General features: G+C 41.3%; 3 long non-coding RNA genes across 3 annotated transcripts; all 3 read right to left on the reverse strand.

Moving 5' to 3' along the window:
• Positions 1 to 21,442: 21,442 nt before the first annotated feature.
• On the reverse strand, positions 21,443 to 23,430 carry LOC139833112 (uncharacterized). Its single transcript, XR_011748200.1, has 3 exons — positions 23,213 to 23,430; positions 22,930 to 23,045; positions 21,443 to 21,509 (listed from the first exon to the last, which is right to left on the reverse strand). It is a non-coding gene; the product is annotated as an uncharacterized lncRNA (long non-coding RNA).
• A 5,408-nt stretch (positions 23,431 to 28,838) lies between these two features.
• On the reverse strand, positions 28,839 to 31,421 carry LOC139833113 (uncharacterized). Its single transcript, XR_011748201.1, has 3 exons — positions 30,970 to 31,421; positions 30,687 to 30,802; positions 28,839 to 29,266 (listed from the first exon to the last, which is right to left on the reverse strand). It is a non-coding gene; the product is annotated as an uncharacterized lncRNA (long non-coding RNA).
• A 581-nt stretch (positions 31,422 to 32,002) lies between these two features.
• LOC139833114 (uncharacterized) lies at positions 32,003 to 32,636 on the reverse strand. Its single transcript, XR_011748202.1, has 3 exons — positions 32,357 to 32,636; positions 32,171 to 32,267; positions 32,003 to 32,083 (listed from the first exon to the last, which is right to left on the reverse strand). It is a non-coding gene; the product is annotated as an uncharacterized lncRNA (long non-coding RNA).
• Positions 32,637 to 72,089: the final 39,453 nt, after the last annotated feature.

The raw sequence follows: 72,089 nt of genomic DNA on the forward strand, positions 1-72,089 counted from the left end.
TGGAGGTGCCAGAATCCTCGGCGTCATTCCTTTTCCTTTTGTTCCTTGGGGAAACAGCAGGAGGAAGGGATTGCGTCGACTCGCTGGCATCAGATTCAACTTCTTTTTCATGGGAAGCCGCAGATTTGTGAGAACCTGCGACTTCACTTTCAGGAAGAGAAGAACCCTGGTTGTCTTCGGCGACGATAGCTAGTTCTTCGACTTCTCCATCCTCAGGAAGAGGAGGAAGGGAAGCCACAGTAGGATGGTTCTGCAGGAAAATAGCGACAAAAGAAAAATTAGAGAGATATCAATACAATGAGATGCAGGGAAAGTTCGGAACAAGACAAAAATTCGAGAAGACAAAATACCTCAGGGAGAGGATTGGCGGAGCTGTATGGTTCCATGCGGCAACAGGAGGGAATAGGATCCTTCTTGTTAAGCGAGGAAATTCTTCGAATCAGCTTCTCCAAGTCATTTACAGAAAGATCATTGGAGAGCCTATTGGCGTCATTTTCACCAGCATACGTCCAAAGGGGATTTTTGCGAGCCTGAAGAGGCTGCACTCTAATCCTAAGGAAGTAGGCAGTGATTTGAACACCAGACAGCTCTTTGCCTCGAGTATTTTGAAGCTGATGAATACGAGACATAAGTGCTTCTGTCGCCGTTTTCTCTTCTTCGGAAGCTTCAGCATCCCAGGAGCGGCGGCGCAGAATTTTGGCACTTCCGTCGAAAGGGACTATGTTGTGCTCAACAGAATTGGCACTTTCTTCGTGTATGTAGAGCCACCTTTTGCGCCACCCTTGGACGGAATCAGGAAATTTGACGTCGAAGTAATCAACGTCAGATCGGACACAGATAACAACGCCGCCTATGTTATAGGTGGCGTTGTGGGAGCCATTGCGGCGGAGGCAGAAAATGCATTTCCACAGAGCCCAGTTAGGAGGGACTCCAAGGAAGCACTCGCAAAGAGTGATAAAAATGGAGACATGGAGGATGGAATTGGGGGTCAACTGGTACAGCAGAATCCCATAAACAAAAAGAAGGCCGCGGAGGAAATCGTGAATTGGGGCAGAAAGGCCGCGGATGAGGTGATCAACGAAACTAACCCGGTACTCCATTGGAGGGGTTGGGTAGCTTTCTTCGCTGGGAAAGCGGATGGCGTCCTCTTTCTTCATCAGGCCTAACCTCTTCAACATGTTGACGTCTTGATTGGTGATTTTAGATCTCTCCCACTCAAGATCTTCAGCGGCCATCTTGGACTCTGGAGTACTGTGGCGAGTGAGTCGCGTGTGCGGTGGCATCAACGGCACTGGAAAAGCAAAGTTCATGCGTGTGTAAGATCAAAGAGAGTTGGGCGCAGTGGAAGTTTTTGCAAAGAGGAACAGATGTGCGGCGCAAACGAAGGTGCGAACGGAGGTTGAAGAAAGGTTTATATAGGAATTGGGCGAAGCAATGCACCGTTGGATGAAGAAATCGTGTGGTGAAAAAAGATCTTGTAGATAAAGGGTAAAAAGGTATTTTTATTGAGATGGAATAGAACAGGCGTTACAGTACGTGCGCCAGGAAAAGCGGAGGACGTGTGTCCCCCACTTGCACGACGTGTCAACGTGGTGGAAACAATGGACCCACAAGGCAGAAAAATCACGACTATTAACAGAGATGAAGTAAATTTGACTAAGGGAAGCATGCCGACAAGAAAAATAAAAGAAGATTGGCGACAGGAGAAGTTATTGAATACTTCGGGAGCCTTTGATCAAATACAAGTTTTTGCCCAAATGCTCGGGGGCTACTTCGACAAAAGTAAAATTTCGAGTATGGCAATATAGAAATTGTGGGAGCCTACAACCAAGCACAAGTCCTTGGCTGTAGCCTCGGGGGCTACTCCCATCGGGAGCGCTGTTCGCGCACCCGAGAGATGAAAAGAAGATCATATCGAGAAATAATGACAATATAGTGACAAGGTGGACTAAAATGTTGAGCCTACAACCAAGCACAAGTCCTTGGTTGTAGCCTCGGGGGCTACTCCCATCGGGAACGCTGTTCGCGTACCCGATGAAATTAAAAAAGAAAGATAGAAAAGCAAAAGAGTATATTTCGAGTTATAACTAACTCTACATATACTCCCATCGGGAGAGCAATATAAGTCATCTTTGACTCGATAAAATGTGCCATTCCAACAGCCGAAAAAGCACTCGACAATATATTCTCAGAACGCCAAAGTTGCGATCAATTTCTGAATGCCGCAAATTTGCGAAGGTAAGACCCCAGATCCGTTCTGGCGGCGTGGCATCGCCGAAGACTGCGCTCTGCTACTTTTATCCGTATCAACAGATACGAAGAAAAATCCTAACGGACGCGTTAGGTACCCGATAAATTTTACTGGGACTCGATAGAATGGTAAGACCTTAAGCGACGCCTATCGAAGTTTGCACCAGTATCCCGAGGTCATGTCCAGGGACGTGATCTTGAAGTAGGTTTTTGCGGATTACCACGAGAGCAGTTAACTAGTACCTGATTCGTCAGATGAACTAGCCCCAACTACCATTATCCCTGTACAATATAGAATTTTATGTGAAGAAATATAGGAAAGTTAAAGCTGTCGAATAAAAATAAATAGTGGAGATTTTCCCTGACTCTACGATTCAAGCAAAATCTCGGGGGCTACTGACATAGGCATCCCAAATGGGCCTGCCGAAGATAGTACCCGGGGTTTACTAAAGGCCCACTACCCGAAGAATAAGAAGATTCGGGAGCCCAAGATATATTAAGGAAAGTTAGAGTTGTAATAGAAAGTGTTATTTGTAATCTGGCGGGATGAGTTAGAAACCGTCTCGGACTCTGTAACTTGTACAAAACGAAACCCTCGGCTCCGCCTCCTATATAAAGGGGGAGTCGAGGGACGAAGAGATCATCGAATCATTGTTTACAAACCCTAGTTTTCATAATCGTCGAGTACTTTTCGGCTGAAACCTTCGAGATCTACTTGCCCTCTACTTCCAACTAAACCCTAGCCTTCAATCCATAGGCATTGACAAGTTGATACCTTGTCAATCGATGCTTTTCCTCTTTGAAGGACCTTTCTTTTACTTTTATGTTGAGTCAGTTCACCTATTTCTCTCCATCTCAAGAAGCAAACACTTGTGTGAACTGTGCATTGATTCCTACATACTTGCATATTGCACTTATTATATTACTCTATGTTGACAATATCCATGAGATATACATGTTATAAGTTGAAAGCAACCGCTGAAACTTCATCTTCCTATGTGTTGCTTCAACGCTTTTACTATGAATTATTGCTTTATGAGTTAACTCTTATGCAAGACTTATTGATGCTTGTCTTGAAGTACTATTCATGAAAAGTCTTTGCTATATGATTCACTTGTTTACTCATGTCATATACATTGTTTTGATCGCTGCATTCACTACATATGCTTTACAAATAGTATGATCAAGGTTATGATGGCATGTCACTCCAGAAATTATCTTTGTTTATCGTTTACCTGCTCGGGACAAGCAGGAACTAAGCTTGGGGATGCTGATACGTCTCCGACGTATCGATAATTTCTTATGTTCCATGCCACATTATTGATGATATCTACATGTTTTATGCACACTTTATGTCATATTTATGCATTTTCTGGAACTAACCTATTGACAAGATGCCGAAGTGCCGATTCTTTGTTTTATAGCTGTTTTTGGTTTCAGAAATCCTAGTAACGAAATATTCTCGGAATCGGACGAAATCAACGCCCAGGTTCCTATTTTGCCCGGAAGCATCCAGAACACACGAGAACCGCCAGAGAGGGGGCACAGGCCCACCAAACCCTAGGCCGGCGCGGCCAAGGGGGGCCCGCGCCCCCCTATAGTGTCGGTGCCCCTTCGACCTCCTGACGCCACCTCTTCGCCTATATAAAGCCCCTGGACCTAAAACCTCGATACGGAAAAACCACGGTACGAGAAACCTTCCAGAGCCGCCGCCATCGCGAAGCCAAGATCTGGGGGACAGGAGTCTCTGTTCCGGCACGCCGCCAGGACGGGGAAGTACCCCCGGAAGGCTTCTCCATCGACACCGCTGCCATCTCCACCGCCATCTTCATCATCGCTGCTGTCTCCCATGAGGAGGGAGTAGTTCTCCATCGAGGCTCGGGGCTGTACCGGTAGCTATGTGGTTCATGTCTCTCCTATGTACTTCAATACAATAATCTCATGAGCTGCCTTACATGATTGAGATTCATATGATGATGCTTGTAATCTAGATGTCGTTATGCTAGTCAAGTGAATTTTACTTATGTGATCTCCGGAGACTCCTTGTCCCACGTGTGTAAAGGTGACAGTGTGTGCACCGTGTGGGTCTCTTAGGCTATATTTCACAGAATACTTATTCACTGTTATGGATGGCATAGTGAAGTGCTGATACGTCCAAAACGTATCTACTTTCCCGAACACTTTTGCTATTGTTTTGCCTCTAATTTGTGTATTTTGGATACAACTAACATGGACTAACGCTGTTTTCAGCAGAACTGTTCTGGTGTCTCGTTTTTGTGCAGAAATCCAACTTTCGGGAAAATCCTCGGAATTTATGCAGAAGGCCCTATTTTCCCAGAATATTGACGGAGCCAGAAGGACAAGTAAGGTGGAGGCCCGAGGGCCCCACACCATAAGGCGGCGCGGCCTAGGGGGGCCCGCGCGGCCCTATGGTGTGGCCCCCTCGGCCGGCCTCCGACGCCCTCCTTCGGACTATATATTGCCTTCGACCTAAAAACGCACGGGGAGAAGTCGAAGTCGCCAGAAAGCCTCCAGAACGCCGCCACATCGCGAAACTCCGTCACGGGAGCCAGAAGTCTCCGTTCTGGCACTCCGCCGGGACGGGGAATTGGAGGAGATCATCGCCATCATCACCGCCAACGCCTCTCCATCAACCAGCCATGTTTCCCCCATCCATGAGTGAGTAATTCCCCCGCTGTAGGCCGAAGGGGATGGTAGGGATTGGATGAGATTGGTCATGTAATAGCATAAGATTGTTAGGGCATAGTGCCTAGTGTCCGTAATTGGTACTTTGATGATATTGTTGCAACTTGCTATGCTTAATGCTTGTCACTAGGGCCCGAGTGCCATGATCTCAGATCTGAACATGTTATTGTTTCATCATAATATTCATTGTTTTATGATCTTACCTGCAAGTTGTATACACATGTCGCTGTCCGGAACCAATGGCCCCGAAGTGACAAAAATCGGGACAACCGGAGGGGATGGTAGTGATGTGAGGATCACATGTGTTCACGGAGTGTTAATGCTTTGCTCCGGTACTCTATTAAAAGGAGTACCTTAATATCCAGTAGATTCCCTAGAGGCCCGGCTGCCACCGGCTGGTAGGACAAAAGATGTTGTGCAAGTTTCTCATTGCGAGCACGTACGACTATAATTGGAACACATGCCTATTGATTGCTTTGTACTTGGACACCGTTTTATTATTATCTGCAAATGCCCTGCTATGATTGTTACATGAGTTTCTCTCATCCATGCAACGCCCGTTCATCCGTCCCCGTGCCTACAGTATTTTAATCCTGCTGTTTACTAAAATCACTACTGCTGTCTTTGTTACTCTGTTGCTGTTATTTCACTACTGCTACTGCTATAAAACTGTTACTACTGATAAACTCTTGCGAGCTAGTCTGTTTCCAGGTGCAGCTGAATTGACAACTCCGCTGTTAAGGCTTTCAAGTATTCTTTGTCTCCCCTTGTGTCGAATCAATAAATTGGGTTTTACTTCCCTCGAAGACTGTTGCGATCCCCTATACTTGTGGGTCATCAAGACTATTTTCTGGCGCCGTTGCCGGGGAGCATAGCTTTATTTGGAAGTTCACTTGGATTGATATTGTTCGCTGCAAATTCTCCATCATGGGTAAACCTCGCGATACTAAGGTCGCCATATTACCATCCACTACAAGAAAAGGTACAACTCGAGTACCTCTCTGCTGCTCTTGATTCACCATCTGTGATTGATAAACTTGTTTCACCGCCACATGCTTCACATGCGGGTACTTCTGCTGAATCTGAAAACTCTCATAATATTGATAATATTTCTGCTGTGCTTGATGATAGTGGTTCATTGGGATCTTTTCTAGATGCTACAATTGCTAGGTCTAGACAAATTGAAAATACTGAAACTCCTAATGAAAATGCTACTACACCTGTTAATTCACCTAAACTTGATTATTCTAGTGATGATCCTGATGAAGATTATGTGGAGCTTAATGATGATTTTATTGAAAAATGCAATGCTACTACTGATGCAAGAAAAATTAAAAAGTTGCTTGCGTAACATGCTTTGTTAGATATAAACTGTCTCCTGATCCTAAATTTGCCACATCTCCTATAAACATTAAGGATAAAGATTATGATTTTTCTCTTGATCTATCTCATATAGCTATTGTTGAGAAAACACCCTTTTGTGGTACTGAAAAAGAAAGTGCTGTTGAACACATGATTGAGTTATCTACTCTAAGTAGCTTGTTTTCTGATGATGTTAAGAAGCGTACTTACTTTGTTGCTAAAATCTTTCCATTCTCATTAAAGGATGACGCTAAAACTTGGTATAATAGTTTGCCACCTGATTCTATTAAAAGTCCAAAAGAATTGCTTGATGTTTTCTTCCGTAAATACTTTCCTGCTAGTGCTCAACATATTGCTTTGCAGAGAATTTATAATTTTGACCAGGGAGATGGAGAGAAATTGCCTGAGGCTTGGGCGAGATTTTGCTCTCTTATTAGAGCTCGGCCTGATCATGATTTGGAAAAGCATGATTTACTTGATATATTTTATAGTGGACTAACCATTGAGTCTAGGGCATACCTGGATAGTTGTGCTGGTTGTGTTTTCAGGAAAAGAACTCCAGACGACGCTGAAGAATTATTGGCTAAAATAGGCCGGAATCATGATGATTGGACTATGCCTGAACCAACTCCAATGCCAATATTAAAGAAGAGGGGTTTAATTAAATTGAATGATGAAGATATGAGGGAAGCCAAGAAGTCTCTCAAGGAGAAAGGTATTAAATCTGAAGATGTGAAGCATCTTCCTCCCACAGAAGATATATGTGAGATAATTCCCCCTTCATCCATGATTGAGGTAAACTCCCTTCAACGCTTTACTAGGGAAGATATTCCGTATTCGAAACCTCCTGCACAATGCTTAGATGAGTTTGATAATTATATTGTTAAGCAAGAAAATTTTAATATGAGAGTAGAGAATCATTTAATGGAAAATTCTCGAGCTATTAGTGAATTGCATGATATTGTAGAGAGAACCTCCAATGATGTTAAGATGCTTGTTAAACATTTTCATATGGTTCAAACTCAAATTGATCAACTCACTAAAGTGCAAAATGACTTGTTGGGGAATAATTCTAAAGAAAAACATGCCTATGAAGTAACAACTAGAGGCGGTGTTTCTACTCAGGATCCTTTATATCCTGAGGGACATCCCAAAAGAGTTGAACAAGATTCTCAACGAACTAAAACTAGTGCTCCATCTAAGAAAAAGAAAAGAAACATAAGAATGTTGTAGAATCCTCTGAACCTGTTAATGATCCTAATAGCATTTCTATTTCTGATGCTGAAACTGAAAGTGGTAATGAACATGATAAAGATAATGATAAAAATGATGCTTCTGATAAAGAAGATGTTGAAGAAGAACCTGAAAAGCATGCTAAAAATAAAAAGTACACTAAAGAAGATTTTATTGCTGAGAAACATGGTAATGAAAGAGAACCTTGGGTTCAAAAGCAAATGCCCTTTCCTGCTAAGAAACTAAAATCAAAGGAAGAAGAACACTATAATAAATTTTGTGATTGGATGAAACCTTTATTGTTGCAAATCCCTTTGACTGATGCTATTAAATTGCCACCTTATTCAAAGTATATGAAAGATATTGTTACTAACAAAAGGAAAATCCCCAATGAGGAAATTTCCACTATGCTTTCTAATTACTCTTTCAATGGCAAAGTTCCAAAGAAGTTGGGCGATCCAGGTATACCTACTATTCCTTGTTCTATTAAGAATAATTATGTTAAAACTGCTCTATGTGACTTGGGAGCCGGTGTTAGTGTTATGCCTTTTTCTCTTTATAAGAGACTTTACTTAGATAAGTTGATACCTACTGTTATATCTTTGCAAATGGCTAATAAATCTACTGCTATTCCTGTTGGTATATGTGAGGATGTTCCTGTTCAAGTTACTAATAACTGCTTGATATTAACTGATTTTGTTTTGTTGGAAATGCCTGAAGATGATAATATGTCTATTATTCTTGGGAGACCTTTTCTTAACACCGCAGGGGCTGTTATTGATTGCAATAAAGGAAAGGTTACTTTCAATGTTGATGATAGGGAGCATACCGTTTATTTTCCCAAGAGGATTGAGAAAGCGTGTGGAGTTAATACTATTTCTAATGTGAGAACTATCAAAGTGGGAACTATTGATTGTCCTATATATGAGACTAAAGAATAATATCAAACTCTCGTGATTGGATCCATATCAATACAATTCAAGGTAACATGATTGATTTGAGGTTTATTTCTTCTTATGCTATGTAAAATTTATTTGGTGGCAAGACTTGATCAACCTTGTTAACAAATACTTTTTATATGCATAGAGGAGGTAAACAACATCTCTTTCTTCCTCCACTTGCTCTAGTTGCTGTAGCACTTTTAATTTGCAAAGTTCCTTAGTTAATTGGAGGTTTCAAAAAATTTCCTGGCCAGTAATAATAAACTTAATACCCAGAAATGTGCATTTTTCAAAGTTTTCAAAAATTCACAAAAATTATACCGTTGGTCCTATTTTTCGACGAGGCACCTGGGAGCACCAGAGGATGACCTGTGGGGCACCACAGGGTGCCACACCACCAGCCGGCGCGGCCAAGGAGGTGGGCGCACCACCCTGTGGTGTGGGCCCCTCCTTGCCCCACTACTTCATCTCTTTCTCCCAGCATCTTCTCTCTCCCGAAAAAACTCGAACCAGCTTTCTCTCACTCGCATTTTTGCTCAAGAGCTCAGGATTTTTCGATCTCTTTGCTCAGCCCAGATTTCTGTCTGAAATTTGGCACATTTGCTCTCCGGTATGTGACTCCTCCGCCTATCCAAATAGAATTTTGTTTGGTTGAGTATATCTTGAATATTTTGCTACTCTAGGTAACATGTTTAGTGAGCTTGCATGCTTGTTCTAAGTTGTATAAACTAGTTTTGATGCATGATTAGTACTCTAGCAAGTTCCTATAGTAGTTCCCCTTGATTATATGTCACCAAATCAAATTTTATATTGTTTATTGAAAATTTCAGAAAATGGAGTGGAATAGATATCAACTTAACCAACAAGAATTGGAGGTCCAACAAGTCATGAGAGTGAACCGTGAAGAGGGAGTATACCCCTCTTACTACCCGTGCGCGGATTTCATGAGAAGCGCGGGAATATTGGAAGATGTTCGGAGTCTAATTTCTCGTGCAGGGCTGAGTGATTTTGTTGAAGGAGAGCCAAGCCAATATGCAAAACTAACTATGTCTGTTGTGCAGGACTTTAAGTTCAATTGGTCGCGATCTAACCCCACGGTTCAGTACAAAATTTATAATAAAGCTGTCAACTTGCCATTCAGAGATTTTTGTGCAGCAATTAGAGTACCGCAATGGGGATCATGCGAGAAGATAAGGGGATCGCCGCAAGAACTCTTAAGCCTCTTCAAGATGATTTGCTATGGAAGGAGTTTCTCAGAGGATAGTGGTAAAATCACTAGCATTCAGCTACCGGCTATCCGCTACTTTGCTTATTACATTACTAAATGCGTTCTTGCTAAAAGGATTGGTGGTAAACTATCTATCCCGGATTTAGCTTTTCTAGGTGCAGCATTGCAAAGTAGTAGGACTTATAATTTGGGGGCATTGATAGCTTATAGACTTGCTACTAACCGTGAGAAAGGTGGAATTTGTGGAGGTCTCATCGCTTCTCGTTTACTAGCTTTTCATAATGTAGAACCTCATCATCTTGATATTCCACTTTCCATAGAAAAACTTGACATAGCCTCTATGATTAAACATGAATTTGTTTCTGATTCCTCCAACTTGGGTAACCTGTTTTACAAGATGACATTTTATAAGAAAGTCTGGAGAATAACTAAGAAAACTGAGAAACTAGTAAGATTGCCTGCGCCTGTTCTGTCTAACCTTGATTCCAGGGAGGATTGGTCGGTCACAGAAGGTGCACTGGATGCACACATAGAGGGAGGAGGCCATCATGCAAGAGACAACACGGAGGAGGCTGAGGAACACCTCGACTCATCGTCCGATGCAGCAAGTTCCTCGCATCAACATGTTGGGCATGTGGAGCCTTCACGTTTTTCTTCTGCACAGGAACTTTACTATGACTACGCCGTGAATTATCCACCGGCGAGGAACAGCGACCCTCGATGGGATTGAACTCCACTTAGGCCAAAAGCCTAAGCTTGGGGGGAGGTATACCGGCATCACTCATTCTTTGCATATTATGGTTGCTGGATACTTGCACATACTTGTTTAGTCTCTTTGAGTGGTTTTCTAATGAGAGGGAGATGATATTTGGGGAAGTGCTGCCTGAAAACAGATTCTGGACTGTTACTAGAAAAATTCGTGCGCACAGCCAGAACGTTATTTTGAGCTGCCAATTTTTGTGCAGGTTCCCCAGGTTATTATCTAACTTTCATTAGTTGAACACTTTTCGAGCTGAGCAACGTAAGATTTTTGTAAAAATCGATTTCTGTACTGCTGTCAGGTTTTGTTAGATTTCTGCCATCTCGTTTTTCTGTGTTTCTTTTAGTTTTCATTTTCTTGCTCTTGCTTTGTTTCTTTCCTAAAACACAAAAAGACCAAAAATATTTCTGCTGTTTCTCTTCACCATTTGTTTATCTTGGTTTCTTGCATTTGTTTCGCTTTATTTGCTATTGCTAGTTTGCTATAAGAAAACTCAAAAAGATTTTGCTTTGTTTGCTTGTTTCCTTTTGTTCTTGTTCTCAAATTCGAAAACACCAAAAATATTTGCTGTTCTTCTTTGGTTTTGTAAAGTTCTTTATGAGTTCAATGGTCTTCGGTGGCTGGAGCATGGTTTTCATTTCATATTATCCAAGCTATACAAGTGAAAAGGCAATAATGACGATCTACGACAATCTGATTGTGGTGAGAGGCTGGTATGAACTCTATTTGTTTTCATTTTTGTACATATACTCATCCATGTGAGCATGCTTGGTTGGTTCATGTGAGGTATATGTCATTTAAGAAGTCTAGTAGTTCATGATCTCTCATGTTAAGCTCCAATTTATTAATATGAGTAGCATGTCATGGATGTTTGTTTGCATTGTTTTATTCATAAGTAAGTATGGCATTGTGGTATCCTTGTGGGGACCCCGGACTAGCTGTCCGAAATACCCTGTTATGTATACAGTTCACGATCCCATGATCAGTGCGTCGTGAACACATAACCGAACTGATATCAAATTACATCATCCTTTACAAAACGGAATAAGAAAATTACAATAAGGTCACATGACTGATACGTCCAAAACGTATCTACTTTCCCGAACACTTTTGCTATTGTTTTGCCTCTAATTTGTGTGTTTTGGATGCAACTAACACGGACTAACGCTGTTTTCAGCAGAACTGCTCTGGTGTCTCGTTTTTGTGCAGAAATCCAATTTTCGGGAAAAACCTCGGAATTTATGCAGAAGGCCCTATTTTCCCAGGAAACTAACGGAGCCAGAAGGGCAATTGAAGTGGAGGCCCGAGGGCCCCACACCATAGGGCGGCGCGGCCCTGTGGTGTGGCCCCCTCGGCCGGCCTCCGACGCCCTCCTTCGGACTATTTATCGGCCTCGACCTAAAAACGCACGGGGAGAAGTCGAAGTCGCCAGAAACCCTCCAGAACGCCGCCACATCGCGAAACTCCGTCGCGGGAGCCAGAAGTCTCCGTTCTGGCACTCCGCCGGGACGGGGAATTGGAGGAGATCATCGCCGCCATCACCGCCAACGCCTCTACATCAACCAGCCATGTTTCCCCCATCCATGTGTGAGTAATTCTCCCGCTGTAGGCTGAAGGGGATGGTAGGGATTGGATGAGATTGGTCATGTAATAGCATAAGATTGTTAGGGCATAGCGCCTAGTGTCCGTAGTTGGTACTTTGATGATATTGTTGCAACTTGTTATGCTTAATGCTTGTCACTAGGGCCCGAGTGCCATGATCTCAGATCTGAACATGTTATTGTTTCATCAAGATAATCATTGTTTATGGTCTTACCTATAAGTTGTATACACATGTCGCTGTCCGGAACCGATGGCCCCGAAGTGACAGAAATCGGGACAACCGGAGGGAATGGTAGCGATGTGAGGATCACATGTGTTCACGGAGTGTTAATGCTTTGCTCCGGTACTCTATTAAAAGGAGTACCTTAATATCCAGTAGTTTCCCTTGAGGCCCGGCTGCCACCGGCTGGTAGGACAAAAGATGTTGTGCAAGTTTCTCATTGCGAGCACGCACGACTATATATGGAACACATGCCTATTGATTGCTTTGTACTTGGACACCGTTTTATTATTATCTGCAAATGCCCTGCTATGATTGTTACATGAGTTTCTCTCATCCATGCAACGCCCGTCATCCGTCCCCGTGCCTACAGTATTTTAATCCTGCTGTTTACTAAAATCACTACTGCTGTCTCTGTTACTCTGCTGCTGTTATTTCACTACTGCTACTGCTATAAACCTGTTACTACTGATAAACCCTTGCGAGCAAGTCTTTTTCCAGGTGCAACTGAATTGACAACTCCGTTGTTAAGGCGTCCAAGTGTTCTTTTTCTCCGCTGGTGTCGTATCAATATATTGGGGTTTACTTCCCTCGAAAGCTGCGATCCCCTATACTTGTGGGTCATCAAGACTATTTTCTGGCGCCGTTGCCGGGGAGCATAGCTTTATTTGGAAGTTCACTTGGATTAATATTGTTCGCTGCAAATTCTCCATCATGGGTAAACCTCGCGATACTAAGATCGCCATATTACCATCCACTACAAGAAAAGGTACAATTCTGAATACCTCTGTTGCTCTTGATTCACCATCTGTGATTGATAAACTTGTTTCACCGCCACATGCTTCGCATGCGGGTACATCTGCTGAATCTGAACACTCTCATAATATTGATAATGTTTCTGCTGTGCTTGATGATAGTGGTTCATTGGGATCTTTTCTAGATGCTACAATTGCTAGGTCTAGACAAATTGAAAATACTGAAACTCCTAATGCTACTACACCTGTTAGTTCACCTGAACTTGGTTATTTTAGTGATGATCCTGAGGAAGATTATGTGGAGCTTAATGATGATTTTATTGAAAAATGCAATGCTACTACTGATGCAAGAAAAATTAAAAAGTTGCTTGCAGTAACATGCTGTTAGATATAAACTGTCTCCTGATCCTAAGTTTGCCACATCTCCTATAACCATTAGGGATAAAGATTATGATTTTTCTCTTGATCTATCTCATATAGCTATTGTTGAGAAAACACCCTTTTGTGGTACTGAAAAAGAAAGTGCTGTTGAACACATGGTGAGCTATCTACTCTTAGTAGCTTGTTTTCTCGATGATGTTAAGATGCGTACTTACTTTGTTGCTAAAATATTTCCATTCTCATTAAAGGATGACGCTAAAACTTGGTATAATAATTTGCCACCTAATTCTATTAAAAGTCCGAAAGAATTGCTTGATGTTTTCTTCCGCAAATACTTTCCTGCTAGTGCTCAACATATTGCTTTGCAGAGAATTTATAATTTTAATCAGGGAGATGAAGAGAAATTGCCTGAGGCTTGGTCGAGATTCTGCTCTCTTATTAGAGCTCGACCTGAGCATGATTTGGAAAAGCATGATTTACTTGATATATTTTATAGTGGACTAACCATTGAGTCTAGGGCATACCTGGATAGTTGTGCTGGTTGTGTTTTCAGGAAAAGAACTCCAGACGACGCTGAAGAATTATTGGCTAAAATAAGCCGGAATCATGATGATTGGACTACGCCTGAACCGACTCCAACTCCAATATTGAAGAAGCGGGGTTTAATTAAATTGAATGATGAAGATATGAGGGAAGCCAAGAAGTCTCTCAAGGAGAAAGGTATTAAATCTGAAGATGTGAAGAATCTACCTCCTATTGAAGATATATGTGAGATAATTCCCCCTTCATCCATGATTGAGGTAAACTCCCTTCAACGCTTTACTAGGGAAGATATTCCGTATTCGAAACCTCCTGCACAATGCTTAGATGAGTTTGATAATTATATTGTTAAGCAAGAAAATTTTAATATGAGAGTAGAGAATCATTTAATGGAAAATTCTCAAGCTATTAGTGAATTGCATGATATTGTGGAGAGAACCTCCAATGATGTTAAGATGCTTGTTAAACATTTTCAAATGATTCAAATTCAAATTGATCAACTCACTAAAGTGCAAAATGACTTGTTAGGGAATAATTCTAAAGAGAAACATGCTTATGAAGTAACAACTAGAGGTGGTGTCTCTACCCAGGATCCTCTATATCCTGAAGGGCATCCCAAAAGAGTTGAACAAGATTCTCAACGCATTGAACCTAGTGCTCATTCTAGGAAGAAAAAGAAGAAGAAACATAAAAATGTTGTAGAATCCTCTGAACCTGTTAATGATCCTAATAGTATTTCTATTTCTGATGCTGAAACTGAAAGTGGTAATGAACATGATAATGATAATGATAATGATAAGAATGATACTCCTGATAAAGAAGAGGTTGAAGAAGAACCTGAAAAGCATGCTAAAAATAAAAAGTACACTAAAGAAGATTTTATTGCTGAGAAACATGGTAATGAAAGAGAACCATGGGTGCAAAAGCAAATGCCTTTTCCTGCTAAGAAATTAAAATCAAAGGAATAAGAACACTATAATAAATTTTGCGATTGGATGAAACCTTTATTCTTGCAAATCCCTTTGACTGATGCTATTAAATTGCCACCTTATTCAAAGTATATGAAAGATATTGTTACTAACAAAAGGAAAATCCCCAATGAGGAAATTTCCACTATGCTTGCTAATTACTCTTTCAATGGCAAAGTTCCGAAGAAGTTGGGCGACCTGTATACCTACTATTCCTTGTTCTATCAAGAATAATTATGTTAAAACTGCTCTATGTGACTTGGGAGCCGGTGTTAGTGTTATGCCTTTTTCTCTTTATAAGAGACTTTACTTAGATAAGTTGATACCTACTGATATATCTTTGCAAATGGCTGATAAATCTACTGCTATTCCTGTTGGTATATGTGAGAATGTTCCTGTTCAAGTTACTACTAACTGCTTAATATTAACTGATTTTGTTGTGTTGGAAATGCCTGAAGATGATAATATGTCTATTATTCTTGGGAGACCTTTTCTTAACACCGCAGGGGCTGTTATTGATTGCAATAAAGGAAAGGTTACTTTCAATGTTGATGATAGGGAGCATACCGTTTATTTTCCTAAGAAGATTGAGAAAGCGTGTGGAGTTAATACTATTTCTAATGTGAGAACTATCAAAGTGGGAACTATTGATTGTCCTATATATGAGCCTAAGGAAGAATATCAAATTCTCGTGATTGGATCCATATCAATACAATTCAAGGTAACATGATTGATTTGAGGTTTATTTCTTCTTATGCTATGTAAAATTTATTTGGTGACAAGACTTGATCAACCTTGTTAACGGATACTTTTTACATGCATAGAGGAGGTAAACAACATATCTTTCTTCCTCCACTTGCTCTAGTTGCTGTAGCACTTTTAATTTGCAAAGTTCTTTAGTTATTTGAAGATTTCGAAATTTTTCCTGGCCAGTAATAATAAACTAAATACCCAGAAATGTGCGTTTTTCAAAGTTTTCAAAAATTCACAAAAATTATACCGTTGGTCCTATTTTTCGACGAGGCACCTGGGAACACCAGAGGATGACCTGTGGGGCACCAGAGGGCGCCAGACCACAGGCTGGCGCGGCCAAGGAGGTGGCCGCGCCAACATGTGGTGTGGGCCCCCCTCTGCCCCACTTTGTCATCTCTTTCGCCCAGAACAGTCTCTCTCCCGAAAAAACTCGTACCAAGTTCCTCTCACTCGCGTTTTTGCTCCAGAGCTCCGGATTTTTCGATCTCTTTGCTCAGCCCAGATTTCTGTCTGAAATTTGGCACATTTGCTCTTCGGTATGTGACTCCTCCACCCATCCAAGTGGAATTTCGTTTGGTTGAGTACATCTTGAATATTTTGCTGTTGTAGGTAACATGTTTAGTGAGCTTGCATGCTTGTTCTAAGTGGTAGAAACTAGTTTTGATGCATGATTAGTACTCTAGCAAGTTCCTATGGTAGTTTCCCTCAATTATATGTCACCAAATCAAAAAAATTTATGTCATTTGTTGAAAATTTCAGAGAAGCTATGAAGAAGTTTAGCTTTGGAGAGTTGTTCAAGAAGGGGACAACCAGCACCGGGAGGCCTTCTAGGGCCGCCACCCGGATTAGGCAATCATATAATGAAGATATCCTCGCGCCTAGCTTCGCGCCTGAAGAGGACAACGGTCCTCCTAATGCTTCTACTTTTCCATGTTATGATTTTCTAAGGAATGCAGGGATACTGGAAGATTTCTTAACCCTTGTCAACAGGGCAGGGGTAACCACTTATATGGGCGATGAAAGGGAGCAATACTACTTGCTCACCAAAATCTTCGTCGAGAGTTTCCAGTTCAACAACAAACACTATGAGCCAACAGTTGCGTTCAGGATTTATGGTAATACTGTAACTATGCCATTGAAGGATTTTTGTTGTGCCTTGGATATTGCCCCTGTAGGTACAGCAAGTAGGATTGATGACAACCCCCGGGACTTGCTGGAGCTCTACCGTGGGATCACCGACGATGATTGTCGCACCATTCAGCGGGGCAAGATAAGGAACATTCAACTCCCCGCCATTAAATATTTTGCATACTACATTGCTACTAGCATTCTTGGTAGGGAGAACACTAGTAATATCTCTAGCTACCATCTTGCTTTCCTGAATATTGCACTTACTGGTCAAACCTCCTATCACCTTGGTGCTCTTATTGCTCGCCGCCTGACTACCAGGGGGCCTATTTTTGGAGGAACCATTGCACTGCGCGTTTTAACATATCTTAATCTTCCTATTGATCCTAATGATGTGCCATTGGCCCCTAGGAGACTTGATATTACTGCTATGAAGAGTCATCATTTTGTTACTACTGACTCTACTTTAGATAGTATGGTGTATAGAATGTTGTTTTCTGACGGGGAGGAGAAGGAAATCCCTCTTCCCCAACCTAGTTTGTTGAGTATTGACAGGCAGTCATGGTCGTGTACTAAGGAGGAGGTGGATGAACATTTGAAGATAAGAGACTTCCACCAGCAACATGACTCCGAGGACGTCGGGACCTCCTACGACCACACCGTCACATATCCGGGTGCTTCTTCTAGCACATACCCGGAATACGACCCATCTTCATATTACGGAGACACTACTTCATGGGATCGATGGGATTGAACTCCACTTAGGCCAAAAGCCTAAGCTTGGGGGGAGGTATACCAGCATCACTCATTCTTTGCATATTATGGTTGCTGGATACTTGTACATACTTGTTTTGTTCGATTGAGTGGTTTTCTAATGAGAGGAAGATGATATTTGGGGAAGTGCTGCCTGAAAACAGATTCTGGAACGTTACCGTAAAAATCGTCAAAAATAGCCAGGGCGTCATTTTGAGCTGCAAATTTTTGTGTAGGTTCCCCAGGTTGTTATCTAACTTTCATTAGTTGAACACTTTTCGATCTGAGCAACGTAAGATTTTTGTTAAAATCGATTTCTGTACTGCTGTCAGGTTTTGGCAGATTTCTGCCATTTCGCTTTTCTGTGTTTCTTTTAGTTTGCTATTTCTTGATTTCGCTTTGTTTCCTTCCCAAAACACAAAAAGACCAAAAATATTTCTGTTATTTCTCTTCACCATTTGTTTGCTTTAGTTTCTTGCATTTGTTTTACTTTATTTGCTATTGCTAGTTTGCTATAAGAAAACCCAAAAAGATTTTGCTTTGTTTGTTTGTTTCCTCTTGTTCTTATTTGCAATTTGAAAACACCAAAAATATTTGCTGTTCTTCTCTGGTTTGTAAAGTTCTTTATGAGTTCAATGGTCTTCGGTGGCTGGAGCGTGGTTTTCATTTCATATTATCCAAGCTGCACAAGTGAAAAGGCAATAATGACGATCTACGACAATCTGATTGTGGTGAGAGGCTGGTATGAACTCTATTTGTTTTCATTTTTGTACATATACTCATCCATGTGAGCATGCTTAGTTGGTTCATGTGAGGTATATGTTATTTGGGAAAGTCTAGTAGTTCATGACCTCTCATGTTTAGCTCCAATTTATTAATATGAGTAGCATGTCATGTATGTTTGTTTGCATTGTTTTATTCATAAGTAAGTATGGCATTGTGGTATCCTCCTCTGAATAATTCATTTATATCGACTTGGTACATGCTCACGCATGCATATGACTGAACAAAAAGTCAATTAAGCCTCGATGATTTATATTGCTTCAGAGTTCTTGTATCACTTTTATGCCTCCGTTAATTTATTTTGCCGCAAGCATGATTATGACGATTCTTTGCTCTCTTGATTTGTCGCTCCCTAGTCTATTGCTAGCCTTCACTTGTACTGAGCGGGAACGCTGCTCGTATTTCCAAACACATGAAAACCAAGTTATTCCAGAGTGTCCACCATAAATACCTATGCATGGCATTTCAAACCATTCCAAGTAAATTCTCATGCGCTACCTTTAAAACCTTCAAAATGCTTCTCAATTTGTGTTTATGTTTCATAGCTCATGAGGAAGTATGTGGTGTTTAGCTTTCAACCTTGTCATTTACTTTTGACGGACTCTCATATGGACTAGTGGCACATCCGCTTATCCAATAATTTTGCAAAAAGAGCTGGCAATGGGATTCCCAGTCCCGAATTAATTAACTTAATTAGACACTCCTCCATGGTTTGTGATTGTTGGACGGCACCCGAAGGATTCGGTTAGCCATGGCTTGTGTAAGCAAAGGTTGGGGGAGTGTCATCATCATAATAAAACCAAAATAAAAAGGCACTCCTTCATGGTATGAGATTGTTGGCAGGCACCCGAGGATTCGGTTAGCCATGGTTTGTGAAAGAAAGGTTGGAAGGAGTGCCAAATAAATATGCAATAATTCATGGGAGCCGCTCTTGAAAGTCCGGTTGGTGAGGTAGTTAGTGTACCCATTACCATTCGTTGACAACAACAAACACCTCTCAAAATAATTTTACTCCTGTCTTTATAAAAATGAAAAGCTCTAGCGCATGTTAATCCTCGCTTCCCTCTGCGAAGGGTCAATCTTTTACTTTTATGTTGTGTCTCCATTATTTCTTTGAGCACTATCTTGAGAGCACAACTGTCATTCTTAGTACAATATGCTTGTCTCAAAATATGATTGATTGTGGTATAACTTTGATGCATTTATCTTTTGACAATCACTACTTCTAGTCTTTCTATGAACTCCGAGAGGTGCCCGGGCATTTATGTTTTGCCAACCAAATACAGGCCAGCGAGATACCACTTTATCATACTCTCTTATGAACATTGCAATCTTGCTTATACACATGATTCATGATGCTTCTTATTAATTGTTGGTACCTCTCCATGATTGACATAGCTGTTAGATGATCTTATTTGCATATATCTCATTATGAACTGCTCGAGTATTAGCCATAGCATGAGAATATATACATCATATGAGCAAATGTGTTCGTGAAAGTTCTTTTATCGCTCGCTTGTTAACTGAATTGCTTGAGGACAAGCAATAAGCTAAGCTTGGGGGGAGTTGATACGTCCAAAACGTATCTACTTTCCCGAACACTTTTGCTATTGTTTTGCCTCTAATTTGTGTGTTTTGGATGCAACTAACACGGACTAACGCTGTTTTCAGCAGAACTGCTCTGGTGTCTCGTTTTTGTGCAGAAATCCAACTTTCGGGAAAAACCTCGGAATTTATGCAGAAGGCCCTATTTTCCCAGGAAACTAACGGAGCCGTAAGGGCAATTGAAGTGGAGGCCCGAGGGCCCCACACCATAGGGCGGCGCGGCCCAGGGGGGCCCGCGCGGCCCTGTGGTGTGGCCCCCTCGGCCGGCCTCCGACGCCCTCCTTCGGACTATTTATCGGCCTCGACCTAAAAACGCACGGGGAGAAGTCGAAGTCGCCAGAAACCCTCCAGAACGCCGCCACATCGCGAAACTCCGTCGCGGGAGCCAGAAGTCTCCGTTCTGGCACTCCGCCGGGACGGGGAATTGGAGGAGATCATCGCCGCCATCACCGCCAACGCCTCTACATCAACCAGCCATGTTTCCCCCATCCATGTGTGAGTAATTCTCCCGCTGTAGGCTGAAGGGGATGGTAGGGATTGGATGAGATTGGTCATGTAATAGCATAAGATTGTTAGGGCATAGCGCCTAGTGTCCGTAGTTGGTACTTTGATGATATTGTTGCAACTTGTTATGCTTAATGCTTGTCACTAGGGCCCGAGTGCCATGATCTCAGATCTGAACATGTTATTGTTTCATCAAGATAATCATTGTTTATGGTCTTACCTATAAGTTGTATACACATGTCGCTGTCCGGAACCGATGGCCCCGAAGTGACAGAAATCGGGACAACCGGAGGGAATGGTAGCGATGTGAGGATCACATGTGTTCACGGAGTGTTAATGCTTTGCTCCGGTACTCTATTAAAAGGAGTACCTTAATATCCAGTAGTTTCCCTTGAGGCCCGGCTGCCACCGGCTGGTAGGACAAAAGATGTTGTGCAAGTTTCTCATTGCGAGCACGCACGACTATATATGGAACACATGCCTATTGATTGCTTTGTACTTGGACACCGTTTTATTATTATCTGCAAATGCCCTGCTATGATTGTTACATGAGTTTCTCTCATCCATGCAACGCCCGTCATCCGTCCCCGTGCCTACAGTATTTTAATCCTGCTGTTTACTAAAATCACTACTACTGTCTCTGTTACTCTGCTGCTGTTATTTCACTACTGCTACTGCTATAAACCTGTTACTACTGATAAACCCTTGCGAGCAAGTCTGTTTCCAGGTGCAACTGAATTGACAACTCCGTTGTTAAGGCTTCCAAGTGTTCTTTGTCTCCCCTTGTGTCGAATCAATAAATTGGGTTTTACTTCCCTCGAAGACTGTTGCGATCCCCTATACTTGTGGGTCATCAATGACCAACCTTTACATAATAGCCTCGAAGGGCCTAACTAAAACATCAGAGTAGCGGAATCACTTCGGCAGCGCAGAGCCCAAGTCATCTGCCTTAACCCTACAGGTAACTGACTGGGAAGACGTTCCTAGCTCGCATAGACATCGCCAACTCCTTCTTCATCTGTCGAACTCCTTCAAGTCTGGCCAAGTAAATAGCCAGGGACAAAGCCGTGAGTACATTTGGAATTGTACTCGCAAACCATTTACAAAGTAACATATCAAGGAGAACAAGGTACCGAGGACTAACTAGGAGGTCAAGAGGGAATGACCACTTATATAACAAGAATATGTTATGTAGAAGAGAAGAAGTGTTTTAGTGGAGTTAGCATCTCAACTTCATGGGTGAAGGAGATGAGAGAATATATCTAAGACCTCACTACTAGACTTAATTTAGGAAGATCTTTCACGACATAAACGCTTAGGAAGGGTAGACCCAATTTTTATCAATTCCTTTCCGACCACCTCATTGTGGTCATCAACCATTTTACCAGTACTCCAAGTACTCCAACCCAAAACCCGTTTCTTTCCTTTGTCAAACATTTTCACAAACAAAACACATCAGGCTAAGCAACAGCCAATCCAACCGTCCATGACCGCGGACACGGCTATTCGAATAGATTTAACTCTGCAGAGTTTGCACACTTTCCCCACAAGATCTGATAAATCCGCCGGGATCATCCCCGGGCCATCATACGAAAGTATGTGGGTATCGGATAACCAGTCGAAGCCTTTCGCCCATTCTAATTAGCAAGAGGTCCTACCCTATGGAGTATGTACCTCCCCGGCACCGTGGCAGCTCACCTCCTTTTGAGCGTGGCTCCACCGCCAAGCCAGGAGACCCATAGTGTCTTCCGGACGGGTCAGCCCCGAAGGCCTCCCGTTATACTATTGTCCCAACCTCGACAACCCGGACTCAGGGGTATCCGTACCCTTGTATAGTTATGCGGTGCCTCATGCTAAAGAGAACGAACGTCGAGCTAAGCCCCGTGCCCATGTTGGAGTAATGTGGTTGCGCTAGTTTGTTGTCATGGGTGAGAACTTAGGCGCCAAAGTTTTCGTAATATCCCAACCACTTTCTCATTCCCATCATTTTTACCAAATCCTTTCCTTTCTCAAATTCTCACTTGGGCATAACATTATACCCAAGGTTTTAACAAAAACTTTTACAACAAGGTAAAACCTTGAGGGTTTTCCCAACCTAAAGTTTATGTGTGAACTAAGATGTATAATAGCATAATGATTGCCATCATAACATGAAGGGGTGTCAAGGTCATCCATACTCCAATTGAGCATGAATGGAGATGATCAAAAAGTAGAGCAATTTTAATGATATTATCCCAAGTGTTTACTAGAATTAGGGTGTCAAAAGGTGGTGAAATGTGATTCACATACTTAGAGCAAGTACGCAATATATCGAGAGGGGACATTACACACTTGGTGGCAAGTATGTAAAAGAATCAAGTTAAGCAAACCCAAGGAGACGCAAGAAAGCAAGAGACCAAGGATTGAAAGATCTCAACCAAGAACATGGATAACAAAGAGTCAAAGTAAATGGCTTGCCTTGGCTTATTTGTCCCTGTACTTCTTCAACTCTATCAATATAAGAATCCCAACAATATAAATAAAATCCTTGTCCAATTCCACTTCTTCTTCTTCTTCTCCGGAATTGCTCGCGTCTATCGCCGGAAAATATAAAAGGAACACAATCAATCACATTGCACCAACAAAACAAACATACAACAACCATAACTAACCATGCAGCCAAGGTATAACATACTAAGGACTTATAGATACCACACGACAACTTTAAGAGTTTTAAAATTAGAAAACCCCATTTATTTACCTAGTAAAGGTATGAGAGTATCACAACTTAGCAATTGCCTCTCTCGGTTATCACCATGGTATAAACCAAACATCCCCTGGTACATAACATCATAAAGAGGACAAGAGCATTAGTTTGACATCAAATACATTCACAAATCATTTTCAAACATTTTTGGAAAAGTAGAAAACAGTTTTCCTAACTTAGTTGGCTCACACAACACAACACCCAAAATAGGAAACAACCATATTCCAAATCATTTGAAAACTTAAGCAAGACAATAGGGCTAATATTAAGTTGCAGAGGTTTTGTTTTGCAAGCATAAAACAAAGGTTGTCCATTTCTAATAAAAAGAGTTGGTCAAGGGTTTTAAATAAACCAACAAGTTTTGGTCCAACAATGCATGTCACACATATACCTTACTAACAGTAACCAATATGCATGAACAGAGACTAATAATATTTTTCCTAGATGGCCAGTACTAAAACAAGACTAACCCAGTTGGAATCACCCAAAAATATTAAACCTACAATTTTAGGAATTTCTTTGAATCTGACTGTACAGAAAACCGGATCTGTAAGCCATAAATCGTAGAAAAATCCTAAAAATATGAGACCACTGGCATTTGAAAGATATCTAAACAGAGGTGCACACACAATTGGATTTGGGTTCAAATTGTTTCTGAAACTCTCACAAATGGATTGACAAGATTACTGCATGTCTATACCATTTGCTTTACCTCTGGAGTTACAGAACAGGTAAGGGTTTGAAACTTGTTTGAGAAGATTAAGAAAACATTCAGTAGTCCTACAGAACTGGAATCACTCAATTTGGTTCAAATATGGATTTTTGGTGATTTAAAAGCTAACAGCCATGTCTGCAGAACACACAGAACAAGTTTAATTCACCACAAATCGTACATCAATCACAAAAATATGAGGTCAGCTGCATCTGAAAGGTATTGAATAGGTGGTTCTTACCCAATTTGTTTGACTCAAAGATTCGTTCCCAAGCTCCTGGTTTAATTCGGCAAAGTCAGATCTGACCAGATCTTGACCTGTGAACCATTTCAGTTTCAGGATGTCAATCGGAGTGAAACCACCGCCAAAATGAAGGTATTGAAGAGGGCTTTCTCCTACAGTTGAGTTTGCTCAAAAAGGTTTCGTAAAACGGAACAAATCTAACAAACAGTGAATCTGCATGTTTACAGAACTTTATTTACCACGGACAATCCGTAAAGCATTTGAGGATGAGACCAACGCCAAGTTGTAGATCTTTTCCGTACCTATCTGCGGAACTTTGAATCACTTGATTTGGATCTGCGCACGAGATTTGGTGGATTTTACAAGTTCGTACCAGAATCTGAAACAGCAAAATAGCAGAAATTACTGCAAGGATTTGGACGAACTTTGCTCAAGAACTTCAGATCTGAGGATAGCTCAAGCTTCTCCATGCTTGGACCAACATGCACCTGCATCAAGATCCAATCTTAGCAATGGAGGAAGAAGAAGAGGAGAGAAATCCATCTAGGGTTGGGGAGAAGAAGGAGAGGGATGCTCTCATGGTGAGGGGAAGCTTGAGGGAGGAGGGGAGCTTCATCTTGGTGGATCTTCATGGCCATGGCCGGCCATGTGAGCAAGGGGGAGCAGCAGCTCGTGGAGAAGAGGTAGGAGAGGGATGGGAGTGAGTGGAGGAAGGAGTGGGGAGTGAAAAATGAGAGCAAAGGGAGGTGGAGTGGCCGGCCAAGTGAGATTTATAGAGGGAGAGAGTGGTGGCTGCCTCATTTTTGATTGGCTAGGATGGGTGGCTGCCCATTTAATTGTTGGGGTAGTTGGGAGGCAAGGCTTGCAAGAGAAGAAAGTGGAGATGAAGAAATTTCAGCTCATGCATGCCAAGAGCTTGGCATGGCCGGCTACTTGTTGACATTACAAGTGGACAAGCAAGGTGCAATGCCACTTCATGAATGTCGACCAAGGTTGAGTATTTGAGGGGTTAGCTAAAAATGGTTTGATGATGTATTAAAATTTGGGAGAGAGGTGATAATAAACATTGGTGGTAATGTTGGAGAATAAAGTACTTTGAGCAAATTATCAAATTGGCCAAGAGATGATGGTGGTGATGGTGGTTGAGACAATGGTAGAGCAAGATTAGGAGAGATGATGAGTGAAGTAACCATATACTCACAATGAAGAATATGGGGACTTAAATCATGAATTCATGAGGTCAAGGTAATGATGGAAAAGAATATAAATTGCTCTACAAATGAGGGGTCAATAGGGAGTGAGTTGAAAGTATCAAATGGTCATCCATTTGATCCAGAATTGGAGGATGGAGGGGATACAATGTGGTGGATCAGAGATGTGCATAAGATGTGCAAGAGTTGTCATTTGAAAAAGATCTTGTTTGAAAAGTATTTGAAACACCTCAATTGTCTAGGGACAATTGGGAATGAACTCAAGTGGAATGAAGTTTGAAAGTGTTGAGATAAAACTAGTTGGAACATAGGGGTTCAAAATATTCTACTTACTTTCTCAAGTAAGGTAGAGTTTTTCTCAAAGGTAAAAATAAGCAAGAGGAAAACAAGAAATGGTATAGGTACCATAAACAAGCTTTTTGTTAAAACAAAGCAAAATAGAAATAATGTTTTATAAATCAATACTTGGTAGAAATGGGATGAAAAACAAAACCCATTTCAGTTCCTTGTTTTCTTTGAAGAGAAATCTTGGAAAGTTTTAATAAAACTAGAAGTAGTTTTGTGATCAAAACTAGAGAAGGAAAACTGTAGGATTTTTGAGGAGGGAAACTAATTTAGGGAGGAGTGTTCTCAAGGGTAGATGGTGGCTACAAAATGTATCCATCATTCCCACTCTTGGTTTTGTGAAGATTAAACTTGAATAAAAACAAGAGGTAAAAGTGAAGGAAGTGATCTAGAGTTGAATCATTGGATAGGGTATAAGATCAAGTTGAATATATGTGATGCAAGGGTAGAATGAGACATGCAGGATGTGGAAATTGTAGAGGGAGATGCACAGATGAGATCCATGCATTGAGATCACCAAGTTGTGAATTAAGGATGATTGAGCTATCTTGTACCACAAAGAGAAAAATCAAGATGGCACACCAATGTTGTCATCAGGAGAGAGGTTTGATGTAGTAAGAAGGAAAACAATTCTTCCTAAGCCACACATGTGTTTTATTTGGTGAGTTGCTTGTTTAACCACTAGGGGTGTCGTTCTATGAGGTAGCTCAAGACAAAATTCAACAAGCAAATCAAGACAATTCATCTACCAACAGATCAAGGCAATTCATCATAGCAAACAGATCAAGGCAATTCACCTTAATTAGTCTATAGAAAAAGTTTTTGTTCCCCCTGATTTTTGAAATAAGGACAACTAATCAAGGTTGAAAAAGTTGGGGTGTTACAGATCTTCCACCCTTAAAATAATCTCGTCCCGAGATTACTGAGTGTAGAACTAGAGGGGTTATAAAGTTTAACCAAAGTCAGACTCCATTCTTCTGTAGACGTGCCGTTGTAGAGAAAGGCGTTTGCTTCATCTTCTGGGAGACATGTTGGATTTCGGCCGATGGCGAGCTTCATGAAGAGGTTGACTACTCCATGAAGGTGTTGGATCTGTAGCTTCTTCACGATCCTGGCGGAGGTTCAAGACTGTGGGAGGGTTAGTGCACCCAACGGTGCTTGAGCAGGGCTGAAAACCTTTTTAGAGTTAGCTTGATTTTAGTGGAAGACGAAGTCTTCCACCCTTAAGATTTTTCATCGAGTTCTCGGAAAAACTCAGAGCTTCTGCCTTGTAGTTCTTTCTGGAGCTTCTGAAGAAGTCATCAATCTTCGGTATTCAGTTGAAGAATCTTCAGGGGAGACGTGCAGACCACAACTTCAAGAGGCACTCACGGTGTTAACTAAACCATATGGGACACGCGGCGAGTTAGAAAGTTGAAGAAACGCCTGGTTGGTACCCATATGAAGCAGCAACAGGGGTCATCGAAGACAATCTTCAGCTTGAGGGTCAGTGCTGATTTCAGTAGCAACTAAGAAGTTAGCGGGTAAACTACGCCTAAAGTCTTGAGTCTTGGAGCATCTTCAGAAGCTTCATTTGATGAGGACCAGATGAACCATGTGGTGTAGCTCGGCTTTGACGCTATTGTTCTCTCAACTTGTTAGACGGTGTGTTCGAGGGTAGTTTCAAAAAGATATCCTCGCGGTTAGCGCGAGTATACTCCAAGGTTAGACCAAGTTAGCATGTCTTCTCGTAGAGGTGCAGTCACTCTTGAAGGTAGGGCTTCTTCTTTCTTGGCGTAGTGGAGATGCTCCAGCTGATCTTGAAGGAAGTCAGCGTAGATAGGGGTCGGGTTAGTTTTCTTGACGGTTGAAAAACAACTTCCAACGGGTTTAGAGTTAGAGTCTTTCGTTAGTCTACCCAATTTAACTAATAGTTAGCTATACATCGGCGAGACAAACTTTAATCCTATCATAGCATGTGACACCCATACAACCATAACCAGAGACACAATACCACTAACAGAGGCTACTGGTATTTTTCCTAGATGCACAATAACAAAATAAGATCAACACAATTGGAATCATTCAAAAATATCTATTTTTCAATTTTTGAGACTCAAAATACTAACCAGAAACAGTGATCAAGTTTTATTTATTAAAAATCGCACAAAAATCCTAAAAACACAAGGTCAGTGGCGTCTGAAAGATAATTTCATACTGGTTCTAGTGCAATTGGAATCACATCAATCGGAGCTACCAAACTATTTTTATTAGCAAAACAGTACACTGGCAGATTTCCATTTTTAATTTCTGTTTCACAAATTTCAAACAATTAAAAAGGGCGGAAACGTCTAAATAGCAAGACATACATGCACACAGCAAACAGATACAAACATTCAAGGCAGCACACTAGGGAACCACAAGCAATCATCACACCAGACATGGTACTCTAAGTACCCAGAAATTCCTAATGCGCGGGGTAGCTCAATCAAAGTGATTGAGTTTGTCCTATCCATCCTATAGGTTTGGGGCTGGTCGCATATGTTGACGTCTTCATAACATTAGCATCAGCTTCAACTTGGATCCTTGTAGCAGTTGGTGGTGAAGGGGCCGGGTGTTGAGTCGTTGATGTTGAGGCGGAGGAGAAAGCTGCGTAGAACTTCTAGTCTCGATATCCCGGAAACATGAGGTCTTCGAAGAGGTAGCTGTTGAGGTGCTTCTGAAGTAGAGATCTTCTCGTGGCTGGCCTAAAAATAACTAGTCAAGAAATTGAGAACTTGATCCTTGACGACTGCGAAAGTGCGAGTCCAAAGAGGAACAAGGTCAGCTCTCTGACAAACTTTGGTGACAACCAAAGACATGATCCTTTATCCCTTTATGTGCACGACTAAGTCGGCATCCAATCTTCAATAGCTGTCGTTGGAGATACACGAGTCTTCCCGAGGGATTGATCCATCTTTGAGTTTGAGTCTCCGGTCTGAGTTGGGGACATCGTCTAACATGTGGGTTTGAAGTGGATGAGACAATAGAGTAAGAATTTTCAAACATTTTAATAAAGCGGAGAGATAAGAATTTAGAAGCTTTGAAGTAATAAGAGGAGTAGAAGCTATGCTTCCTACTAAAGAAATAATTTGTTTCGTAAATAGTTTTTCCCAATTACTTGTCTCCTAACTAACGTCCATGCTAACTAAGGTCTCCTACAGTCAGGATAGCTCTGATACCAGCTCTGTGGGGACCCCGGACTAGCTGTCCGAAATACCCTGTTATGTATATAGTTCACGATCCCATGATCAGTGCGCCGTGAACACATAACCGAACTGATATCAAATTACATCATCCTTTACAAAACGGAATAAGAAAATTACAATAAGGTCACATGACCAACCTTTACATAATAGCCTCGAAGGGCCTAACTAAAACATCAGAGTAGCGGAATCACTTCAGCAGCGCAGAGCCCAAGTCATCTGCCTTAACCCTACAGGCAACTGACTGGGAAGACATTCCTAGCTCGCATAGACGTCGCCAACTCCTTCTTCATCTGTCGAACTCCTTCAAGTCTGGCCAAGTAAATAGCCAGGGACAAAGCCGTGAGTACATTTGGAATTGTACTCGCAAACCATTTACAAAGTAACATATCAAGGAGAACAAGGTACCGAGGACTAACTAGGAGGTCAAGAGGGAATGACCACTTATATAACAAGAATATGTTATGTAGAAGAGAAGAAGTGTTTTAGTGGAGTTAGCATCTCAACTTCATGGGTGAAGGAGATGAGAGAATATATCTAAGACCTCACTACTAGACTTAATTTAGGAAGATCTTTCACGACATAAACGCTTAGGAAGGGTAGACCCAATTTTTATCAATTCCTTTCCGACCACCTCATTGTGGTCATCAACCATTTTACCAGTACTCCAAGTACTCCAACCCAAAACCCGTTTCTTTCCTTTGTCAAACATTTTCACAAACAAAACACATCAGGCTAAGCAACATCCAATCCAACCGTCCATGACCGCGGACACGGCTATTCGAATAGATTTAACTCTGCAGAGTTTGCACACTTTCCCCACAAGATCTGATAAATCCGCCGGGATCATCCCCGGGCCATCATACGAAAGTATGCGGGTATCGGATAACCAGTCGAAGCCTTTCGCCCATTCTAATTAGCAAGAGGTCCTACCCTATGGAGTATGTACCTCCCCGGCACCGTGGCAGCTCACCTCCTTTTGAGCGTGGCTCCACCGCCAAGCCAGGAGACCCATAGTGTCTTCCGGACGGGTCAGCCCCGAAGGCCTCCCGTTATACTATTGTCCCAACCTCGACAACCCGGACTCGGGGGTATCCGTACCCTTGTATAGTTATGCGGTGCCTCATGCTAAAGAGAACGAACGTCGAGCTAAGCCCCGTGCCCATGTTGGAGTAATGTGGTTGCGCTAGTTTGTTGTCATGGGTGAGTACTTAGGCGCCAAAGTTTTCGTAATATCCCAACCACTTTCTCATTCCCATCATTTTTACCAAATCCTTTCCTTTCTCAAATTCTCACTTGGGCATAACATTATACCCAAGGTTTTAACAAAAACTTTTACAACAAGGTAAAACCTTGAGGGTTTTCCCAACCTAAAGTTTATGTGTGAACTAAGATGTATAATAGCATAATGATTGCCATCATAACATGAAGGGGTGTCAAGGTCATCCATACTCCAATTGAGCATGAATGGAGATGATCAAAAAGTAGAGCAATTTTAATGATATTATCCCAAGTGTTTACTAGAATTAGGGTGTCAAAAGGTGGTGAAATGTGATTCACATACTTAGAGCAAGTACGCAATATATCGAGAGGGGACATTACACACTTGGTGGCAAGTATGTAAAAGAATCAAGTTAAGCAAACCCAAGGAGACGCAAGAAATCAAGAGACCAAGGATTGAAAGATCTCAACCAAGAACATGGATAACAAAGAGTCAAAGTAAATGGCTTGCCTTGGCTTATTTGTCCCTGTACTTCTTCAACTCTATCAATATAAGAATCCCAACAATATAAATAAAATCCTTGTCCAATTCCACTTCTTCTTCTTCTTCTCCGGAATTGCTCGCGTCTATCGCCGGAAAATATAAAAGGAACACAATCAATCACATTGCACCAACAAAACAAACATACAACAACCATAACTAACCATGCAGCCAAGGTATAACATACTAAGGACTTATAGATACCACACGACAACTTTAAGAGTTTTAAAATTAGAAAACCCCATTTATTTACCTAGTAAAGGTATGAGAGTATCACAACTTAGCAATTGCCTCTCCCGGTTATCACCATGGTATAAACCAAACATCCCCTGGTACATAACATCATAAAGAGGACAAGAGCATTAGTTTGACATCAAATACATTCACAAATCATTTTCAAACATTTTTGGAAAAGTAGAAAACAGTTTTCCTAACTTAGTTGGCTCACACAACACAACACCCAAAATAGGAAACAACCATATTCCACATCATTTGAAAACTTAAGCAAGACAATAGGGCTAATATTAAGTTGCAGAGGTTTTGTTTTGCAAGCATAAAACAAAGGTTGTCCATTTCTAATAAAAAGAGTTGGTCAAGGGTTTTAAATAAACCAACAAGTTTTGGTCCAACAATGCATGTCACACATATACCTTACTAACAGTAACGAATATGCATGAACAGAGACTAATAATATTTTTCCTAGATGGCCAGTACAAAAACAAGACTAACCCAGTTGGAATCACCCAAAAATATTAAACCTACAATTTTAGGAATTTATTTGAATCTGACTATACAGAAAACAAGATCTGTAAGCCATAAATCGTAGAAAAATCCTAAAAATATGAGACCACTGGCATTTGAAAGATATCTAAACAGAGGTGCACACACAATTGGATTTGGGTTCAAATTGTTTCTGAAACTCTCACAAATGGATTGACAAGATTACTGCATGTCTATACCATTTGCTTTACCTCTGGAGTTACAGAACAGGTAAGGGTTTGAAACTTGTTTGAGAAGATTAAGAAAACATTCAGTAGTCCTACAGAACTAGAATCACTCAATTTGGTTCAAATATGGATTTTTGGTGATTTAAAAGCTAACAGCCATGTCTGCAGAACACACAGAACAAGTTTAATTCACCACAAATCGTACATCAATCACAAAAATATGAGGTCAGCTGCATCTGAAAGGTATTGAATAGGTGGTTCTTACCCAATTTGTTTGACTCAAAGATTCGTTCCCAAGCTCCTGGTTTAATTCGGCAAAGTCAGATCTGACCAGATCTTGACCTGTGAACCAATTCAGTTTCAGGAGGTCAATCGAAGTGAAACCACCGCCAAAATGAAGGTATTGAAGAGGGCTTTCACCTACAGTTGAGTTTGCTCAAAAAGGTTTCGTAAAACGGAACAAATCTAACAAACAGTGAATCTGCATGTTTACAGATCTTTATTTACCACGGACAATCCGTAATGAATTTGAGGATGAGACCAACGCCAAGTTGTAGATCTTTTCCGTACCTATCTGCGGAACTTTGAATCACTTGATTTGGATCTGCGCACGAGATTTGGTGGATTTTACAAGTTCGTACCAGAATCTGAAACAGCAAAATAGCAGAAATTACTGCAAGGATTTGGACGAACTTTGCTCAAGAACTTCAGATCTGAGGATAGCTCAAGCTTCTCCATGCTTGGACCAACATGCACCTGCATCAAGATCCAATCTTAGCAATGGAGGAAGAAGAAGAGGAGAGAAATCCATCTAGGGTTGGGGAGAAGAAGGAGAGGGATGCTCTCATGGTGAGGGGAAGCTTGAGGGAGGAGGGGAGCTTCATCTTGGTGGATCTTCATGGCCATGGCCGGCCATGTGAGCAAGGGGGAGCAGCAGCTCGTGGAGAAGAGGTAGGAGAGGGATGGGAGTGAGTGGAGGGAGGAGTGGGGAGTGAAAAATGAGAGCAAAGGGAGGTGGAGTGGCCGGCCAAGTGAGATTTATAGAGGGAGAGAGTGGTGGCTGCCTCCTTTTTGATTGGCTAGGATGGGTGGCTGCCCATTTAATTGTTGGGGTAGTTGGGAGGCAAGGCTTGCAAGAGAAGAAAGTGGAGATGAAGAAATTTCAGCTCATGCATGCCAAGAGCTTGGCATGGCCGGCTACTTGTTGACATTACAAGTGGACAAGCAAGGTGCAATGCCACTTCATGAATGTCGACCAAGGTTGAGTATTTGAGGGGTTAGCTAAAAATGGTTTGATGATGTATTAAAATTTGGGAGAGAGGTGATAATAAACATTGGTGGTAATGTTGGAGAATAAAGTACTTTGAGCAAATTATCAAATTGGCCAAGAGATGATGGTGGTGATGGTGGTTGAGACAATGGTAGAGCAAGATTAGGAGAGATGATGAGTGAAGTAACCATATACTCACAATGAAGAATATGGGGACTTAAATCATGAATTCATGAGGTCAAGGTAATGATGGAAAAGAATATAAATTGCTCTACAAATGAGGGGTCAATAGGGAGTGAGTTGAAAGTATCAAATGGTCATCCATTTGATCCAGAATTGGAGGATGGAGGGGATACAATGTGGTGGATCAGAGATGTGCATAAGATGTGCAAGAGTTGTCATTTGAAAAAGATCTTGTTTGAAAAGTATTTGAAACACCTCAATTGTCTAGGGACAATTGGGAATGAACTCAAGTGGAATGAAGTTTGAAAGTGTTGAGATAAAACTAGTTGGAACATAGGGGTTCAAAATATTCTACTTACTTTCTCAAGTAAGGTAGAGTTTTTCTCAAAGGTAAAAATAAGCAAGAGGAAAACAAGAAATGGTATAGGTACCATAAACAAGCTTTTTGTTAAAACAAAGCAAAATAGAAATAATGTTTTATAAATCAATACTTGGTAGAAATGGGATGAAAAACAAAACCCATTTCAGTTCCTTGTTTTCTTTGAAGAGAAATCTTGGAAAGTTTTAATAAAACTAGAAGTAGTTTTGTGATCAAAACTAGAGAAGGAAAACTGTAGGATTTTTGAGGAGGGAAACTAATTTAGGGAGGAGTGTTCTCAAGGGTAGATGGTGGCTACAAAATGTATCCATCATTCCCACTCTTGGTTTTGTGAAGATTAAACTTGAATAAAAACAAGAGGTAAAAGTGAAGGAAGTGATCTAGAGTTGAATCATTGGATAGGGTATAAGATCAAGTTGAATATATGTGATGCAAGGGTAGAATGAGACATGCAGGATGTGGAAATTGTAGAGGGAGATGCACAGATGAGATCCATGCATTGAGATCACCAAGTTGTGAATTAAGGATGATTGAGCTATCTTGTACCACAAAGAGAAAAATCAAGATGGCACACCCATGTTGTCATCAGGAGAGAGGTTTGATGTAGTAAGAAGGAAAACAATTCTTCCTAAGCCACACATGTGTTTTATTTGGTGAGTTGCTTGTTTAACCACTAGGGGTGTCGTTCTATGAGGTAGCTCAAGACAAAATTCAACAAGCAAATCAAGACAGTTCATCTACCAACAGATCAAGGCAATTCATCATAGCAAACAGATCAAGGCAATTCACCTTAATTAGTCTATAGAAAAAGTTTTTGTTCCCCCTGATTTTTGAAATAAGGACAACTAATCAAGGTTGAAAAAGTTGGGGTGTTACAATCCTCCTCTGAATAATTCATTTATATCGACTTGGCACATGCTCACGCATGCATATGACTGAACCAAAGTCAATTAAGCCTCGATGATTTATGTTGCTTCAGAGTTCTTGTATCACTTTTATGCCTCCGTTAATTTATTTTTCCGCAAGCATGATTATGACAGTTACTGCTCTCTTGATTTGTCGCTCCCTAGTCTTTTGCTAGCCTTCACTTGTACTGAGTGGGAACGCTGCTCGTGCTTCCAAACACATGAAAACCAAGTTATTCCAGAGTGTCCACCATAAATACCTATGCATGGCATTTCAAACCATTCCAAGTAAATTCTCATGCGCTACCTTTAAAACCTTCAAAATGCTTCCCAATTTGTGTTTATGTTTCATAGCTCATGAGGAAGTATGTGGTGTTTAACTTTCAACCTTGTCATTTACTTTTGACGGAATTTCATTATGGACTAGTGGCACATCCGCTTATCCAATAATTTTGCAAAAAGAGCTGGCAATGGGATTCCCAGTCCCAAATTAATTAACTTAAATAGACACTCCTCCATGGTATGTGATTGTTGGACGGCACCCGAAGGATTCGGTTAGCCATGGCTTGTGTAAGCAAAGGTTGGGGGGAGTGTCATCATAATAAAACTAAAATAAAAAGGCACTCCTTCATGATATGTGATTGTTGGCAGGCACCCGAGGATTCGGTTAGCCATGGTTTGTGAAAGAAAGGTTGGAAGGAGTGCCGCATAAACATAAAAATAATTCATGGGAGCCGCTCTTGGGAGTCCGGTTGGCAAGGTAGTTGGTGTACCCATTACCATTCGTTGACAACAACAAACACCTCTCAAAATAATTTTACTCCTGTTTCAAAAAATGAAAAGCTCTAGCGCATGTTAATCCCTGCTTCCCTCTGTGAAGGGTCAATCTTTTACTTCTATGTTGTTTCTCCATTATTTCTTTGAGCACTATCTTGAGAGCACAACTGTCATTCTTAGTATAATATGCTTGTCTCAAAATATGATTGATTGTGGTATAACTTTGATGCTTTTATCTTTGACATCACTACTTCTAGTCTTCCTATGAACTCCAGAGGTGCCTGGGCATTTATGTTTTGCCGATCAAATACGGGCAAGCGAGATACCACTTTATCATACTCTCTTATGAACATTGCAATCCTGCTTATATACATGATTCATGATGCTTATTATTAATTGTTGGTACCTCTCCATGATTGACATAGCTGTTAGATGATCCTATTTGCATATATCTCATTATGAACTGCTTAAGTATTAGACATAGCATGAGAATATATACATCATATGAGCAAATGTGTTCGTGAAAGTTCTTTTATCGCTCAGTTGTTAACTGAATTGCTTGAGGACAAGCAATAAGCTAAGCTTGGGGGGAGTTGATACGTCCAAAACGTATCTACTTTCCCGAACACTTTTGCTATTGTTTTGCCTCTAATTTGTGTATTTTGGATACAACTAACATGGACTAACGCTGTTTTCAGCAGAACTGTTCTGGTGTCTCGTTTTTGTGCAGAAATCCAACTTTCGGGAAAATCCTCGGAATTTATGCAGAAGGCCCTATTTTCCCAGAATACTGACGGAGCCAGAAGGACAAGTAAGGTGGAGGCCCGAGGGCCCCACACCATAAGGCGGCGCGGCCTAGGGGGGCCCGCGCGGCCCTATGGTGTGGCCCCCTCGACCGGCCTCCGACGCCCTCCTTCGGACTATATATTGCCTTCGACCTAAAAACGCACGGGGAGAAGTCGAAGTCGCCAGAAAGCCTCCAGAACGCCGCCACATCGCGAAACTCCGTCACGGGAGCCAGAAGTCTCCGTTCTGGCACTCCGCCGGGATGGGGCATTGGAGGAGATCATCGCCATCATCACCGCCAACGCCTCTCCATCAACCAGCCATGTTTCCCCCATCCATGAGTGAGTAATTCCCCCGCTGTAGGCCGAAGGGGATGGTAGGGATTGGATGAGATTGGTCATGTAATAGCATAAGATTGTTAGGGCATAGTGCCTAGTGTCCGTAATTGGTACTTTGATGATATTGTTGCAACTTGCTATGCTTAATGCTTGTCACTAGGGCCCGAGTGCCATGATCTCAGATCTGAACATGTTATTGTTTCATCATGATATTCATTGTTTTATGATCTTACCTGCAAGTTGTATACACATGTCGCTGTCCGGAACCAATGGCCCCGAAGTGACAAGAATCGGGACAACCGGAGGGGATGGTAGTGATGTGAGGATCACATGTGTTCACGGAGTGTTAATGCTTTGCTCCGGTACTCTATTAAAAGGAGTACCTTAATATCCAGTAGATTCCCTAGAGGCCCGGCTGCCACCGGCTGGTAGGACAAAAGATGTTGTGCAAGTTTCTCATTGCGAGCACGTACGACTATAATTGGAACACATGCCTATTGATTGATTTGTACTTGGACACCGTTTTATTATTATCTGCAAATGCCCTGCTATGATTGTTACATGAGTTTCTCTCATCCATGCAACGCCCGTTCATCCGTCCCCGTGCCTACAGTATTTTAATCCTGCTGTTTACTAAAATCACTACTGCTGTCTTTGTTACTCTGCTGCTGTTATTTCACTACTGCTACTGCTATAAAACTGTTACTACTGATAAACTCTTGCGAGCTAGTCTGTTTCCAGGTGCAGCTGAATTGACAACTCCGCTGTTAAGGCTTTCAATTATTCTTTGTCTCCCCTTGTGTCGAATCAATAAATTGGGTTTTACTTCCCTCGAAGACTGTTGCGATCCCCTATACTTGTGGGTCATCAAGTGCTTATTTATATCTCTTTATGATTGCAATGTGTTTTGTATCACAATTTATCTGTGTGCTACTCTAGTGATGTTATTAAAGTAGTTTTATTCCTCCTGCACGGTGTAATGGTGACAGTGTGTGCATCCGTGTTAGTACTTGGCGTAGGCTATGATTATGATCTCTTGTAGATTATGAAGTTAACTATTGCTATGATGGTATTGATGTGATCTATTCCTCCTACATAGTGTGAAGGTGACAGTGTGCATGCTATGTTAGTACTTGGTTTAGTCGTGTTGATCTTTCATGCACTCTAAGGTTATTTAAATATGAACATTGAATTGTGGAGCTTGTTAACTCCGGCATTGAGGGTTCGTGTAATCCTACGCAATGGTGTTCATCATCCAAAAAGAGTGTAGAGTATGCATTTATTTATTCTGTTATGTGATCAATGTTGAGAGTGTCCACTAGTGAAAGTATGATCCCTAGGCCTTGTTCCTAAATACTGCTATCGCTGCTTGTTTACTGTTTCACTGCGTTACTACTGCTGCGTTACTACTGCTTGTTTACTGTCCTGGGCAAAGCACTTTTCTGGTGCCGTTGCTACTACTTATTTATACCACCTGTATTTCACTATCTCTTCGCCGAACTAGTGCACCTATTAGGTGTGTTGGGGACACAAGAGACTTCTTGCTTTGTGGTTGCAGGGTTGCATGAGAGGGATATCTTTGACCTCTTCCTCCCTGAGTTCGATAAACCTTGGGTGATCCACTTAAGGGAAAACTTGCTGCTGTTCTACAAACCTCTGCTCTTGGAGGCCCAACACTGTCTACAGGAAAAGGAGGGGGGTGTAGACATCAAGCGGCTCCCATTTTTATTTTATTTTTGTGTGGCACTCCTTCCTACCTTTCTTTCACAAACCATGGCTAACCGAATCCTTCGGGTGCCTGCCAACAATCTCATACCATGAAGGAGTGCCTTTTTATTTTAGTTTTATTATGATGACACTCATCCCCACCTTTGCTTTCTCAAGCCATGGCTAACCGAATCCTTCGGGTGCCGTCTAACAATCACATACCATGGAGGAGTGTCTATTTTTATTAATTAATTTGGGACTGGGAATCCCATTGCCAGCTCTTTTTGCAAAATTATTGGATAAGCGGATGAAGCCACTAGTCCATTGGTGAAAGTTGCCCAACAAGATTGAAAGATAAACACCACATACTTCCTCATGAGCTATAAAACATTGACACAAATCAGAGGTGATAAATTTTTGAATTGTTTAAAGGTAGCACTCAAGCAATATACTTTGGAATGGCGGAGAAATACCATGTAGTAGGTAGGTATGGTGGACACAAATGGCATAGTGGTTGGCTCAAGTATTTGGATGCATGAGAAGTATTCCCTCTCGATACAAGGTTTAGGCTAGCAAGGCTATTTGAAACAAACACAAGGATGAAGCGGTGCAGCAAAACTCACATAAAAGACATATTGTAAACATTATAAGACTCTACACCGTCTTCCTTGTTGTTCAAACTCAATACTAGAAATTATCTAGACCTTAGAGAGACCAAATATGCAAACCAAATTTTAGCATGCTCTATGTATTTCTTCATTAATGGGTGCAAAGTATATGATGCAAGAGCTTAAACATGAGCACAACAATTGCCAAGTATCACATTATCCAAGACATTATAGCAAATTATGACATGTATCATTTTCCAATTCCAACCATACAACAATTTAACGAAGAAGAAACTTTCGCCATGAATACTATGAGTAAAGCCTAAGGACATACTTGTCCATATGCAACAGCGGAGCATGTCTCTCTCCCACACAATAAATGCTAGGATCCATTTTATTCAAACAAAACAAAAAAAAAACAAACCGACGCTCCAAGCAAAGCACATAAGATGTGACGGAATAAAAATATAGTTTCAGGGGAGGAACCTGATAATGTTGTCGATGAAGAAGGGGATGCCTTGGGCATCCCCAAGCTTAGACGCTTGAGTCTTCTTAATATATGCAGGGGTGAACCACCGGGGCATCACCAAGCTTAGAGCTTTCACTCTCCTTGATCATGTTGTATCATCTCCCTCTCTTGATCCTTGAAAACTTCCTCCACACCAAACTCAAAACAACTCATTAGAGGGTTAGTGCATAATCAAAATATACATGTTCAGAGGTGACATAATCATTCTTAACACTTCTGGACATTGCACAAAGCTACTGAAAGTCAATGGAATCGAAAAATCCATCGAACATATCAAAACAGGCAATGCGAAATAAAAGGCAGAATCTGTCAAAACAGAACAGTTCGTAAAGACGAATTTTATTGAGGCACCAGACTTGCTCAAATGAAAATGCTCAAATTTAATGAAAATTGCGTACATATCTGAGGATCACTCACGTAAATTGGCATAATTTTCTGAGTTACCTACAGAGAATTTTTCCCAGATTCGTGACAGCAAAGAAATCTGTTTCTACGCAGTAATCCAAATCTACTATGAATCTTACTATCAACGACTTTACTTGGCACAACAATGCACAAAACTAAGATAAGGAGAGGTTGCTACAGTAGTAAACAACTTACAAGACACAAATATAAAACAAAGTACTGTAGTAAAAACATGGGTTGTCTCCCATAAGCGCTTTTCTTTAACGCCTTTCAGCTAGGGGCAGAAAGTGTATATCAAGAGACGAAGTATCAACATCATAATTTGTTCTAATAATAGAATCAAAAGGTAACTTCATTCTCTTTCTAGGGAAGTGTTCCATACCTTTCTTGAGAGGAAATTGATATTTAATATTACCTTCCTTCATATCAATGATAGCACCAACAGTTCGAAGAAAAGGTCTTCCCAATATAATGGGACAAGATGCATTGCATTCAATATCCAAGACAACAAAATCAACGGGGACAAGGTTATTGTTAATGGTAATGCGAACATTATCAACTTTCCCCAAAGGTTTCTTTGTAGAATGATCAGCAAGATTAACATCCAAATAACAATTTTTCAATGTTGGCAAGTCAAGCATATTATAAATCTTCTTAGGCATAACAGAAATACTTGCACCAAGATCACATAAAGCATTACAATCAAAGTCATTGATCTTCATCTTAATGATGGGCTCCCAACCATCCTCTAGCTTCCTAGGAATAGAAGCTTCGCGTTCTAGTTTCTCTTCTCTAGCTTTTATGAGAGCATTTGTAATATGTTTCGTGAAAGCCAAATTTATAGCACTAGCATTAGGACTATTAGCAAGTTTTTGTAAGAACTTTATAACTTCAGAGATGTGGCAATTATCAAAATTTAAACCATTATAATCTAAAGCAATGGGATCATCATCCCCAATGTTGGAAAAAAATTTAGCAGTTTTATCACAGGCAGTTTCAGCAGTTTTAGCAGTTTCAGGCAGTTTTTCGCGCTTTGCATTAGAAGTGGAAACATTGCTAACACCAATTCTTTTACCATTATTAGTAGGAGGTGCAGCAACATGTGTAGCATTAGCATTACTAGTGGTGGTAATAGTCCAAACTTTAGGTATATTATCTTCTTTTTCATTTTCTTCTCTTTCCCACCTAGCACGCAATTCGGCCATCAATCTTATATTCTCATTAATTCTAACTTGGATGGCATTTGCTGTAGTAACAATTTTATTATTATGATTCTCATGAGGCATAACTTTCGATTTCAAAAGATCAACATCAGCAGCAAGACTATCGACTTTAGAAGCAAGTATATCAATTTTCCCAAGCTTTTCTTCAACAGATTTGTTAAAAGCAGTTTGTGTACTAATAAATTCCTTAAGCATGGCTTCAAGTCCAGGGGGTGAATTCCTATTATTGTTGTAAGAATTCCCATAAGAATTACCATAGCCGTTGCCATTATTATAAGGATATGGCCTATAGTTGTTACTAGAATTGTTTCGGTAAGCATTGTTGTTGAAATTATTATTTTTAATGTAGTTTACATCAACATGTTCTTCTTGAGCAACTAATGAAGCTAATGGAACATTATTAGAATCAACATTAGTCCTATCATTCACAAGCATAGACATAATAGCATCAATCTTATCACTCAAGGAGGAGGTTTCTTCGACAGAATTTACCTTCTTACCTTGTGGAGCTCTTTCCTTGTGCCATTCAGAGTAATTAATCATCATATTATCAAGAAGCTTTGTTGCTTCACCAAGAGTGATGGACATAAAGGTACCTCCAGTAGCTGAATCCAATAGGTTCCGCGAAGAAAAATTTAGTCCTGCATAAAAGGTTTGGATGATCATCCAAGTAGTCAGTCCATGGGTTGGGCAATTTTTAACCAAAGATTTCATTCTTTCCCATGCTTGTGCAACATGCTCAGTATCCAATTGTTTAAAATTCATTATGCTACTCCTCAAAGATATAATTTTAGCAGGGGGATAATATCTACCAATAAAAGCATCCTTGCATTTAGTCCATGAATCAATACTATTCTTAGGCAGAGATAGCAACTAATCTTTAGCTCTTCCTCTTAATGAGAAAGGGAACAATTTTAATTTTATAATGTCACTATCTACATCTTTATAATTTTGCATTTCACATAATTCAACAAAGTTATTAAGATGGGCAGCAGCATCATCAGAACTAACACCAGAAAATTGCTCTCGCATAACAAGATTCAGTAAAGCAGGTTTAATTTCAAAGAATTCTGCTGTAGTAGCAGGTGGAGCAATAGGTGTGCATAAGAAATCATTATTATTTGTGGTTGTGAAGTCACACAACTTAGTATTTTCAGGAGTACCCATTTTAGCAACAGTAAATAAAACAAACTAGATAAAGTAAATGCAAGTAACTAATTTTTTTTGTGTTTTTGATATAGCAAACAAGATAGCAAGTAAAGTAAAACTAGCAACTAATTTTTTTGTATTTTGATTTAGTGCAGCAAACAAAGTAGAACATAAAATAATGCAAGACAAAAACAAAGTAAAGAGATTGGGATGTGGAGACTCCCCTTGCAGCGTGTCTTGATCTCCCCGGCAACGGCGCCAGAAAACAGTCTTGATACGCGTACAGCACGCGGCCGTTGGGAACCCCAAGAGGAAGGTGTGATGCGTACAGCGGCAAGTTTTCCCTCAGTATGAAACCAAGGTTTAATAGAACCAGTAGGAGCCAAGAAGCACGTTGAAGGTGAAAGGATACGGATGTCGCCTAGAGGGGGGTGAATAGGCGGTTTAAAACATTTACGAGATGGGCTTAACAAATGCGGAATAAAACTAGCGTTTACTTTGTCAAGCCCAAAGCCTATATACTATGGTTCACCTATGTGCACCAACAACTTATTCTAAGCAAAGGTTCACCTAAGTGCACCAACAACTTATGCTAACACTACAAGAAAAGTTGCCATGGCCGACGAAGTTGAAGTCGCGCGGTGGTTGCTGGTGTACCATGGCCGACGATTTTGGGTCCCTCCGTGGTGCATGTCAAAACTTTTTTTTCTCGTTTTTGAGGCCACCTAGCCCGACGAAAGCGGCCAAAATGTCGCGTATGGTGGCCCGGGACGTGGTGCATCTCGAAATCTCAGGTTCGCCGGCCGAGTCAACGCAAATCCGCACCGCCGAGGGATGTAGGGCCCAGATGGCAGCCTCTCTGGCATTGTTTTTTTTTAGATCGCGCCATCTCGGTCAACGTTCTCCGATCGAGCCGTTTACGATGCAGGATCATGGGTCCCGCATGTCATCCTCTATGAACCAAAATTCTTTCTATTCTTGGATTTTTTTTGACCCCCTGATTTCTGGCTACTTCCTTTTTCTTTTGATCCCTTGCCGCCTTGGAAACGTTGAGACCGCTACTGCTAAATGGGACCCGCATGTCATCCTCTATGTGCAATCAACTTTCTTTTCTTGGAGTTTTTTTTTGGCACCTCAAATTTGGTCACTTGCCTTTTTCTTTTGATCCCCTGCCGCCTCTCAAACGGTGATACCGCTGCTGCTAACTGGGACCCGCATGTCATCCTCTATGTACTATAAAACTTTCTTTTCTTGAATTATTTTTGGCACCTCATATTTGGTCACTTACCTTTTTCTTTCGATCCCCTGCCGCCTCTCAAACGGTGATACCGCTGCTGCTAAATGGGACCCGCATGTCATCCTCTATGTACTATAAAACTTTCTTTTCTTGAATTATTTTTGGCTCCTCATATTTTTACACTTGCCTTTTTCTTTCGATCCCCTGCCGCCTCTCAAACGGTGATACCGCTGGTGCTAAATGAGACCCGCATGTCATCCTCTATGTACTATAAAACTTTCTTTTCTTGAATTATTTTTGGCTCCTGATATTTTTTCACTTGCCTTTTTCTTTCGATCTCATGCCACGTTTGAAACATTGAGGAACCTGCAGGCTCATGGGACCCGCATGTCATCCTCTATGTACTATAAAAGTTCATTTTCTTGGGTTTTTTTCACCCTCTGATTTTTGGCAATTTCTTTTTTCTTTTGATCCCCTGCCGCCTCTCAAACGGTGATACCGCTGCTGCTAAATGGGACCCGCATGTCATCCTCTATGTACTATAAAACTTTCTTTTCTTGGATTATTTTTGGCACCTCATATTCGTTCACTTGCCTTTTTCTTTCGATCCCCTGCCGCCTCTCAAACAGTGAGACCGCTGCAGCTAAATGGGACCCGCATGTCATCCTCTATGAGCAATCAACTTTCTTTTCTTGGAGTTTTTTTTGGCACCTCATATTTGGGCACTTGCCTTTTTCTTTCGATCTCATGCCACGTTTGAAACATTGAGGAACCTGCTGGCTCATGGGACCCGCATGTCATCCTCTATGTGCTATAAAAGTTTCCATTGTTGGATTTTTTTTCACCCTCTGATTTTTGGCTTGCCTTTTTCTTTTGATCCCCTGCCCCCTTTGAAACGTTGAGTAAGCTGTTGGCTCAAGGGACCCGCATGTCATCCTCTATGTCCATCAACTTTCTTTTCTTGGATTTTTTTTCACCCCCTAATTACTAGCTACTTTCTTTTTCTTTTGATCTCAAGCCGCATTACAAACATTGAGACCGCTGCTGCAAAATGGGACCCACATGTCATCCTCTATGTACAATAAAGTTTCTTTTCTTGGATTATCTTTTGCTCCTGATATTTTGTCACTTGCCTTTTTCTTTCGATCTCATGCCGCCTTTGAAACGTTGAGTAAGCTGCTGGCTCATGGGTCCCGCATGTCATCCTCTACGAACAATAAAAGTTTCCTTTCTTGGAGTTATTTTTGACCCCTAATTTCTGGCTATTTGCCTTTTTCTTTTGATCTCCTGCCCCTTTGAAACGATGAGGACGCTGTTGGCAGGTCGGTCCCACAAGTCATCCTCTATGAACAATAAAAGTTTCCTTTGATGGATTTTTTTTGAACCCCTAATTAATTTCTGGATATTTCCTTTTTTTTTTCTTTGATCCCCTGCCGCCTTGGAATCGTTGAGGATGCTGCTGCCTCATGGGTCCCGCATGTCATCCTCTCAGAACGGTAAATGTTTCTTTTCTTGGATATTGTTTACCAAATGATTTTTGGCTTATTTTTTCTTTCGATATCCTGCCGCCTTTAAAACGTTGAGGACGCTGGCTCACGGGTCCCACATGTCAGCCTCTATGAACAATAAACGCCGAGGATGCCGCGCCTCATGGGTCCCGCATGTCATCCTCTGAGAACGAAAATGTTTCTTTTCTTGGATTTTTTACCAACAGATTTTTGGTTTATTTTTTCTTTCCATCCCCTGCCGCCTTTAAAACGACGCTGCTGGCTCATGGGTCCCCGATGTCAGCCTCCCCGTACAAGAAACATGTGATATCTTGATTATTTTGCAGACAATAAACAGTGTATTGCGCTCTGAGCTATTTCAACGGATAAATTAAATCTTTATTTTTACATAAACAAATTTATATGCTGAATCTCCTTGTTTTTTGTTTTTGCGAAGCATAGGACTTTCCTGTTTTTTTTAGAAAAATCTGAACTATTCTGTTTTGGAGTGGGCTGAAATTGTACGAGTCAAAAGGCCCAGCAGGATAGTTCGAATGCCCAGATGTCCACATGCAGCCCAATTGAAATCGTTCCTTTTTTGGATTTTTTTCACCCCCTGATTTCTGGCTACTACATTTATCTTGTGTTCCTGTGCCGCCTTGGAAACGTTGAGACCGCTGCTGCAAAATGGGACCCGCATGTCATCCTCTATGTACAGTAAAATTTCTTTTCTTAGATTATTTTTGGCTCGATATTTGGTCACTTGCCTTTTTCTTTCGATCCCGTGCAGCCTCTCAAACGGTGATACCGCTGTCGCTAAATGGGACCCGCATGCCATCCTCTATGTACAATCAAGTTTCTTTTCTTGAATTATTTTTGGCTCCGATATTTGGTCACTTGCCTTTTTCTTTCGATCTCATGCCACGTTTGAAACGTTGAAAAACCCTGCTGGCTCATGGGACCCGCATGTCATCCTCTATGTACAATAAAACTTTCTTTTCTTCGATTTTTTGGCACCTCATATTTGGTCACTTGCCTTTTTCTTTCGATCCCCTGCCGCCTCTCAAACGGTGATACCGCTGCTGCTAAATGGGACCCGCATGTCATACTCTATGTACAATCAAGTTTCTTTTCTTGAATTATTTTTGGATCCTGATATTTGGTCACTTGCCTTTTTCTTTCGATCTCATGCCACGTTTGAAACGTTGAAAAACCTGCTGGCTCATGGGACCCGCATGTCATCCTCTATGTACTATAAAAGTTCATTTTCTTGGTTTTTTTTCACCCTCTGATTTTCGGCTATTTCCTTTTTCTTTTGATCCCCTGCCGCCTTTGAAACGTTGAGGACTCTGCTGGCTCATCGATAAAACTTTCCTTTCTTGGAGTTTTTTTTACCCCTAATTTCTGGCTACTTTCTTTTTCTTTTGATCTCAAGCCGCATTTGAAACGTTGAGACCGCCGCTAAATGGGACCCGCATGTCATCCTCTATGTACAATAAAGTTTTCTTTTCTTGGATTATCTTTGTCTCCTGATATTTTGTCACTTGCCTTTTTCTTTCGATCTCATGCCGCCTTTGAAACGTTGAGTAAGCTGCTGGCTCATGGGTCCCGCATGTCATCCTCTACGAACAATAAAAATTTCCTTTCTTGGAGTTATTTTTGAACCCTAATTTCTGGCTACTTCCTTTTTCTTTTGATCCCGTGCCACCTTGGAAACGTTGAGACCGCTGCTGCTAAATGGGTCCCGCATGTCATCCTCTATGTACAATAAAATTTCTTTCTTCGATTATTTTTGGGTCCTGATATTTGGTCACTTGCCTTTTTCTTTCGATCTCATGCCGCCTTTGAAACGTTGAGGAAGTCACTGGAGCATGGGTCCCGCATGTCATCCTCTATGAACAATAAAAGTTTCCTTTCTTGGAGTTATTTTTTACCCCTAATTTCTGGCTACTTCCTTTTTCTTTTGATCCCCTTCCGCCTTTGAAACGTTGAAGACTTTGCTGGCTCATGGGTCCCACATGTCAGCCTCTATGAACAATAAACACTTCCTTTCTTGGAGTTATTTTGTACCCCTAATTTCTGGCTATTTGCATTTTTTCTTTCGATCCCCAGTCGCCTTCTAAACGTAGAGGACGCTGCTGGCTCGTGGGTCCCAGATGTCAGCCTCCATGGACAATAAACCTCTCCTTTGTTGGATTTATTTTTCACCCTCTGATTTTGGCTATTTCCTTTTTCTTTTGATCCACTGCCGCCTTGGAAACATTGAGTAAGCTGCTGACACATGGGGCCCGCATGTCATCCTCTATGTACAATCAACTTGCAAGATCTTCGAGCGAAAGAGCTTGTATTAGTGGGACCCATATGTCAACCTCTATGTACAATAAAAGTTTCCTTTCTTGGATTATTTTTAGCTCCTGATATTCGGTCACTTTCCTTTTTCTTTCGATCTCAAGCCGCCTCTGAAACGTTGAGTAAGGTGCTGGCTCATGGGACCCACATGTCATCCTCTATGTACAATAAAGTTTCTTTTCTTGGATTTTTTTTACCCCTGATTTTTGGTCACTTGCCTTGACGCTGCTGGCTCATGGGTCCCACATGTCAGCATCTATGAACAATAAACCTTTCCTTTGTTGGATTTATTGTTTACCCCTAATTTCTAGCTATTTGCCTTTTTCTTTTGATCCCCACCGGCCTTTGAAAACGTTGAGGAACCTGCTGGCTCATGGGACCCGCATGTCATCCTCTATGTACTATAAAATTTCTTTTCTTGGTTTTTTTTTTCACCTCTGATTTTTGGCTATTTTCTTTTTCTTTTGATCCCCTGCCGCCTTGGAAACGTTGAGTAAGCTGCTGACTCATGGGACCCGCATGTCATCCTCTATGTACAATCAACTTTCTTTTTTTGGAGTTTTTTTACCCCCTAATTTCTGGCTACTTTCTTTTTCTTTTGATCTCAAACCGCATTTGAAACACTGAAATCGCTGCTGCAAAATGGGACCTGCATGTCATCCTCTATGTACAATAAGTTTCATTTCTTGGATTATTTTTGGCTCATGATATTTGGTCACTTGCCTTTTTCTTCCGATCTCATGCCGCCTTTGAAACGTTGAGTAAGCTGCTGGCTCATGGGTCCCGCATGTCATCCTCTACGAACAATAAAAGTTTCATTTCTTGGAGTTATTTTTGACCCCTAATTTCTGGCTACTTCCTTTTTTCTTTTGATCCACTGCCGCCTTTGAAACGGTGAGGATTCTGCAGACTAATACAAGCTTTTTCTCTCCAAGATCTTGCAAGTTGATAGATTAAATCATGGAATTATTAGGATATGTTTTAAATTTCAAATCCACTTTATGAATTATTAAAAATACCGTTATCCATGTGGGTATGGAGTGAACAAGGATTTTCATATTGGGCATGAGCAGTTTCAAAAATTGGAACCCAATAATTAAAAATAAATAAAAACAACTTTTATGTAGAATCTCCGCATTTTTTTCTTTTGCCATTCATAGGATCTGTGTTTCATTAGAAAAGGGCCGAAATTGCATGAGCAGAAAGGCCCATTTGTAGTTATTGGGCTTCGACAGCCGGAGCAAGTAGGCCGAGAGCAATTACCATGTAGATGGCCGTTGGCAACCCAAAGTGAAATATTGGGCCCAACAGGGGAAGGCTGAACATACCTATTTTCTAATTGGAAGGTGGTACATGGCGTAATCCTGCCCAAAAAAAAGATGGACACGGGTTGCTGAAATTTGCCCATCTGCGCCTAATATCGCCGCCGCGGCTCCACTTCCGCCGCCGCCGCCATGCCCCGTCTCGCGTCGAGCTCGCGGTACTGCCGCGTCTCGGGCACGGGGTACCGCGGCGTCCGCGCGCGCCCCAAAGGTACGTATTACGCGGAGATACGTGACGGCGGCGAGCGCATCGGCCTCGGCACCTACGAGACCGCGCACGAGGCCGCGCGCGCGTATGACGCTGTGGCGTGGCGGCTCGAGCACCCGCGATCGTCGATGAATTTCCATGACGTGTGGACGCGCCAGCAGGCCGAGGATCTCGCGCCGCCGCCGTACATCGTTAGACATGAGGAACAACACCACCGCCGCGAGACGGAGCGCCGTTTGCGCATCGCCGAGCGGGACGAGCGCGCGGCGTGCGAGTGGGCGGCCCGCTTCCCCGAGGACGTTGCCGCCGAGAACGAGCACTTCCGCAGACGGAGGGCGGAGAAGGCGACGAGGCGAGCAGCGAAGAAGGAGGACCGCGCACGACGGAGGGCGGAGAAGGCGACGAAGCGGGCCTTCATTGAAGCGCAGCTCGCCGGGCCGACCACCATTGGCGAGGATGACCCCCGTTGGATTGACCTCTTCTCGTCGGATCCGGTGTCGGGCACGACACCGGACTCGTCAGATGTCGAGTTTTAGTTTAGTTTTATCGCACTACTTTGTAAAAATATGAACTACGGAGTATCTATCAAGCTAATTGTATCCTATTTTATGTCTATTTCTAGTCTTTGTTTGATCTTCTGTTTTACTGCACTCTATTTTTCATTATATTCTGTTTTTGGCGCTGCATTTATAGCGCCTCTGAAAATACGCTGTTTCAGCCCTGCATTTGGCCGCCACAGTTTGCAGCTTCCGGTGAAGCTATTGCCGGCTCCATGCGCAGCATCAGCCATTCAGCCCATAGCGCCAAAATATAGAGCCACTGCTGGAGTTGCTGTAATATGTTTGTCAGCAGGAGCTTACCTAATTAGTTAAAAAAAAGATGTTCAGCGTGGGATTCGAAAAAAAGATCTTCATGTTTTTTTCCTAGCTATCCTAGTTCGGACTTTTTATTGTGTTCGCTAGTGCATGAAGCTTGACACCTGTATTATGTGATCCTGATATGAGGATAAGAACACCTTCAGCTTGCATTGCTAATGGTGTCTACTGCAGCAGTGGCGTACATTCAATGGAGACTGATGCAAGAGAGTTGGTACTGGTGAGCCTGCACTTGACATCATCGTGCCACCTGAAGTAGGTGGTGTATTGGGATTAGACTGATAAGCATAGCACCTTGCAAAGAACAAGATGATGCTAGTGTTGGTTAACGTGATTTTACGCCAAAAGTCATGTATGCTCAACAGGTGCCGTACCTAGTTTGGGTATTGTGTTGTTACCCTTTTGTGGTTTGGTGTTTATCCAACAGAGAAAGCTACTCTTTTCCCGTGTAAGTGTTATTATGTGAACAAAAGTTGTGTGTACATATATATCGGTCAGAGAACCAAGATTGCATATTCTTGCCTGGTTATAACACATAAGTCATAATAACAATTAAAGAGAAAAGGAACATTTGCCTTTGCAATGTGATTGTGCCAAGTAGATTAGACAACCAACCACAAACATTACAGGTCAACAGCCAAACGCATGCGAAAGTCCTAAGGTAAGCTCCATAATACATGTTGAAACCAAAAGCCTAGAAACCATAAGAAAGGTAGCTCCACATCACGGTTCCACGACAATGACATACCGATCATAAAACATATATCAAGTCGACAGCTGCACCACTGGGTAAGCATCCATGGGGTCTGGCTCAAGAGCGAAGACTGTGTGAATGCTGCAAAATGTGGCTCTTGCCTCACCCCACCCATACATCTTATCATGGAACCTTACCAAATCAGCATGAATCATCTTGACATAAACATAGCTCCTCTCTCCATGCTGATGGGATTGAACAATGCGCCGATTGCGGTGCTTCAGCTTGTCAAACAAGATGCAGGAGATGACGTAGCATGCTGGGTGGTCTTTAGGTGTGACAATGGCTTGGTGTAGCTGGTCCCGTGAACCACCCAACCGGATCTTTAGACCTTGAAGGACATTCCGTGCTATATAAGCTACCGTTGCGACTTCAGCTCAGGTTCGTGTGAATGACAGTGACATCTTGTCCTAGAGATGCAGATCCTTCTTGATCAGATTCAGCGGAATCATCACCACTACTTACATGTGCGTCGGGTTCTACGTAAGGCACATCAGGTACATGCTCCAGTTCATAGGAGTCGGGTGGGACAAAGACCGTTTGCTGAAATCTCTACAATACCAGCTCCAGGTAGACCACTAGTCTCTACAGAGGGTAAACCACCAATATCCACTTCAGAGGATTCTCGTGGCACGACACCTTTCGCTAGAGGCTCTACCCTACCAGCTCCAGGTCCACCACCAGTCAGTACTGTGGGCATAGTCATGACGGGTTCTACCAATACAAAACCTCCTTCGGGTGCAGGATCATCAGTAGCAACTCCAAGATCGGCACCGCTTAAATCGGTCTTGACAATAGGTAAACCGTTTTGCTCCGATTCGAGAGAATTCCCGTGGCACGACACCGTTCACTAGAGGCTCTACACTAGCAGCTCCAGCTGCACCACCGATTTCTACAGCAGGGGTAAACCCAATCCACAACCTTCTTCATGTGGCACGATGATGCTGTATAGGCTCATCGGTACCAGGTCCAGTGCATCGGTCTCCATAGACGGTAAACAAGGTGGCGTCGGAGGTTTAAAAGATCGGCATGCCATTTCACCTTTGTCATCGGACAATATAGAGTTTTCTTAAACTCTATGTTTCTGCAATAATAAGCACATGAACAGAAATTAGACCAGAGCATCTAGCCATCTAACAGGCAGCGGCAAAACAAGCGTCGGTCCATATGTTTACCTTGTCATCTCGGGATATCATAACACACAGATTTAGAAGTCATTTCACATAGCATCCGCTTTTTCGTTCCTTCCCCTACGTCCATCTGGAATAAGTAATACTATTGATCACATAAAACTAATTAATCAAATATATGCATATGTTGAGAAGTTTGCACGGCAAATTGTGGATTCTGCTTTTATCACCTACGAATCGTCGTTCTATATATTTACCTTGTTATCTGGGATATCAGAAGTCACAGAATGAGAAGTCATCTCACTAAGTATCGGTTTTTTCGCTCTTTCCCCTCCATCCATCTGCAATAAGAAGTACTATTGATCACATAAAGCCAATTCATTGAATATATGCATATGTTGAGAAGTTTGCACAACAAATTGTGGATTCTACTTCCAATCACCAAGTAATCTCGTGAGAAATGCATGATCAAGATATGTTTCTCCCTCTTGATTGACATCTGCATCTCCATTAAGACTAATCATCGTGCGATGGTGCTAGCGCATACACTTCCAATCACCAGACAAGCAAAAAATTGTTGATTCTAGTAATGCTTAATCAGCAGTGGCCATGGAACGACCACAAATCGACCAAGCAAAAAAATAAATCATCAGCCTACTGACCACCAGGCAAAACAAACTAGGCCCATACATGGCCTCACAAATCATCATCAAACGTCGATCAAACTAGCAAGTTTGAACATGGATTACTAATTTATTTTCTGATAAAGTGAGTATATTAATATCGAAAGATATTGATTACACTGAGCCTCTGCAACAACGCAATACCTTACTGGTAGTACGGATGCACATGGATTCCTAATACTCCCTCTGTTCGGTTTTAATTAGTCGACGCGAGGGAGAGAAGAAAATGAACTGTCGATGCTTTCAACTAGAGTCAATTAAATACGAACGGAAGAAGTACGTAGTAGTATTGACAAATATCCGGATCTAGTCTAAAAACAAATTGGCATGTAAATCCTAGTAGTCTACTAAACTAGGATCAATACCCTAGATTAGGGTTGCAAGCGGCGTCCGCGAATCATCCCACAAAGCAGAAAATTAGAGCAAATAGTGGTTGAGATTAGAGCAGATTTAAAGCACTCGCACTGAAACTAGCTAGCCCGCTACCCACCCGGTTGACACCCTGCCCTAGATGTGAATCTACACCAAATATTCAAACAAGGATGAGCAACCGCCAATAAAATTTTATCCGCACATCATCATCTCTACCATACACAAGGGTATGGTGATTTCACATACAGCCATTGTTGCCGCGGGACGAGGATGAGTGATGCACCGCGGAGAAGGTGCCTCACGCCTCTGTCGCCGCCGCCGTCGAAGAGGAAGTCGAAGCCACGCGATTGTGGTCCGTCGCCGATATGGAGGTGGAGCTACTAGGGAAGAGATGGAGGTGGAGGTGGAGAGGGAGTGATGGTTTGTACTAGTGGCGGCCGGTGAGGTAGTTATAAATACAGCCTCTCTCTCTTTTTTGGCAAGGAATGCAGCTTCTCTTGGAAGGCAACGAGGCAACGCACTCCAGATTTTGTATATTACTATAATAATATGGGCGGAGAAATTTGGACGCATCTGTGTTGTCTTGTCAAATGAATCACCAGGATTTGCTTTTAGTACTCCAGATTTGGGCGACCCAAGGAAGTAGAGATAGTAATGTACGCCATCTAGCTGCACGCTATCAAATCAAATAAATGGTCATGCCATTTACTTTTAAGATGGTGCAGCAGCTTATTCTCGACCAAAGAAACATGCACGTCTGCTGATTATTTCTGATGGGTATACATTTACCGTCCGCTAGCAAAGATTGTTTGGCACATTGTTCTTATGGCTTTCAACATCACACCCCTTAATAATATTATTAATCAATGTTTGGGCAATCAATTGAGTGTGTTAATAAAAAATTAAAACCCATAAATCCAACGGTACTATTTTTAGGGCCATATGAAGGACAAGGAATGATTTTAAATGCCATATGGAGTACCTCCAACCATGTGAAATATGGTTCTGTCATGCAGGTGATACCCATGGCTTCGCATTGGATCTGTATATTGTCCTACATACAGTCAACTATGAAGTACCACGATTTGGTTTTTGGGTGCAACCGGCTAGAGAATGATGCACGGGTTTGTACAGCCAGTACAATTCACATTAAGATTTTCTGATAGGATGTTGATGTGTATATATAAGAATCATACACTAGAATGTCTTCTATGTTTAGATGGTTGATCTACGTTTATACTTTCTGTGAACCATGAGGTTAAGACCTTTGTACTGTAATAAAGATTGCTAAATAACAGTATATATGTATGCCTCTAGGGACACCGAAACAGCCAAACAACCATGCATGTGCATAGACCGTATTTGATCAAATTAAAAGAAGCACCTCGGTTCAAGCAAAAAGCATCACTTAATCACCTAAGTCCATTAGCTATAAATAGTTAAATAGGAGTCAAGACCAATCGAGCTAGCTAGTAGTATGATCCTACTATTACATAAATATCCCTAACTCGATTGTCTTTGTTCCGATCCAGTAGCGTTGGTGTAGCTTGGGATGAACCAAAACCCCGTATGCCGCTTGGCCCTGGACCGCTGCTTGAGAAAGAGATGCTTTGGTGGTCTTCGCCATTTAGACCGAAGCGGAAAATTTCTTGATGTGATGTGTCAAACTGAGAGCCAATGGTCCGAGGCGTGGTGTAGATGCGGTTTCTTCTTGTCAAATATCCTGGGGAAATGTTGCACCACCCACTGGCATGAAAATCGGATAGTTCAACCCAAGGAACATAGAATAGTCTCCAAGATTAGTAACCCTTTCCCACGGGTTGGCTGGAAGTAACCGACTAGTGTCATTCGAGAATACAATGCAGGTATACCCCGAATATCTGTGAACAGCGCGACCGCAATGGACAGAAGGGGTACTATCATAATAATACATTGGAGCACCGTCAGCGTCAAAATCCATTACGCCACGTGCATAGACCAGGAGAAGTCTAGAACGATCTTGAGATCTTGCCAGCCACCACGTACGACTATTAGAGTCAAAATCATCATAGCCATCAAATCCAGCCGTCCGCGGAATGAATGGAGCAGGAGCACTATAGGACCTTGAAAAAGGAAAGAGCACGTCACATGAAAATATATTTCATGATTTATCTACTAGTGATATTGATTTGATATTGGGATGCCAATACTAGTACTTTAAAAAATAATGGTCGAACATAAGATGGTTTGAAATATATTTCGAACATCTTGGTAAAACTTCATATGGATTAAAAACATGTTCCCCAAAATATTGGTCCAAATTTTTGATGGTTTGAATATAGTACTCCTTATTCTCTAGAACCGGGGGAATATAAACAAATGAAAGTCTTTATCAATATTGCATGGCAGCTTTATTGATTCTATTTCTACTCTACCTTAAATTTTCTAGGGAGTAATAATAAAGAAACTTAATTACTAGGGGGCCTTTTTCCTAAGGAACAACATGCACATTAGACCATACTAAAATTCCTATAGATGTTAAATTCTAAATATGTCCATACCACAAGAGGGTTATGGTGTGCGCCTATGGAATTCCTTTAAGCCGAAAGATGCCAAGACAGTTCAACAAATAAGAGGTGAAATACTATATAAGTTACGTATATAAAAAAGATAGGGAGGAAATGTTACCAAATTGATTAGGATCCCATGCATAAACATTTCCAAGCTCAGTAACGGCGAACACAAGTCCGTTATGTATAATTGCATCGCAAAGATATGGCGCCGCATCGAAACTGGTTTTCAAGAAATATCCATGTACGAGGATATTCGCCCGGGAGGTAGGCAATTGCAAAGTCGAAGATTGAGACATGGGAGAAATCTTTATACCCCCTAGCAGCTGTAGGAACTTGGCAAATAGCTATCTTCTGCAGCTTGAATAGCGTAACGCCGATACTCGAATATAAGTGGATTGCGTGTGGTTTCCAACTTCTTCCTCAAAGATGGAAGCTTAATCTTGCGATGAGTGTAGACATTGAGGAGGTTCCACTTGCCTTCGGGGCCAACCATGGCGATCCAATCTCCATTGGCGCCTGCCCGCTCCTCATCCTTACCGTGTGGCATTAGGCCATCATAGGAGAACCTGTCCAGCGGCAGTAGTTTGCACTTGCTGTGCACCGGCAAATCCTCCTTGAACACCCATGGTTTATCCGCCGGGTCACAACAGAGAACACACGGAAGGCCAAACGGCTGAGAAGCAGGCAGAGTGGCACTGTATTTGGCTGATCGAAGAATACTTTTGGAGGAACCGACTAGGGACGCGGCGGTGATGGCGTCGCACCGGCTGATGAGCACTTCAAGGGGGCCTTCCGTAAACACCTTGTGAAACAGCCCAGATCCACGGACCTGCTCGATTTCGCCATCGCAATGAGGCAGGTGGTACAATGGGGTTGGTATTTTCTTGGGAGATCTACTGATTCGAACTTTGGGAGAGAGATGGCGATCAATGGCGGCAGGTGGGGGTTTGAGTTGGAGAACAGAGGCTCTCAAACTGGGCACTGCTGGATAGGATGCGAAAGCGCCATGGCGGAGACGCAGGCGCGTGCTATGGAAGCTGGGCGGAGTGGGGATAGACGACGGAGGTGAACCGAGACGCTCCTCCTCTTATGCATATACTGCCTACTGCAGTTTCGAGGAGAGTGTGAATGTGTTCAAAAAAAGAGGAGAGTGTGAATGTGTTCAAAAAAAGAGGAGAGTGTGACTGTGACCCGACACCCGAGTAGGAGCAGACGGACTATAGGAGTAGCCCCATCATTACAGAACATTAATCGTGCTTCCTACAATAAATAAGTGAAACATCCCAGGCTTGTGTTGTCTAATCAAATCGATGGCCATGTCAGTATTATGGTGAACAAATAAAACAAATACACACCAACCTTGTTCTTTTTGCAACGTACACCAACCTAGCAAGGCATCAACCTTCTCGCCATCAACTACGACTCCGTGGCTCCGTCCCACCAAAGTTGTCTCAACTTTGTAAAAAAAAAGGGTTTTGCTATGTCTTAGTCAACTGAGATTTTCTTAAGTCTAAGTCACTTACAAAAAAGTGCTTTGAGTTGCACTTTTCTGTTAAAAAAGTGCAATTGCACTTTTCTACCAGAAATGTGCAACTGAACCGAGTTGCACTTTTCTGAGGTGACTGAGACTTAAGAAAATCTCAGTCAACTGAGACATAGGCACACCCAAAAAAAAATACATCTATACATCTAAATTTTAACAAAGGTGAGACACTTTTGGTGGGACCGAGGGAGTACAAAAAAACTTTACTACTCCATGCTAGTATCGGCCACTAATTCAAATTTCAACTGAAGGCGTGCTATTTTATGGTCCTGAAAATTGCCAAAAAAAAATACAACCCAAAAATGCAACAGATCCATGTTAAGGGGGTACACCCTACGCAATATACATTAAGAAACTTCGAAACTTCAGCGACCTTGTAAGAATGCCCATGACAGTGCAGTTTTGCCAAATTAGGAAGAGACAAAATATGAATTCAACCAAAGAAATCTAAACGAATCCTTAGACAATAGCATAGTTAACACGTTCAGAAAAAAATGATGACTCCAAAAGAACAACATTAGCAAGAAATACTCCATTTTAGTTTGAATTTGCAGTCACATACATATACTAGTAGTACTGCCAAAATACTATAATACTCCGAGCTGCATTCTAGCACTCCAACTAGCTAGCTAATAGTTCTGGAGTAGTAGTACTACTATACAAGTCCAAAATACATCCGAACGAACCCTACTTCGAACTAAACTACTCCCTCCGATCTTCGAGTAACTACATTGCAGTATGACTAAACGAAGATTATTGTATAACCTTCTTGTTGATGCAAACGCAGATAGGCAACACACACTGCCCTCCATTCTGCTTCGCGTAACGGGGCGGCACCGCCAGGAAAGAAGTGAGCTGCTGCAACATGATCGAGTTAGGCGTCGGGGAGCTCGTCGGCTCGATTACCGCCATCAAGGTGTCCGTCGAGAGGTCACTGGTCCCAGCCGTCGCCGGCGCCGGCGGACCAATCACCAGCAGCTGCGCCTTGTACATCGGAAGCAAGCACGCGACCGACCTGATGCACACACAGGACACAATGGTGGTCGGGCCGAGCGCGCCAACGGTGATGGCGAACACGCTACCGTCTTCTTCCCCACTGCCGATGAACAGGTGTCCCCGCGGTTGTACCGGAACACGAACTATGCACCAGGCGGGTATGCCATACTGGAACGTAAACACCGGGATGGAGTGGGATGCTTGGAGGTGTACCAGAGCTCCCGCGGTGGGCCGGTGAAGCTGCAGCGGTATTGATGGCCTCCGTGCAGCCGCACGGACCATGCGGGCACGCGATATAGTGCTTGTAGGACTCCGTGGAGGCGACCAAGCTCGGCAGCCGACGCACTTGACCATTGCCCCGCATCGATTCGACGGCGGCAATCTTGCCCCAGATCGATTCGACGGCGGCAACCACGCCGGCTGCTCGCACTTCTTGCACGGGTTCGGCACAAGCTCGCCGACGCAGCGCCGACAGCCCATATGACCGCCCTTGCACCGCACGGAACAACGTACGTGGCATCGGTTGTCATTGACATTTCTCACGGGTGAACCTAAGAATGAAATCGGAAGGGAGCGACCTTGGATATGGGGGTTTGAAGGGCAGCGGGCGGAGGGGGCACAAGAAGAGGGCCTCCTCCATCTTCGAAGAAGAGTGATCGGGAAAACGAGAACGGGATGGGTTCTTTTATTTATACATGCCTTGGAGTGGAGTATGGATACTACTACTTATAGGAAGAACTTCCTTGCTAAGAAACGGCGTCGGCCGTACGCAACCATAGATGCACCAGCGGCTCTGCAGTTTGTCAAAATAAAAGGACAGAGCTGCAGTGACTTGAAGTCTCCAAATCTCATTGTGACTTGGTGCCACCATCTACCAACCATTTGAGATCCAACGTTCCAAACTATCTCTTATTTCGAACCTAAAAACAAAAATTATGAAAAAATCCAGTAGAAATGTAGATGCCTTGTTCTAAAATCTGTGAATATTTCATCCCACTCGGACGATTAGTTTGTGATTAAAGAGCTTTTTACGTATATGAGCACTAGTTTAAACTAAATACTCCCTCTGATTCATATTAATTGACTTCAATATGGATGTATCTAGAACTAAAATGTGTCTAGTACATCCATATTAGAGTCAATTAATATGAACCGGAGGGAGTATATATTTGCTCAAAAACCTTTGATTCAAATCGAATGAAACTTCACCAAAATATAAATCGAAATATGCACGATTAACTGGAAGTTCTTGAAATATTTCTGAGCAATTATAATAATTATTTAGTTTAAATTCTAAGTCAATCGCATACATTGGATCTGAGATGGATGGTGGATGGTGGCACCAAGTCACTGTGAGACTTGGAAGTATCAAGTCGTTGAAGCTCTATCCCAAAATAAAAGCTTCGTGAAGGGGGCAGTTTGGTTCAAAAAAGAAGACAGTGCCAAGCAGTTGTCAAACAATACCCATATAGTCTAATGTACTCCCTCTGATTCAAATGAATTGACTCAACTTTGTCTAGATATATGGATGTATCAAGTCACTGAAGCTAAAATAAAAGCTTCATGAAGGGGGAAGTTTGGTTCGAAAAAAAATACAGTGCCAAGCAGATGTCAAATAGTACCATAACGTCAAATGTACTCCCTCCGATTCAAACGAAATGACTCAACTTTGTATTTTGCATGTTAAAGGTTTTTCGTAAAACTTGGCCAATCTTAACATAGTTTGCCTTTCTAAAAAAAGATATAAGCCCTAAGGCTCCTTTGATTCATAGGATGGGAAAACCATAGAAATATGAAAAACATAGGATTGAGATTTAATGACTAGTTGAATCATATAGGAAGATGAGTTGTGTTTGATTGTGCCAAAGGAAATTTTCCATGAGGTATGACCTAATGTTTTATTCTTATAGGATTTGCACTGCAAGATTCCTATAGGATATGTTCCTATGAATCAAACAACTAGTGTGGGGAAAATTCACATGTGATCTAAATCCTACATAATTCCTATACAAATCCTATATATGAATTTTAGTTGTTAGGTCACTTAAAATGACTTCACTTGAAGGGTTACATTTTTGTTTTTTCTGAATTAGTAGTGATGCCTAACCATATATATACCTAAACCAAGAGAATCAGCATAAACTTATGTATATTAATAGTAAGCGCATATATGAATGTTTTTTATCTACAAACCCATGGTCATATATATGTACATAGAAACATGCATATATGCTAGTTTTTGTACCTTGGTGTGTTCCTCTTTTGGGCTATCTCTTTTTTGTTCACCGGTTCACAACCAACGCCCTAGATTAATTTGGCACTTAGAAAATAACATTTTGTTTTTGGCGCACTAACACAAATAGTAGTAGCACGGTCAACACTGTAGAGAAGTACAAAATAAATGTGTGTGGGTAATAATAAAATCCTTAATATGCCTTGAAAACCCACACGTACGCTCTTTCTAGGACAGAGGCAGTATGAGGTAATGCACCCACGCGCTGTCATCTGCCCGTTCGTGCTATGTCTCCCAAATCTTGAAATATCGTCAGTTATCCATTTCACGTCCACACTTCTCCCTCTCTCCACGGACTAGGAAAAAACCCTCTCTTCACTTCCCCTTCCCATTCCACCGATGGAGAGCCCAACCGACGCCGTCAACGCAGCGAAAGCGAAAGCCGCGCGGCTGGCCTTAGCCGCAGAGGAGGCGTCCAGAGCCGCGACCGCAGCACGCATGGCCGCAATGGCGGCGATCATCACCGCAGCGGATGCCAAAGACGAAGCGGAGGCCATTGCCGAAGGTCGGGCCATCGGTCGCTCATCGGCATCTGATGCTGTTGGTAGATGGGTCCACTCTCTTGGGAAGCATCCCCTAGATGACGCGGACGAGGTTGAACTCATCTTTGAACCGCCGCCGCCGACCTTCGACGAGAATATCATCGACGAGGGGGAGGAAGTATGTTCCGATTCACCTCTCTCCCTTATTCAACATAGCCCTGTATCGATTTGCGCTATGGTCTCTCCCTCTTTTTTTTGCGCTATAGCGTTTTGAATTAGCGTCAGAATCTTTTTAGATTCATATTCAGTATTAGTTGCAACTGCTACATATTTGCTTCACATCCGATTCACCTCTCTCCCTTATTCAACATAGCCCTGTATCGATTTGCTCTATGGTCTCTCCCTCTTTTTTTTGCGCTATAGGGTTTTGAATTAGCGTCAGAATCTTTTTAGATTCATATTAGTTGCAACTGCTACATATTTGCTTCACCTGTTTATTTGGCATGTATCAGGTTGCTACTGATGAGGTTGACAGCGATGTCGAGTCGCGTCATAGGAAGGCCAGGGCCACTCTCAACAAGCTTAAGGCGGGGAAGTTCGACAAGTATTGGAGTGAACCCTGGACTGGTGCCAGGAATAGCTGCCCCTTCTGCACAAAGAGCATAAAGGTTGACTTTCGAAGCGTCCTGCAGCATGCCGAAGCCGGTGGGTCCGGCTGTCTCAAAGTTGGGGAAACTGTTAACCGATTCGGCTTCATAGCCAGCCACATGGCCTATGGGCTATTCCTAAGGAAGAAATTGAACCAAGCTATCGAGACCGGTCGTGTGCCTCCTCCCAAGCCCAAGCCACCAAAGATTAAAGGTATGGGCAGCAAGAAGCAGAAGAAGCGGGTCCGGGAGGAGGCGACAGGAAGAAGATGGTAAATATACTCCGTAACTGTTGTGCATGTTTGTCTCTCCTACTGCTTCAAAAGCAGCATCTTTTGTTGAACTCTGTTTATGTTTGCTGCTCAGCAGCGTTTGTGGTGAACCTATTAGCTTAATTAGGGGTTGTTGAACTATGTCTGTGTTGAACCTTGCTTAATTATGTTGTGTTGAACTCTGTTTGTGTTGGCGTGGGAAGGGGGGCATGATGCTACCCTGAATTTGCGGGACCCCCAAAAAACTTGCAAATACGAGTGATGCATCCAAAAGGAACAAACTTTTACATGGTAGACCCCAGTCTGAAAGCAAGAAATGCGATCGGGTCCTTAACAGCCACCGCCCGGATTGATCGGGTATTTTGCCTGCCTACCGCATGTGACTTGTGCTCACTGAAGTTTGGGACCTCACGCATGGGCACCACACGTAAGTGACAGACATGTTGGTGTAAAAACTCGGGTGATTATTATACTGCATTAGTACAAAGTTTCCTATGGATTCAAGGGTTGGAAAGCCAAGTTAACTCATTTTCATGACTAAGAAGGAGCCAGGCTTACTTTTTTATTTTCATGTTTTAACTTGTTTAAATCTTGGTCAAACAAAGGATTTGACCAGGATTCAAATGGGCATAAAAATTCAAAAAAGAAATAAAAAAAAAAAACCAAAGCACATAAGCTTCTTATGTCATATAGTAAGCATTACAGTTGATCAACGAGTCTAGACATATTCAAACCAGAAAAATCATGTATATACCCCCTAACCCTAAACTCTGTCTTATGAAGTAAAGCATGAAGAAAAGTGGTTTTGGGTTTCAAACATTGGAAATTGAAAAAACTCCCAAAAGCTTCATTTTGGAGTGACTAAGAAGAATCCAGGCTTACATTTTCATTTTCATGTTTTAAACTGGTTTAAATCTTGGTCAAACCTAGGATTTGACCAAGATTCAAATGGACATAACAAATTCAAAAAAATCAAAACCAAACACATAGTCTTTTGATGTCATATAGTAAGCATTCAAGTTGATAAACAAAGTCTAGACATATTTAAACAAGAAAAATCATGTATATACTTGGCCCCTAACCCTAAACTCTGTCTTATGAAGTCAAGCATTAAGAGAAGTGGTTTTGGGTTTCAAACATGGAAATTTTAAAAACCTCCCAAAAGCTTCATTTTGGAGTGACTAAGAAGAATCCAGGCTTACTTTTCATTTTCATGTTTTAAACTGGTTTAAATCTTGGTCAAACCTAGGATTTGACCAAGATTCAAATGGGCATAACAAAGACAAACGAAACCTAACACATAGTCTTTTGATGTCACATAATAAGCATTCAAGTTGATAAACAAGGTCTAGACATATTCAAACCAGAAAAATCATGTATCTACCCCCTACCCCTAAACTTTGTCTTATGAAGTAAAGCACGGAGAGATATCATTTTGGGTTTCGAACATGGAAAATTAAAAACCTCCCAAAAGCTTCATTTTGGAGTGAATAATAAGAAGGATCCAAACTTACTTTTCATTTTCATGTTTTAAACTTGTTTAAATATTGGTCAAACCTGCTAGGATTTGACCAAGATTCAAATGGGCATAACAATTCAAAAAAAATAAATAAAAAATTAAACCGAAAACCACTTCTCTTCGTGCTTGACTTCATTAGACAGAGTTTAGGGTTTGGGGTATATACATGATTTTTAATGTTTAAATATGTCTAGACTCCGTTGATCAACATGAATGCTTACTATAACTTAAGAAGCTTATGTGCTTTGGTTTTTCATGTTTTGAATTCTTTATTGAATTTTTATGCCCATTTGAATCTTGGTCAAATCCTAGGTTTGACCAAGAATTAAACAAGTCAGTAACATGAAAATGAAAAAGTAAGCATGGATCCTTCTTATTCACTCAAAAAATGAAGCTTTTGGGAGGGTTTTTGAATTTTCCATGTTTGAAACCCAAAACCATTCCTCTTGTATGCTTGACTTCATATATATGACAGAGTTTAGCCTTAGGGGGTATATACATGATTTTTCTAGTTTGAATATGTCTATACCTTGTTTATCAACTTGAATGCTTACTATAAACCAAAAATTCATGTATCTACCCCTAACCCTAAACTATGCATGAAGAGAAGTGGTTTTGGGTTTCAAACCTGGATATTTCAAAAAACCTCCCAAAAGCTTCATTTTGGAGTGAATAAGAAGGATCAAGGCTTAATTTTTCATTTTCATGTTTTAATCTTGTTTAAATCTTGGTCAAACCTAGGATTTGACCAAGATTCAAATGGGCATAATTTAAAAAAATGAAAAATCAAGGCACATAGTCTTCTTATGTCATATAGTAAGCATTCAATTAAGTTGATAAACAAGCTCTAGACATATTCAAACCAGGAAAATCATGATGTATCTACCCCCTATATATCCCTAAACCCTGACTTATGAAGTCAAGCATGAAGAGAAGTGGTTTTTGGTTTCAATCATGGAAATTTCAAAAACCCTCCCAAGAGCTTCATTTTGGAGTGACTAATTAAGAAGCATACATGATTACCTTTTCATATTCATGTTTTAAACTTGTTCAAATCTAGGTCAACAAACCTAGGATTTGACGAAGAATCAAATGGGTATAAAAAATTAAAAACAAGCTCTAGACAAGCTCAAGTTGAAAAACAAGTTCTAGACATATTCAAACCAGAAAAATCATGTATCTACCCCCTATATATCCCTAAACCCTGACTTATGAAGTCAAGCATGAAGAGAAGTGGTTTTTGGTTTCAATCATGGAAATTTCAAAAACCCTCCCAAGAGCTTCATTTTGGAGTGGCTAAGAAGGATAGATGCTTAATTTTTCATATTTATGTTTTAAACTAGTTTAAATCATGGTCAAACCTAGGATTTGACCAAGATTCAAATGGACATAAAAATTCAAAATAAATGAAAATAAATGAAAAACCAAGGCACGTAGTCTTCTTATGTCATATAGTAAGCATTCAATTAAGTTGATAAACAAGGTCTAGACATATTCAAACCAGAAACATCATGTATCTAGCTACCCCTAGCCCTAAACTCTGTCTTATGAAGTCAAGCATGCATGAAGAGAAGTCATGGTTTTTGGTTTCAAACATGGAAATTTCAAAAACCCTACCAAGATCTACATTTTGGAGTGACTAAGAAGGATATATGCTTAATTTTTCATATTCATGTTTTATTAAACTTGTTTAAATCATGGTCAAACCTAGGATTTGACCAAGATTCAAATGGGCATAAAAATTCAGAAAAAACAAAAAATTGAAAATCAAGGCACATAGTCTTCTTATGTCACATAGTAAGCATTCAATTAAGTTGATAAACAAGGTCTAGAGATATATTCAAACCAGAGAAATCATGTATCTACCCCCTAACCCTAAACTCTGTCTCATGAAGTCAAGCATGAAGATATGTGGTTTTTGGTTTCAAACATGGAAATTTCAAAAACCCTCCCAAGAGCTTCATTTTGGAGTGACTAAGAAGGACATATGCTTAATTTTTCATATTCATGTTTTCAACTTGTTTAAATCATGGTCAAACTTAGGATTTGACCAAGATTCAACTGGGCATAAAATTAAAAAAAACAATAAAATGAAAAACCAATGCACATAGTCGATCTTCTTATGTCATATATATAGTAAGCATTCAATTAAGTTGATAACAAGGTCTAGACATATTCAAACCAAAAAAATCATGTATCTACCCCCTAACCCTAAACTTTGTCTTATGAAGTCAAGCATGAAGAGAAGTGGTTTTTGGTTTCAAGCATGGAAATTTCAAAAACCTCCCCAAACTTCATTTTAGAGTGACTAAGAAGGATACAAGCTTCCCTTTTCATTTTCATGTTTTAAACTTGTTTAAATTATCTTGGTCCGCCCATGCTATAGTCTGGATCCGCCCATGCTATAGTTTGAGGCCATTTGGATGACGTCGAAAAAATTCTTTGATTAGAAATGGGGTTGTTCGAACCCCGTAGTTGGATTTTTTTGAACCTTGATCTGTAGTACTAGGCAAAACCCTAGTTTAACCTATTTAATTATAGATTCGTAGGTCGATTTTTCTACGTACCTTTTTATTATTACTCTACTATGCAGCACATATGTGTTTGCCCGTCGAGTGAAACTCGGAGGAAGAGGGATCACTCGGAAGGAGAGAAGAAGGAGGGAGAGCATTATGGTGTCTCCCCTTTTTCGGGTGATGATGTTGACTGTTGTGCAGGGTTTGTCATAGAGCAGGAGGTGCGAGCGAGCGAGTCGAGCGAGGCCGAGAATGAGAGAGATTTGTTTTTTTTGTGAGAGGGACAACCGAAGGATCCTGAAGGACCCAGAGACTTCCAATACGCATCCTGATGCGTCTTCTCTTGACAAAGAAAATGGCTGGGAGTTTGCGTACCTATTGCACGTGACTTGTGCTCACTGAAGTGTGGGACCTCACGCATGGGCACCACACGTAAGTGACAGACCTGTTGGTGTAAAAACTCGGTTGATTATTATAGTGCATTAGAACAAAGTTTACTATGGATTCAAGGGTAGGAAATCCAAGTTAACTCATTTACATGACATTATTTTTTCCATGAAGCAAAGTTAACACATCTATCAATTGGTACATTTTGGAGTGACTAAGAAGGATCCATGCTTACCTTTTCGTTTTCACGTGTTAAACTTGTTTAAATCTTGGTCAAACCTAGGATTTGACAGAGATTCAAATGGGCGGAAAATCCAAAAAAACAGAAAAATGAAAACCCAAAGCACATACGTAGTTTTCTTATGTCATATAGTAAGCATCCAAGTTGATAAACAAGGTCTAGACATATTCAAATGAGAAAAATCATGTATCAAGCTACCCCTAACCCCAAACTCTGTCTTACGAAGTCAAGCATGAAGAGAAGTACGTGGTTTTTGGTTTCAAACATGGAAATTTCAAAAACCCTCCCAAGAGCTTCATTTCGAAGTGATTAATTAAGAAGCATACATGCATGCTTACTTTTTCATATTCATGTTTTAAACTTATTCAAATCTTGGTGAAACCTAGGATTTGACCAAGATTCAAATGGGTATAAAAATTCAAAAAAAAAGGTCTTCTTATGTTATATATATATAGTAGGCATTCAATTAAGTTGATAAATAAGGTCTAGACATATTCAAACCAGAAAAATCATGTATCTACCCCCTAACCCTAAACTTTGTCTTATGAAGTCAAGCATGAAGAGAAGTGGTTTTTGGTTTCAAGCATGGAAATTTCAAAAACCTCCCCAAACTTCATTTTAGAGTGACTAAGAAGGATACAAGCTTCCCTTTTCATTTTCATGTTTTAAACTTGTTTAAATTATCTTGGTCCGCCCATGCTATAGTCTGGATCCGCCCATGCTATAGTTTGAGGCCATTTGGATGACGTCGAAAAAATTCTTTGATTAGAAATGGGGTTGTTCGAACCCCGTAGTTGGATTTTTTTGAACCTTGATCTGTAGTACTGGGCAAAACCCTAGTTTAACCTATTTAATTATAGATTCGTAGGTCGATTTTTCTACGTACCTTTTTATTATAACTCTACTATGCAGCACATATGTGTTTGCCCGTCGAGTGAAACTCGGAGGAAGAGGGATCACTCGGAAGGAGAGAAGAAGGAGGGAGAGCATTATGGTGTCTCCCCTTTTTCGGGTGATGATGAGCAGGAGGTGCGAGCGAGCGAGCGAGCGAGCGACTCGAGCGAGGCCGAGAATGAGAGAGATTTGTTTTTTTTTTTGTGAGAGGGACAACCGAAGGATCCAGAAGGACCCACAGACTTCCAATACGCATCCTGATGCGTCTTCTCTTGACAAAGAAAATGGCTGGGAGTTTGCGTACCTATTGCACGTGACTTGTGCTCACTGAAGTGTGGGACCTCACGCATGGGCACCACACGTAAGTGACATACCTGTTGGTGTAAAAACTCGGTTGATTATTATAGTGCATTAGAACAAAGTTTCCTATGGATTCAAGGGTAGGAAATCCAAGTTAACTCATTTACATGACATTATTTTTTCCATGAAGCAAAGTTAACACATCTATCAATTGGTACATTTTGGAGTGACTAAGAAGGATACATTGCTTACCTTTTTGTTTTCATGTGTTAAACTTGTTTAAATCTTGGTCAAACCTAGGATTTGACAGAGATTCAAATGGGCGGAAAATTCAAAAAAAACAGAAAAATGAAAAACCAAAGCACATACGTAGTTTTCTTATGTCATATAGTAAGCATTCAAGTTGATAAACAAGGTCTAGACATATTCAAAACATACAAATCATGTGTGTACCGCTAACCCTAAACTATGTCTTATGAAGTCAAGCATGAAGAGAAGTGGTTTTGGGTTTCAAACATGGAAATTTCAAAAACCTCCCAAAAACTTCATTTAGAGTGACTAAGAAGGATAAATGCTTCCCTTTTCATTTTCATGTCTTAAACTTGTTTAAATCTTGGTAAAACCTAGGATCTGACCAAGATTCAAATGGGCATAAAAAATAAAAAAATCAGAAAAATGAAAAACCAAAGCACATAGTCTTCTTATGTCATATAGTAAGCATTAAAATTGATAAACAAGGTCTAGACGTATTCAAACCAGACAAATCATGTATCTACCCCTAACCCTAAACTCTGTCTTATGAAGTCAAGCATGAAGAGAAGTTGTTTTGGGTTTCAAACATGGAAATTTCAAAAACCCTCTCAAAGAGCTTCATTTTGGAGTGACTAAGAAGGATCCATAGGAAACTATGTACTAATACAGTATAATGATCACCCGAGTTATTAGAGCAACAAGTCTGTCACTTACGTGTGGTTCCCATGCGTGAGGTCCCACACTTCAGTGAGCACAAGTCACGTAGTCTTCTTATGTCATATAGTAAGCATTCAATTAAGTTGATAAACAAGGTCTAGACATATCAAACCAGAAAAATCATGTATCTACCCCCTATATATCCCTAAACCCTGACTTATGAAGTCAAGCATGAAGAGAAGAAGTGGTTTTTGGTTTCAAACATGGAAATTTCAAAAACCCTCCCAAGAGCTTCATTTTGGAGTGACTAGTTAAGACGCATACATGCTTACTTTTTCATATTCATGTTTTAAACTTGTTCAAATCTTGGTCAACAAACCTAGCTACGATTTGACGAAGATTCAAATGGGTATAAAAAAATTAAAACCAAGGTCTGCTCATGTCATATAGTAAGCATTCAATTAAATTGATAAAGAAGGTCTAGACATATTCAAACTAGTAGGAAAATCATGTATCTACCCCCTAACCCTAAACTATGTCTTATGAAGTCAAGCATGCATGAAGAAAAGTGGTTTTTGGGTTTCAAGCATGGAAATTTCAAAAACCCTCCCAAGAGCTACATATTGGAGTGACTAAGAAGGATAGATGCTTAATTTTTCATATTCATATTTTAAACTTGATTAAATCATGGTCAAACCTAGAATTTGACCAAGATTCAAATGGGCATAAAAATTCAAAAAAAAATGAAAAACCAATGCACATAGTCATCTTATGTCATCTAGTAAGCATTCAATTAAGTTGATAAACAAGGTCTAGACATATTCAAACGAGAGAAATCATGTATCTACCCCCTAACCCTAAACTCTGTCTCATGAAGTCAAGCGCATGCATGAAGATATGTGGTTTTTGGTTTCAAACATGGAAATTTCAAAAACCCTCCCAAGAGCTTCATTTCGAAGTGATTAATTAAGAAGCATACATGCATGGTTACTTTTTCATAGTCATGTTTTAAACTTATTCAAATCTTGGTGAAACCTAGGATTTGACCAAGATTCAAATGGGTATAAAAATTGAAAAAAAAAACAAAAAGGTCTTCTTATGTTATACAGTAGGCATTCAATTAAGTTGATAAACAAGGTCTAGACATATTCAAACAAGGAAAATCATGCATGTATCTACCTCTAACCCTAAACTCTGTTTCATGAAGTCAAGCATGAAGATATGTGGTTTTTGGTTTCGAACATGGAAATTCAAAAACCCTCCCAAGAGCTTCATTTTGAAGTGACTAAGAAGCATACATGCTTACTTTTTCATATTCATGTTTTTAACTTATTCAAATCTTGGTGGAACCAAGGATTTGACCAAGATTCAAATGGGTATAAAAATTCAAAAAAAACAAGGTCTTCTTATGTTATATAGTAAGCATTCAATTATTTTGATAAACAAGGTCTACACATATTCAAACCAGGAAATTATGTATCTACCCCCTAACCCTAAACTCTGTCTTATGAAGTCAAGCATGCATGAAGAGAAGTGGTTTTTGGTTTCAAGCATGGAAATTTCAAAAACCCTCCCAAGAGCTTCATTTTGGAGTGACTAAGAAGCATACGTACGTGCTTACTTTTTTATATTCATGTTTTAAACTTGTTCAAATCTTGGTCAAACCTATGATTTGACCAAGATTCAAATGGGTATAAAAAATGAAAACCAAGGTCTTCTTATGTCATATAGTAAGCATTCAATTAAGTTGATAAATAAGGTCTAGACATATTCAAACCAGAAAAATCATGTATCAAGCATGGAAATTTCAAAAACCCTCCCAAAGAGCTTCATTTTGGAGTGACTAAGAAGGATCCATAGGAAACTATGTACTAATACAGTATAATGATCACCCGAGTTATTAGAGCAACAAGTCTGTCACTTACGTGTGGTTCCCATGCGTGAGGGCCCACACTTCAGTGAGCACAAGTCGCGTACGCTAGGTAGGCAAACTCCCAGCCATCTTCTTTGTCAAGAGAGAGGCATCAACACACACACTCTCTCTCTCTCTCTCTCTCCAATTATCCACCTCCGTTGGCTGCCGGTTTTGCAGGTCGTTTCTAGCTCAGCTCGTAGGCCATGGTGTGCAGGCTCTGTAGCCATGGCGATTTGGTCGCGCCAAGTGGTTCGTCCCCGGCTCCAACGAGGATCAATCCGGACGGTGCCTATTAAGGACCCGATCGCATTTCTTGCTTTCAGCATGGGGTCTACCATGTAAATCTTAGGGATTTAGACGTAATTTCCTGTTTATTTTGTGTCCTGCTGTAAACTGCGCTCTGATGCGTATTGGAAATCTGGGTCCTTCAGGATCGTTCGGTTGTCCCTCTAAAAAAAACATCTCTCTCATTCTCGGCCTTTCTCGCTCGCTCGCACCCCCCTGCGCACTGACAACCCTGCACAACAGTCAACATCACCAGAAAAAGGATAGACACCATAAATAAGTGGGGCCCCGTGACTGCTCTCCCTTCGTCTCCTTGATGCGTGTAGTTGACACGTCCGTTGGGAACCCCAAGAGGAAGGTGTGATGCGCACAGCGGCAAGTTTCCCTCAGTAAGAAACGAAGGTTTAATCGAACCAGTAGGAGTCAAGAAGCACGTTGAAGGTTGATGGCGGCGGGATGTAGTGCGGTGCAACACCAGAGATTCCGGCGCCAACGTGGAACCTGCACAACACAACCAAAGTACTTTGCCCCAACGAAACAGTGAGGTTGTCAATCTCACCGGCTTGCTGTAACAAAGGATTAACCGTATTGTGTGGAAGATGATTGTTTGCAGAAAATAGTAAAACAAGTATTGCAGTAGATTGTATGCGATGTAAAGAATAGGACCGGGGTCCACAGTTCACTAGAGGTGTCTCTCCCATAAGATAAACAGCATATTGGGTGAACAAATTACAGTTGGGCAATTGACAAATAAAGAGGGCATGACCATGCACATACATATTATGATGAGTATAGTGAGATTTAATTGGGCATTACGACAAAATACATAGACCGCTATCCAGCATGCATCTATGCCTAAAACGTCCACCTTCAGGTTATCATCCGAACCCCCTCCAGTATTAAGTTGAAAACAACAGACAATTGCATTAAGTATTGCGCGTAATGTAATCAGTAACTACATCCTCGAACATAGCACCAATGTTTTATCCCTAGTGGCAACAGCACATCCATAATCTTAGAGATTTCTGTCACTTCCCCAGATTCACGGAGACATGAACCCACTATCGAGCATAAATACTCCCTCTTGGAGTTACAAGCATTTACTTGGCCAGAGCATCTACAAGTAACGGAGAGCATGCAAGATCATAAACAACACATAGATATAAATTGATAATCAACATAACAAGTATTCTCTATTCATCGGATCCCAACAAACACAACATATAGAATTACAGATAGATGATCTTGATCATGTTCGGCAGCTCACAAGACCCGACAATTAAGCACAATGGGGAGAAGACAACCATCTAGCTACTGCTATGGACGCATAGTCCAGGGGTAGACTACTCACTCATCACTCCGGAGGCGACCATGGCGGCGTAGAGTCCTCCGGGAGATGATTCCCCTCTCCGGCAGGGTGCCGGAGGCGATCTCCTGAATCCCCCGAGATGGGATTGGCGGCGGCGGCGTCTCTGGAAGGTTTTCCGTATCGTGGCTCTCGGTACTGGGGGTTTCGCGACGGAGGCTTTAAGTAGGCGGAAGGGCAGGTCAGGGGGCCACACGAGGGCCCCACACCACAGGTCGACGCGGCCAAGGGCCAGGCCGCGCCGCCCTAGGGTTTGGCCGCCTCGTGGCCCCACTTCGTCTCCTCTTCGGTCTTCTGGAAGCTCCGTGGCAAAATAGGACCCTGGGCGTTGATTTCGTCCAATTCCGAGAATATTTCTTTACTAGGATTTCTGAAACCAAAAACAGCAGAAAACAAAGAATCGGCACTTCGGCATCTTGTTAATAGGTTAGTTCCAGAAAATGCACGAATATGACATAAAGTGTGCATAAAACATGTAGATACCATCAATAATGTGGCATGGAACACAAGAAATTATCGATACGTCGGAGACGTATCAGCATCCCCAAGCTTAGTTCTGCTCGTCCCGAGCAGGTAAAACGATAACAAAGATAATTTCTGGAGTGACATGCCATCATAACCTTGATCATACTA

The sequence above is a fragment of the Lolium perenne genome, chromosome 7 (assembly GCF_019359855.2).
Source record: "Lolium perenne isolate Kyuss_39 chromosome 7, Kyuss_2.0, whole genome shotgun sequence".
Taxonomy (NCBI): Eukaryota; Viridiplantae; Streptophyta; class Magnoliopsida; order Poales; family Poaceae; genus Lolium; species Lolium perenne.